Source organism: Megalops cyprinoides, chromosome 9 (assembly GCF_013368585.1).
Source record: "Megalops cyprinoides isolate fMegCyp1 chromosome 9, fMegCyp1.pri, whole genome shotgun sequence".
Taxonomy (NCBI): domain Eukaryota; kingdom Metazoa; phylum Chordata; class Actinopteri; order Elopiformes; family Megalopidae; genus Megalops; species Megalops cyprinoides.
The window spans coordinates 20617498-20689586 of record NC_050591.1 but is presented as its reverse complement, the minus strand read 5'-3'; the positions used below and the strand labels follow the sequence as shown (position 1 = coordinate 20689586).

The window sequence follows — 72089 nt, the reverse complement described above, 5'->3', positions numbered from 1 at the left end:
AAAAGGATGTAACTATAGCAACAGCCCATTACCGCTGTGTGCTGTTGGATGCTATTTTGTTTTGTTTTTTTGTTTCAGCTTATTGCAAAATGTGGTGCAGGCAGTCATTTCCAGCACATGCCTCACCAGGAGACCCATTTTGGCTGTCAAGTACAGGGGGTATGTCAAGACATAAATGAAAGGGCATCACAGTTAATTCGTCCCTTTCTTCTTCAAGAAAAGACAGAGCTGTACAGTAAAAGACATAGAGAATCTGCTTTATTTAATGCAATACATGTGACTATAAACCTAATTCGGAAACAAATGAACATGTGCAGTATCTCTGTGAGGCATAACACATAACACAACACAGCTCCATTTTCCACGTATTAACTTTCTTGAGGACAAAAAGCGTTCATAGAAGGCTTTGCCGTCTCCCCACTCTGCCGAGCTGAGCTCAGAGCAGCAGGATCTCTGGGGGTGTGAGTGAACTGTCAGGCCGTGGGATGGTGGGGGTGGATGTCTCCTGCTAATTTGCCTGATAGAGACATCAATTTCGTAACTGCGGAACATTGTGCTTTCCCCTAGAAACGTCCCGTATTTCATACCAAAGGGTCTGGCTCCGCTTTTCCACTATACTTGCACAGATTTACTGATGATGGCATCAGGAGAAAACTACACAAAAAGAAAGGTGAAACATTTTGAAGCATCTTAACACAGGCATGTGATGGTATACATTTGCAAGGTCTCGATGAAATAAGACATCAAACACGTGTTCAGGCACCCAGCCAAACTGAGTTATCGACATGAGGAATCGTTTTCAGCTCTCTCGGGAGATCAGCAACACTTACTAACACGGTTACCCCACTCAGTAAGTACATAAGCACGCCTCTGAACCTACAGCATGCCATGAAATGACACAAAAGTTACCTTGTGCTGTTTACTCCTTGATGAAGTGCATAACCCTCGGAGGCTTGCTGCAAGGCACCAGCTTCCAGTAATTCCTTAGCGCATTATAACACGAAATTCCAGCCTGTCTGCTTTTGTACTGTGCTGGAAGTGTTTTCTGTTCCAGGAGCGGTTGCCATGGAGAAAGATTTAAGTGGAGTGTGCGTTATTGTGTGATGCTATTTAAGGGGAGTACAGGGCGGAGTAGAGTCTGCCTGGCTTATACTGTCACAGTGCGCATGCACCTGGCACCTGTGGTGCGAGTACAGATGCTGTCATCGCTGGAGGGCACAAGGTGGCGCACTTGTCAAGGTGCTCATACCCCAAAAACCTGCCCTCACCTGAAATGGCACTGGGAGCGAGAGTCAAGTGGAGCGGTTTTGCTCTTACAATTACTGCTTCTTTTACCATTGGACTAGTTTGCTGAAAATCAACTTTGGACAAGACTGGCCACATTCCATAACAATAAACATTACTGCCTTTTAAGTGGTTGAGAGTTAAGTCCTCACCTACAGGAAAAATTAGCGTGCAGAAATGAGGCAATCCACAGTATACATTTGAATTATATGCCACATATAGGGGTGCATAGTTACATATTTGCCTGTATTTAACGCATGTGTTTTCTATGAGAAAAGTCTTCTATGGGAAACAATGCAGCAAAATGAAATCCAATACATACTGGTGGTTTTTTGCACTTCACTTGTCTTGAATAGTCCACCAATCAGAAAATAATCTATTGAAAATGTTCAGTCCAAGTTCCTCCAGTTCTATCCTAGCAACCATCCTTCACGCAGATGGCTGCTGGCAGAGAGAAAGCAATAACATTCTCTCATTACATGATAAAATCTTTCTATACAGCACCTAAAACCCTACTGACAGTGCAGCTCTCAAAGTTTATTTTTGGTTACCACGAGGCACTTAAATGACATTTCCATCACAGCATTCTAATTTTAATTTACATTCTTTGCTCCTGCTTTGGGGAACAAATTAAACATACTATACATACTGTACATACTTGTATTATAAAAGGACCTCATATATGTTATGTCAGTTATAACTGTCATTGTTCCTCTGTAATGCAGCCAGAAGAGTATTGTGACATGTCCCTTTTCCTTGAGTGCTACCTGAATAAGCAAAAAAAATATTTATGAACTCAGGCATTCTTTATTCTACATTCACTCATTCATATTATATATAAATCTGTATGGCATTTAAAAAATAATTAACAACATGACCAAACAGATGATTAATTATTCACGTATGTGAGTTAACCAAAACAATGAAATGTACTGTGTTTAATATCACAGACTGACAGAACCCCTTTTTTCCACAAGGGGGTGATACAGCATAAGCCTAGGCGGAGCATGACAGATGCCATACCACAGGGGGGCAGTGTTACTAAGTAATTCGTGCCAGCGTCTTGGTTCTCATTTGATCAAAACAATAACTGATTTTACAGCTCTGATGCTTTCACCCATGGTGTGTGTACCCATTTGGGTAAAAGTACAAAGTACAAAGTGAATAACTGGATAGTAGCCCACCAGTGTTCACTGGCTGTAATGGACGACATTCTACATAGGCTGCATAGGTCAGTCAGGGTTTTTCTCCAAACTCTCTGTGTAATCAAATCTACGCTGGTAACTGTCGTCTCTGCATCCACCTCATATCACATTTAAATGCAGTCCTCCGAGGAGGTCTGTGTAGCTCAGCCAAGTGATCTGGAGAGAATTCCCTCGTATGTTTGTCATTACTCTTGTCCTCCAAGCCTCAGTGCCGTCAGTGTACGTTAGGAAAAAGCCACCTCGTTTGTCAGCATGGAGCTCAACTACTGCAAGAGTTCAGCATTAGGTGAAATCTAAAGTTGTAGCCACGACACACCGTATTTAGTGCAACACCCTCTTATGGAAAGGCCGGCCCAGGGGCAGGGCAGTTTTTAAAGCTCACCTGGCACTTTTGAAATCAACACATCTGACGTTTTTATTTCTTTTTTTTTTTTTGGTTCGGCGGTGGTGGGGGTGCGTGGTGGTAACGGAGCTCTGAACTATAGCATTTATCACACCCTGCCTCTGTGCCCCTGTCACAGGCTTTAGGCTCACAGTCTAAATTATTATCATTGCTGATGTGGAATGATAAGTGCTTTTATTGGGACACACAAGGCTAATATGGAAAAATACAGTATGGCAACACAAACAAGAACAACAGCATCCTTAAGAGTAGCACAGTGACCTGAAAAGTGACATCACTGTAGTGCTTGCATGGTGCCAATGAGTCAAAGAGAAAAATTAACTTCCTTCATGTTATGATAATTGTCATACCAATGATGAGTATCAATCAATTGAAAGAGTTATGATAAACAATATCAGAATGAATGTCATTCGAGAATGATCATATTTTAGATGTTACGGTATGTGTAGGACAGGTACAAATTCTGAGAATCAAGTTGAAGTCTAAGGTGGTGTTTTTTTTTTTTTTAATTGTTGGACAATGGGGAATGAATCCACACTTCTGACCGTTACAGGCAGTTCATTCCACCATTGGGAGGGCTATTGAGGTTTGGTATGTTTGGGAGTATGGCAATGCAGAGGACGAACAGCAAGATGACCAGACTTTGCTGAGAGGAATGTTTATATATAGATGTATGTCTGATGAGCCAATGAAGGTAGGCAGGAGTTGTGCCCTTAACTGCCCAGTAAATTTGCACCAGGAAAGGATATGAGCAGCAATCAGACACCTTTGAAATAAGGAGAGATGAAACATGAGCGTGACTTGGGAGATTGAAGAACAGGCAGCTCTGAATCAGCTGATGTAGTGTAGTCACACAAAATGGAATGCCAATTAATGGGGAGTTTCTGTAGTCAAAAAAGGATAATACAAGGGCCTCCTGTAGAGACAGTGTGAGAAGTTGAAAGTGAGCCTTCGCAGCTCACCTGGTAAGATTGTTCTCAGAGATGGGAGGCAAACACCTCAGGATAGTGACTGATATTCTCAACCTTGCCAGGTTGTTTGTTTGAGATATTAGAGCTGAACAGAACAAGTTGATAGTTGTAATTCAATGCATTGCAGTAATGCTATGGATCAATATTTTAGCTGGTATTATTATCTTTCCTGAGAGTAGTTGCATTCATTTATTTACAAAAACACACACGGTCTTTTAGGCTTCAGATGCATCAGAAAAGTTATACTACATAGATGATCCACAGTCAATCACCCTTGAGGACAAAGTGAGATACTACAAATTGGAACAAAGTCCACCATATTGGTTTGGAATAGAACAGTGTACAGTACGGCTAAGGAAGGTCAGAGGGAAAAAAAGCCATAAAGCATACATAAGCAAAATGTATCATGTCATTTTTTATTTTAATTACAAATGAGAACATGCCATTCTAACTGGACCCCTGTTTTACTCATCCATCCATCTATCCATTTTATCTACTGTCTATCCCCTTCATCTACACATCTATTCATTCTATTCATAGATTCATCCAGGTCACATGCAACACATGGAAAATCCGAGGAACGAAACAAGAGAAATCAACCTCTCATCCCAAATTACAGCTCTACAGAGTACAGACCACTGCTTTTAATTCTAGTAAAAATCAGATGTTAATCAGTTATGATTAAAAGCATAACAGAGAAGAAAATGCATATTTTATTTCCCTGCTTAGAGTAATAAATGTAATTCGTTTCATTGGCAACGGTTCAACATTTCTGACAAATGTATCCATATATATGTTGGTAGATGTCCGAGCAGATTTCAGTAGTTCCTTATTTGAAAAATGCTACTGTGACATGAAACTCAGATCACAGATGTAAAGCACGCTCTCTCATAAGACCACCACAACATTACAAACAATAAACGCAAGAATGCCTTTATGTGTTTTTATTTAGCAAGCTCAGCTCTTAATAACGAAAGCCTTACCTGTGTTGAGCCACTTCTGCCAGACCAGCTGGCTAAGGTATGAACATTATCAAAGCGAAAGGCTCGTTAAAGTGAAATGTGGAGTAATTAAGATGTGGTGTCACTCCGTGGGGCCTCTCTGTAAATAATGAGCAGTGGATGCGATTGGAAACACGTGGTCTTCCAGAGGAATCCAGAGAAAGGTGACGCTGCATAAATCCACTGGGTACCATGTGAGAAAATCAAGCGGATGAAAATTGAAAGAGACACACAGAATTTTTGGTTCCATTAATATGTTTGAGTGTTTGCATGTGTCCATACGAGGACACAATACCAGTCAAAAGTTTGGACACACCTGATTAAGAAAATGGGAAACATGCATTCAAAGACATCTTGATCTAAAGACATATGCTTAAATGCCTGAAATTTGTTTCTTTGACAAACATGAATAGTGAAGTTGATGCTTATGTATAAATTTCTTTCAAAAAAAAAAAAAAATTAATATTTTGGCTGCTTTGAAGAATCTAAAACATAAGGTAGTTTTGATTTGTTTGGTCACTGCATAATTATAATAAAGTAATAGTAAAAATAAATTTAAAAAACCCTAGGAGTTATTGTGTCCAAACCTGGTACTGCATGTCTGTGTGGTTTCTGTGACTCAAGCACACTGTTTCACTGCCAAATGTACCTTCATTTACTGTGAAAATGGGCAACATTAAAAAACCAAGCAGAAAACTTCAGTGGAGAGGTGTCATTTATTTCACAGCAGTGAGACTTCCAAGATCTGAAGAGAATGCCACCTTCATTACATTGTCTGGCACCTCTATATGTGTGTGTTGTAAATATCTATTGGAAAATCTAAACTGCCAAAAAGGTCAAGGAACAGAAGAGGTTTTGCTAATAATCCTTTCACTTTGGTAGACAGCCTTTCAGAAGTTATCATAGATGCTAGAAATGACTATGTGTGTCTATGTCCTTCATCAGCAGGTAAATACAACTTGTAAATATGTAGATTTTCATCTCATACCTGGTAGATACTATGATCATGGCTTGAATGTAATAAAATTAGCTAGTTTAGGTTTTCCTGTTTTCCATAGGACTTTGATGCCATCTGAAAAAAGACCACAGGCTTGGAGAACTTGTGGCTACTCTAGTTTTCTGTGTTAGATTATGGACTTCTAAATGTAATCCTAATTGAAAGTATAACCCCGATCCTGACTTGTCTGAAAGACCCATGTACATCACCTTCCTAATTTCCCATGTTTATATATTGAAATGATGTTTATTTATGGTCAAATTTGGCCTCAGATTGAAATTCTAATTCTAATGGTTGCAAAAAACACAGCCATTGAGCAGTGTCAGCACATTTTACAACAAAAATAACCATTAGATGCCTCCTTCATGCACTTCTTGCTGTGGTTTTAAAACAGGCCTTTTGTCCTGTGCTAAAGAAACATACATAATTTTATATAATTGGTAAGCCCTTCAACATTCATTATATTTATAGAACAATGTACACATAAATCCTTTACACAACACCCCTGGGTCACATGAACCTGAGATGAACACAGATGAACTCAGAATCCCTTAGATTACTGAGTTCTATCTAAGAATTCCATGCTGCTATAGGAACAGTTGTTCACAAGAATATGAAATGTATGGCATATACATTTCCAATTAAAGCCATGAATTTTGCCTAGGTCTACCCCCACTCAGGAGTTAGTACATGAAATGCATATTTATGTTTTTTTGTTACTTTTAAACACTTGGAAATAAATCACTATCATTTTCAAAAACATTTTAATGTTTTGGCAGAGGTTGTGATTTATAATATGTATTCCAGTGGGAGTCATTTTTGGATCTAATGCCATGTGTATTTGAACGATGTTCTGTGTGCAAGAAAAAGGGAAAAAACATCATATGGCCACAGTTATTAATTACATTTGTTTTATATCTCAAAACATATTTAGAAATAAAACATTCAATACTGCTTTTAAACAATAGTTGTCCATTATCTCATTGTTATCTGCCAAGGACTATTTACTTGTTCATTAATATGACTGTAAAACTGAAACTCTCTCTTTGTAATGCCAGTAAGTCTGATCTAAGGGTCTAAGAATTTAGAGAGAGTAAAGCCCACAGCATTATCAAAATCCCTGCCTGATGATGAAGACAGTTTATTATTGTACTTCCTTCAGCAGTAACTCTCTACTGTAGCAAACAAAGCCAGTGGACTAGAAAAAAAACAAGAGAAGCCAAGAAAATAAATAGCAGCAGTTTAAGTTGCTTGGCTGTCCTTAAAAGAATACCTGTGTAAGCCACTTAGCAAAAAGAAGACCTCCTTTCCCTCATGACCATGATCATGATCTGACCACGAAAGCACAAAGCCGGAAATTGTAATCCAAATTACGAAGACTCACGTGTGGTTAGTTGTTTGGATGGGGCTGAAATCCTGACTCATGGCAATGCTGTAAGAGAAGGGAAGAAAAACTGTATTTTAACTGACAGTCCCTGTATGTTTTTGGGGTGGTGTTGTACTATGCGTTGCTGTTTTAAGGGTGTTCCGAGAAAGGGTGGGGCGAGTGGGATCAGGGGCCTGAGAACTTGCCACTCCGGAGGTTTATGTTGGACCTGTGGTCCTGTCAATACCCCTTCAGGCACGCACGCTCGACTGAGCGCGGATATCCACTGGCAGGCGGTGCCGCGCTGCAGTGCATACATGACTGGGAAACAGGAATACTCTCTGCAGGCTGGGGGAGGGGCTCGGGCTAGGGACTGCGAGACATGGCACTGGGAACACAGTCCTGCTTTGTGCGGGATGCCAGACATTTTCATCGCTTTGACCCTTAATTGTTTCGCTCTAAAGACTCTGTCACTGTGTTCGGTGTTGCCAGGTTTTCAGAGCAGAAAGTCACAAAGACCAGCCTCCGAATGTGGCTTTTCATAAACAAGTAATTAGTGACATGGTTAGAAGTTATCTTGAGATTATTTTCAACATTTTGGGCACTCTGGTGAGGTCAGAACTTAAAATGAATGGAAAGATGTATTTTTATGAAAAAATGAATATCAAGAGATTTCTATATATAAATGTCAGCACTGGCTGAGTTCCATGTTAGTTGCATCTGCCAATGCATTTTTCAAAATGAGAAGAAGCATTGTGAATGTGAACATTGACTTGAACCTTATATACTAATCCAGCTGGTTTTTTGCAGATTTTGTTGCTTAAAATATTGCTTGAAGTTAAAATAAGACCATTCCCTACTGGGTTAGCTTAAAAATCCTTAAGTTAATGTTACATTAAACTGGCTTTCCGGAACTCTTCATTTTCTTTTTTTTGATTTTGTCACTCATATTTTAGTTGAATTTAAGATAGATTGAAAGAGGGCTATAGTGCACTCTTTAAAAAAGATCCACAACCACCTCTAGTTCTACTCTTTGATATAATTTTGCCTGGATGCCTGCAAGTAAAACATGGTCTCGAGGTGAGAATGAGGGAGGTGAGACAGAATCCAGAACAGGGGTGAATATAGGACAGGGTGCCACTGCACCATCCACCACCATCACAGAGTGGAAAGGGCAGAATGCATGCTGTGCGGGGTTCAATTCCTTAAACAGCACCACTTACATACACTTGGTTGTCACCAGACATGTTATGAGGTCTAACACCAAGAAAGACCAGGACCCAGTCCCCTCTGAGGTCTCATGTCTCTCAGAGCTTCCTGAGGAATGATGACATCAGAGATGCCCATCACTCTGCAACTGACCAATGCACATCACACTCATGAACTTTGAACTCAGCTGGTACGTTTGTCTCAAAAGCATGGTAGTGTAAGGCTGGGTTCACACAGGGGCGGCCTCTTGGAGAGCCAGTGGCTCCACAGGGCATGCTCCACAGAGCCACACAGAAGGGTACAGGGATGCAGAGCAGGCAAAACATTTGAAGCCAATCAAGTGAGGTATCACATTGTTTGACAATTTCCACTATATTAGAGTGAAGATTCATTAGTACTCATAGATCATCCCTAAATTACTTGTTGGTACACAGGTCTGGTATGGATGCACAATGTGACAGTCTCAGTTGTGTTACAAGCCTATTCCCTCACTTTGAGTAGCTGGTCTCTATATAGCCTACAGATAAGCCTACTAATAAGCTGGCTGTACAGGGGAAAGGCCTTACTTACGTGTATGGTGTGTATGTGAGGTGTAAATGCAAATGCAAAAACATCCAAAAAAAACCCCAAACAGGTGACTCACCAGTGTAATGGATGGGATGATGCTCAGTAACTGCAATCCACGGCCTTGCGTCGGCACGGTGGTCATCTTTGAGTTTTCCTTCAATTTTCAGTTGGATTAACTAAAAGGAAATGAAAGAAAAAAAATGACGACATGTTGGCAGACTCCCCAAGAGTGTTCATACAGAGGAAGGTAGGAGAGGTGTCTGTGCAGCTGGGCTGGCGTTTTCCACTGTGAGGCCACAGCAACCTAATTAGTGCCTGAACAATGTATGCAGAACCCCCTCTAAATCAAACCTCTAAAATGAATGGTCTTGTCCCACACACTTGCTAATACTAATCAGAACAAAGTCAAGGAATCCCAAAACACAACAGCCCAAAGTCAGTTCCTTCTTCCTTGTGTTCAAAGCTGCCATACATCTTTCTCTCTCCTTGCCTAGTTTAAGGGCCTACCTTTTAACTGAGGTGGGGGTGGGGGTGGGCTGGGATGGTCTTCTTCACTATGATCTGAACAGCATGTGTCAACTCAAAGAAACAAACAACAAATACCAAACCAAAACTGTGTGTGTGTGTGTGTGTGTGAGAGAGAGAGAGAGAGAGAGAGAGAGAGAGAGGTGTTTAACCATAGTTCTAACAGTTGGCAAAGGTGAACATTGGGAGCACTGTGAGAATCACACAGGTATTTTATGGATACATTTTATTTTTTATAGAAAAGAAGAACAAAAGGCTAACACCAGAGGTTCTATGATCCTAGTCTCCCCAATACATGCAATGCAACCAGTACCAGAGCTTATGTAATCAAAACTGCTAACATAAAAATAACACTTAACAGTTTCGAAAATACAAACCATCTGAACAAATTCCATCAGAAAATAAGACTACTCACAATATTTGGAAACAGTCATTTGACATCATTCTGAGTGCTACTAGTTTTTCAAGTATGGTTAAAATTTTAACATGCCTGACAAAATAAATACTGACCTACAAAACCAAAATGAATATAGTTAAAAATAATTTAATAAAAGAAATTCTAAAGTTTAAGAATTTGTTAAACTACTATTTCTCTCTATTTAAAATGAATTTTATAAAATACTTGTTGTACATGGACTTTAAGAAAATAAAAGGCAGATTCTTAAAGAAACATCCACATACTATTACCACATACATTTAATGTTGCTTTTCACAAAAGATAGCCTCCCACTGCCTTGACTTGCGAATATGAACTGACATATGAAGTGACATATGAATAATGGTGTGTGTATACAGAGTAGGTTCATCACCCTGTGTGCTTTAGCTCTTGGTTTCCAGGTTAAATTTATTTGAAAATGGACCCATACTGTCCTGTTCATGTCAGTAACAAAAAATACATATTTCTAGAAAATGATGTTTGGTACTGTTATATTTGGTAATGTTATCCTAATATGAGCTGTCAGTATAGATGCTGTATAAATGACTAGATATATTTACACAGCTGCCTATGCATGCATTTTATATATAGTAGTATAATGAGTCAGGTGGAAAGAGAACCTCAGATGGTCTGAAATCATTGGGAGAAACAAGCTGTTGAACCTGGGACAGTGGCTGTGTGAAGGCACAGACATGGTAGAATCTGCATTGTGGTGTAGCGGTCAGGGCATTGGGCTTGGGACTTGAGAGTCACTGGATCCAAGATGAGACTGTTGATTGACTCTCGGGTCATACACTCTCACTTCAACACTCCCAGGAAAAATACAGCTGTAAAAATGAGCCGCAAAATGTACGCATTTTTAAATCACCCTGGATGAGGGCGTGTGCTGAACAAATAAATGTCATGTTGTGAGTCATGTTCTTTTGCTAGCTTGGAGCTCTCTGACATCATAACAAACTAACTTACACATAACTTCCTATAGTACACAGCATATATAGTGGTGTTCTTTGGTGATGACATTTTAAATGGTTATTGAGAATTACTGAAGAAAAAAAATATTTTCATGAATATAATGGAAGAAATTGTCCTGTTGTGATATCTCCTTACTATAACACTTCAATGTAAGAACCAAACAATGATCTTTCTACAGTGTCAACTGTCTATTATAAGCATGGGATTGTGGGTAGTGTTCTGAAATGGTCAAACAGTATTCTTCACAGCGTTAAATGTCTTAAAGCATAAAAAATTCATATCTCTAGGGATTATATTTTAACTTGAACAAAAAGGGGAGATTCAACTGTCCCATCCTCTTATGTTCATATGTAATTGCTCTTTTGGTAACTGAAGTGCTTACATGTTTTTTGAATTTTCAAATTACTTGCAAACACAAGTTGTTTCACAAGTTATGAAAGACAGTATAAGACAATATAAATAACAATGGAACTATCCAGCACCATATCGACAACAGCTTCACCGCAAATCCTTACCAACGCAAAATAAAACATTCTGACACAGATGTTTTCTTGGATGGAAAATTAAAGGAAAGGAAAGCACTCTCTCCACAGTTTCTCTGTGGAGAAACGTTCTCAAGAGAATCAGAGGTTTAGAAACATCGATCAACACGAGCAAGTTTAAAAACTATTGTTCTCCATTCTGTGGTCCTCAGCAATTTATGGAACATCGCTCTTTTATGAGAAATGGCACTGAGTAACACTAGGCCAGGTATTTTTTTTATAAATGGAAAGAAACACGTATAACTTTTCCAGCTAAATCTACTAAATCATAGGCTTGTTTGGGAAACTGTACTCAACATCAAATGATCTCATCTGCTGCGGATTAGCATCACCACTTCTCAGCATTCAGAGTTCAGAAAGAACAAGAAAACTGACATTACTCTTGGTTTCCAAAACTACATACTGTAGAGTACATCAGTATTCTCTGGAAGACTAGTGAACACCAGCGTAATAGAAACATCACAGTTTTATGGTCACCCCACAGTCAGGGCATTGTGAGCCGTCAGGACGGACAGTTGCTTCTTGTACTGTAATTTAATTCAAGTCACACCGACGTTCAGTTCTGGTCATGTGGAGCTGGTCACTTATAGGACCTGTCCTCACAGTGCTACTGCGGTGGGTGGGATCGAAGGTGGTGGCAGTGCTAACGGTCTGGGCAGGGCTTCGGTGTGGATCCCAGTAGTGGAGTAATCTGTTAATAGATTGGCAGTGGGCTCTCAGTCCTTGCATTCTGGGGGAGGGTAAGAGGTCAGAGATAAGAGGTCAGAGGTGGCTGTGGTTTATGATGGTGCGGGTTGATGGATGGGTCACAGGTACGTGGTGGCCTCGCGGTTCTCCCTCTCCTTCGCCTGGGCCACGGCCACGTTGATGCACTGCAGCCACTCCTCGGTGTGCTTCTCGTCCTGCGCCTTCAGCACGTACGTCTTGCTGTCGGTGAAGATCTCGAAGGCCCGCGGCAGGCTGCGGTCCCGCCTCTTCTTCGCCACCACCTTCACGCTCTGCACCTTGCTCAGCTCGATGGGACTGTCGCCCAGCTCATCCTTCTGCAGGGGAAGGAGGGAGAGTCATGAGCGAAAGCATTTCTCTACAGGAGCGACGCTGTAAAACAGACTTACTCAAATTGCTGAAAAGCTTAGAATACGATGGTCTGATGATGCCACTCTCCATCGCTCAGAGTTCTAATCACCACTGTTGTTGAATGTGACACAGTCTTAATTGCATAAATCTACAAAACATGTGGGTGCTGATGTTCTTTTTGTGTGTGCCTTCAGATTTGCAGACAATTACAAACATTCTGCAATCACTTGCAGAAATCTCTCTGTGATCTTTTTGCCATGAGTACTGTCTCACATAGCCAAGCAGTCTAAACAGACACAACTGTTCATTTATAACTGTCCATCAGTGATAACTACTTAATGTCTTCCCAGCTCAACTCACTAGTTGAGGTGGTAGTGTGGCAATAGTGATAAGGAATACAACTTGTAACACAAAGGTTCAGTTGAATGGTGGGGCACTGCTGTTATACTCTTGAGCAATGTACTTAATCAGAATTTCCTCAGTAAATATTCAGCTGTATAAATTGTATACAGTTGTATGTACAATTGTATGTCACTCTGGATAGGATCATCTGCTAAGCAAATTAAATGTAATGTCGCTGAGCATACCTCCGGTGTAAAAATTCAAGAAAGAAGTGGATATTTTCTTGTTGACTTGGGCACTGGTTTCCACAGGGAATAAAATAAAGACCCATTGGTTGTGTGATTGATGTTTAACGTTCTGCTCCATGTGGAGCCTGCATCTCTCTGCCTTTGTGAAGGGGGCTGTGATAACTGATGGACTGCAGACATTTCCTAGGTCAAAGTTCAGCCCATCGGCCCCCTGGCCTGTTCTTAACCAAATGTCTCCAAGGACTAGCCCACATCCTTAACTCCTCTGTCGGGCTTCATAGTGAGCCTACTGTGCTTAATGCATGGTTTTAGTATTCATGTATTCAAACTAGCTACAGAACAGCCGGAAGACACCAAGGCCCTTCCACAGGATGGAAGGGTGTGGGGGGTAGCTCTCACCAGAGCAGTACACGTGAATGGGAAGGGGAAGTGGGATAGTGTAGAGGGGGTCTCACTAAAGCTGTGCATGCAGACTTTGCTGACATGCCAAATAGCCCTGAAGGTACTCTGGCTCAGCGAGCTGTCTGGTCCCAATTATGAAGACAGCCCCAAAAAAGACAAAGGACTCAGGAATGATGGCAGACAGAGCAAGAAATTCTTCCAGCCAGTGGAGTTCAGGACACCAGGAGGACTAAAGCACAGGCACATCAGGAGCCAATGGAGAACACAGCACCAGTTTACGGGAGGGCAAACCATCCGCTGATCACCCCGGTGGAGAGCAAGAGGGATGTAAGGCCAAGTGGAGGACAGAGAAACTCGGAGGGCTGGATAAGTTGTGGTGGGCCCAAAGAAGTTTCAGTGGTCCAACCCGATAATGCTTCTTTCATCTCTGTCAATATTTCCTCAAAGCCGAAAGAATGCAAAACCCTCAATCCATAAAATCTCTCAAATGTGGACCAGTGAGTGGTTCTCAGAAGATCTTTGTCCAGAGATTGTTTAAAAAACATGACTTTGTTAAACAATGGAGGCTCTTTGTTCTGCAAAATGAAATTGCTATAATGACCCAGTCTCACATTTTAAAAATAGAAATGGCAGTTTCTAAATGGTACAATAAAAGAACACAATATATCTAATTTCCTTGTGTGGCTAGCCATGAATGAATGAATTGTTTTTATGCTAGATTGAATGTTTTGCTGTGTTTGGCATAGTACCAGGGCTCTCTGGTGCCTAGCCGGCCTCAAATCAATATGTTGTCTCAGAGCTTTTTGACTGATCATTTTTTTTCCACAATGATGGCTTTTCCTTTAGGTTAAATGATCTCAGACCAAATTCAAACTCTATTATCAAAGTCTGTTACGTACACATTGTTAAAATAAAGCTTAGGGATTCTTTCTTCTTCTTTTTTGCTACTTTTGGGTGTTGATTTTTATCCCAGTTTATAAAACATGATGACTCATGCAGTTTCTGCAATCGCCTTTTGGCATAGGGAGTCCTCCAAGGAATTTTACTGGGACCAACATTATTACATTTAGCCGCAGTAAATTCCCTGGAGGGAAATTAATGCTTTATCATATGACGAGGTTTCCATTGTTCCACAGACACTCTCATCATGATTCAATTACAACGAGGGAATGATATATATATATGTATATATACACACATATATATATATATATGTATATAATAAAAATAAACAGGACAGGAGGCATTGAACAGGGTGGTGGTGGAGACAGGGGTGAAAATGCATAATCACTCTTTGATGTGCTCCTCAGAGTGTGAAATGTATACCTACTGATTTTCCTTTTCGGAAGAGGAGCTGGTTGCCGGCCAAGGTGAAATAACGTGTTTTCCAGCGTTTGATGAACTTCCACCGCACCTGTTTCTCCTTCAGCTTTCCCTCAATTAGTGGCTGGCCCTCTTGGTTCACAACTGAAATGAGAAGTTATACTTTTAAACAATTCAAAAAGAGGGACTGGAAAACAGAACTCTGACAGGGAGTGTTTGTGCATGTGCGTGTGTGTATTTCTGTGATCCTGTGGTGGTCATATTAAAACAGTGTCACAATATCTCAACCAGTGGTGATATTCACCAGTGGGGGGGAATACTGTTTTGTTCTTTCAGATACTGGAAACACAAGCACTTTGACGCACTCACAATTCCAAATAAATACTCTTTCACTCACACATCTGGACACTTTCTATTACACACAGGCACACACAAACACATGCTCACTCACTGACACACACATCTGCACTGACACACCTGCACTGAAACCTACACACGCACACACACACACACACAAAGCCTCTATCACCTGGGTCTCAGTTATTCCCAGGCCTGCTACCTCACCACTCCCCATGGCCCATGTCTGCCTCAGGGAACAGAGAGGAACTGAGTCACTGAAAGCACCCGGCGCTGATCCATCCCATCCGCCCACGGCCCACTGCTGGACCCGTGCCACCTCCACCCCTCTAAGCTGTCCTACCCCCCCAAAACAAAACACCAGCCCGTGGCCCACAGTGAAAGAGAGTTAATGACCATTGCAAACTGCAAAAAAAAGGTTGTATTTCCCTCATGATGTTTTCTCATTTTATTACTCCAGTGAGACACAGGTGATGCACAGAACACAATGCCTTGCCTCTGTCTGTCTTCATGAGGGACATTCAGGCCCCCACGCCTCCCCCGCACATTAGCTGGACCTGTCTGGACATTGTTTCCGGAGGTCTTTTGCTTTCTGGAGAGCTCTGTTGATGAACAGTGCCAGTAAAACAGGAAAACAGGGTCTAGCTAATCCAAAAGAGCAATCAGTGGGCCATTGTCCTTGCTGAAGGCTCACCAGTATATCTACCATATTTTCATCTTCTTAGATTCAGAAAAAAGGTCCTGTCTAACGCAGCTGCCAGTAAGTGATTATTACCAAGCCACGTGACCTGTTGCTGACCATGCACAGAATTGTATAATAGAACATTATAACATTAGTCACAGGACTACATAAGCAACAACTGCTACAATCTTCTGGCATAAGATAGAAAATCAAACATAATTTTACATAAGCTGCTGCAAATCACATTACACACTGACAGCATTACTGTAACATTTTATGGCCGTAACACTTTAAGTGCAACTACATCACAACTTCAGGAGCGTTACTATTTTATAAACAGGTAGCAGGATTCTATACCCACACATAAATATCTGTAAACATTGTTTACACAAAACTCCAACTAGCCAATTGAAAAACTGAAATTTCTACCACAACCAACCAGAAGAGTTAAAAGTAATCCACAAAAGGTAATCCACAAAATACTGAAATATAAGATTATTTATACTGAAATAATCTTTTAAGAGAAGCCTTCTCTTTTTTATGAAGCCCTCTTTCTTTTGGAAACACTGGTTTCCAGAGCCTTATTTTTAAATTATCGGCAACCAGTTGTACCTTTTTGTAGGCATGTAAATCAATGTTGATAATCCTTGAAATATGGAAATAAAAATAATAATTAATAATAAAATGTTGAAAATGAAATTATGCCAAGACTATTTATAAAGAATTCATAAACAGGACTGATATAATGCACGTTATGTAAAAACACTGTATATTGGTCCTCGTCTGCCACCATAAAGCACAGCATTTGGTTATAACTGCTTAATAAAGTAGTAATGTCAAGCTCATGAAGATGTAGTAAATTTTATGAACCTCTTATGTTAGACTTAATATAAATTGGGACCCATTTTATTAATTCCATTAGGTTACCACACCATTACGGAAATATTAAGTGGAGTACTCTACTTTGGCTATTCAAGACAAGGTCTCATAAAACCAGAACAGGATCATGTCCACCAGTCCAGCAGCCAAAAATAAAATGTGACCTCTGCCCCTTTCCCTCTCTCCCCTTCCTGCTCTCCTCTGTCTTCAACTATCTGGCTGTCCATCAGCAATGACCAGTAGCCTGTGCCTCACGTGTAAAAACTGACCAAGACATTATTTATGTGAGAGCACAGTGAAGAAAAAAAAAAAAACCTTGAGTCACTGTAAAAACTTGGAGCAGATGTCTCCTGCACAAGAGTTGTTGGAATGTGTAACCAGGCAGTGCTGAATGCACGGATCCATTCCTCAAATTCCACAGATTGTAAAGTGGTTCCAGCGCTCACATGGGTGTGTGTGGGCCAAAGCCCTACGGGCTGTGCCAATACACAGAGTCATTTAAAGCAAACAAACAGCAAAAACAGCCCAAAAAACAAAATCTTTTACACATGACAGCATTTATGTGCTCACACATTAGCTTATAATATTGGCTTCGAACATCTTATACTTCTCATTTAACACTTTTCTTGATAGAAATGCCAAGACACACAGGTCCAGCGCTCTAACCATTACCCTACACTGCTGCCCACGATCAACAGGTCCAGAGTCCATTGCGCTAATCACTATTTCCTACTTTTACACAGCATTAAATGGCAGCTCCTCTAAACCTGTCACATTCAACATCCTCTGTATTTCCCTCACCTTGTAAAAAAATGAAACATACATCAACTTTGAAAGCAATGCAAGCCGGACCTTTTCCCGAGATGTTTATGGAACATGATCCTAAGTTTTGAACACTCTGACAACAACTGTGTCCGAAGGGAACAACTACATAAGCTTCTCAGGGGAGGGTAAATAACTTGCTCACGTGGTTGCACACTTTCACAAACGCAGCACGTTTCCAAACTTTGTTTCAAGCGTGTGTCCGCGGGGTGGAGGCAGGTCAGGTGGGGGGGGGTTCATTCCAGGGATTGATGGAGTTGTTGTGATTGCTGGCGACCTGAGATTTCACTTTTCTGCTGATGCAGAGGTGTGAGGATCAGGACACTGCGTTACACCGAGGACACTCCAAGCCAACAGAGACCAACACGACAGCTGTGATCCTGATTCAGTTTTACCTGACAGACCAGATCCTGAGTGTTATTTGACCTGAAAAAGTTCAGCACGTTCTGCCTTTGCTGGAAAGAATTCAACAAACTGCCAGAAGCCACAAGAGGTGCAGGTTTCTGGAGAGACTCAGGGAGGCTGTAGGGTTGTAGTGGTGGTGTGGGAGCTGTCCAAGGGGGGTTAACTGAATGCTGAACAAATGTACAGAGGGCAATGCTGATGCCCATGTGACAAGATGACAGCCGGAATTTTTTAATTTCAGTTTTACAGCTCTCAAGTGGGAGGTCTCTCCGACCACTCAACAGAAGAGTTTCAGTCCTGGGGGTAGGTAACTGGAAAACAACACACAAATACACACACTTTCTGGCTCTTCACCCAGAGAGCTGTAATGAATTTGATACTAATTTCCTGAAGCCAGTGCTCTTTTTCCAAGTAAAGAGAAAAGCATCCCTGGAAGATTTCTCCAAAACAGCATCAGCACTTCACTTTGTTAAAACTAATGTGTCACTGGTAAATTATGGGACAGAAACATGAACAAAACAAAATCCTGAGCATTTTAAGCATTGTGCTGCGCAACTTTAATCATTTTCATTCAAGTCAAGGAATGGAATTTCAGGCAGAGACAGAGCTAGACTCCCAGTTATGAAAACTGCTCCCTTGATGATGGATGAAACTAATCAGAAGGCTTTTCACTACATAGCTGGGGAAGACAGGCCTGTGGTCCAGACTCCTGACTGCATTTGGCACTTGCTGATGGATGGGATGAGAGTGGGTACTAATGCATCCACAAAGCTTGTGGGATGGAGTTTGAAACATATACCATATGTGAGGGAGAGTTAGTGGCTGTTAGCTTGAAATGTTCTGAAGTGTAAGGAAAGAGTTCCCTGTAAGGCAGCAAGATACTGATTTGGTTCATTGTGTTTTTATGCTGTTATTTTCTGTTCCAATGCCTTTGTCCATGTAATTCACTTTTGTTTTTATTTTGAAAGGCTGTACAAGTAGTACTGTACAATGTGTACTGTACAATGAACAGATCCACAGCTGGTTGGCAGAATAAGCAACTGTTCTATTCATAAACAAAACTATGGAACCACAGCCTAGTTTTTCTTCTCCCATATCTCTCTTTTTAAGGAGCCATCTCCTTTTCCTCTTACAGCTTAATCTGTTTTACCCAAACTACACTGGATTCAAGGCTAGCCAGTCTTCAAAGACTGCTCTTCTCTCCATTACAGGTGTACTTAACTCTGTCATTGGCTTTTTGGTCACTGTTCTCAGCTTGGCTGCATCTTATCTCTCAGCGCGATCCTACAAGGTAACTTAGAAAGGATTAGTACTGACCTCATGCAGCCTTTCAACTCAATTCCCCTAGGGCTCTGTGTTTGGACCCCTACTGTTCTACCTGTACACAAAATCTATTTTTTGTTGTTATTGCTTCTTATGGCTTTCACTGTTGTTACTGGTCATTACACTACCTGCCTCCCATACCAACAAAAACCACCTTAGCCATAATCCTTATTTCTCTGAGAAAAATCTCTTCCAACATAAGTAAAAATTTCAGTGCCATCCACTGCTGTTCACCTCACAGCAAAATTCAAATGTAAACTATGAATGGTACTATGCAATTTCAGAGGACTTATCTGTATGCTTTTAGTAGTCCCATTAATTCAATGGCAAAATTAACTGAACATGTTCATTGTATTTCTTAGGTTAACACAGTAAATTTTATTCACCAGTGGGCCAAAGTGACCACTGAATCACAAAAAGAAAATACCTCAGACGTCTTCTGACATCCACAGGTGTAAATTAATATCTCATAATATTTTTCTTACTGGATTGTACCTAAAGGGATTTAGCTTCTTTCCTCTATTTGAACAGACCATTTGAAAAACAGAGACACAAACAGAAATCTGTCTGCCTCCTCTATCTTCTCGACTCTGAGATGGGACATCCCCAGGTCCCGACAGACTACTTGAGCCAGGCACAAGTCCAATCAAAAACTTCCCTCAAGAGGCAGAGCCAGAAGGTAATGAAAAACTGCAAAGGACTCTCTCCTGCGAATGACTCTCTGCCGGGGCCAATCCTTCACATCCTCATCCCAAGAACAATGTGGGGAGTTCTTCTCAAAGCTTTGGCCGACACAAAATGTTTTTAAAGCACAACACAAGGGAATGCCCTATGCTGGTCAGGGCCACCACTTTCAACTGTAGCCTCTCTGTGGAGAGGCCGGGAGTTTTTGAAACCCAGTCACCATTCTCCATAACCCCTGACCCGTCTGAAAAAGAGCCCAGACTGTATGCACAACAGTGCATAGCATGGAGCCTTCATTTGCTAAGCACTAATCACAGATCAGCCATAAAGAAATAGTGATGAACAAAATAGAGCTTCAGGTGGCATTGTACAAACTAATATGACTGCTTTCTGGATAATTGATCAAATCAATCAGAACATTTTCAATCAGAACAAACCAATCAGATCAAACAAATGAGAACAGCATGTGGTTCAGGCAAATGACATTACTCAGCACTTGTTATTTTATGGGATGAGAGCAGGAAAGAATTGGGCAAAAAGGCCATGGGGGCCAATGATAATAATCCCAACCTTTATCAAGTAAATATTCATATAAAATATATAAACTAAGCCACCTGTTGTTATTGTATGGGTGGCGGTGGTTGGCGATTATAGAGCAGGTGAATGTGGTTGTGGTTGGTGATTAAAGAGACGCTCATTGTGGTTGTGGCTGGTGATTAGAGAGTGGGTCTTTGTGGTTGTAGTTGGTGATTACAGAGTAGGTCATTGTGGTTGTGGTTGGTGATTACAGAGTGGGTCATTGTGGTTGTGGTTGTGATTGGTGATGAGAGAGTAGGTCATTTTGATTGTGGTTGGTTATTAGAGAGTGGGTCGTTATGGCTAAGGTTAGCAATTAGAGAGTGAATCAGAGTTTTACATTCCTTTGCGCCCAACATAACCATGACCAATCACAGTCCCTCTCCCTGTGAGACATACTGGCAGATAATGCAACATGTATGCAAAAATCTCCTTGAATATTACACTGAAATGCAATTATCATGTGCGGTGATTTTTATGGCAGGTTGCAGACTCAGTTTAATTTAACAAATGATTTCAGTTGTATCAAGGAATTTGTTCCAGTCTGATATTACTCGGGGAAGCATCTTGGGAGTGATCCTTCATTTGGCTTTGTGCATGGAATGTGTAAATGGTGATGACAGCACCAAACATCTAGGGGTGTGGGGAAAGAAGGTTGTCGACAGACAACTGACCAAAATAAAGACTTGCAACACGTCTGTACACCAACCAAACACTTAACAGACTTCAAAGATCAATTAGTCAATACAGAACACCTGATCACTCTGCCACAAAGTGAAATATAATTTAGCAATGTGATGTAACTGTCAACTCAGAAATTTTTTTTATCAGTTACAACCTTATCAAAGCAAGAAAACAAGCAAAATATCAGATGGTAGCTGGCTATCCATCGCTTAGCAGTGTTCAGGTCATCTTGTGCTTGCAGTGCATAGAGTTGGTGCTGGTTGCTGTGTGGAAACATATGGTATCGACTGAGGCATCATTGAAATTTCTGTAACCTAAGTTAAACTTTGTTCAAAGTCTAGCAGAGTCCCCAAAGCAGTCCTTGGTGAAATGGTTCAAGCACAAATAGGAAAACCTTAGTAACTGCACTTTCCCAACTGCACAAAACCATTGGGAGTACTGTTGTGAGTCTGTTGGAAAATAATGATGTATGACTCGACTAGGACCTTTTCAGCTGCTGTGACATGAATGTATGACATGCTATGGCATGCTAAGGCTGAAGTTTTCCGTATTGATTCATAACTCCCTGCTGTCCCCCTTTGCTTTGCTCTGGTGAAGCAGTGACTGAAGTCAACAACCAGGGATCTACCGTTTTAAAAATGGCACTCAGTCATTGGTTCATTGTGTTTTCCAACACTACATTAGCAAACAATTAAGTTTGTGTCTGCTGTTCCTAATATTTTAAGACTTTTCTGCCTTCTGATAAGCATTCTACACTAAGCAAGATATGTACATGTTTGTACAGATACAGTAGATCCAAATGAATAGCACACCACAATTCCTAATGTTCCAAAAGCTGGTAAACAAGCAAAACTCCAAGCGACAGAAAGGAGCCAACTGCTATCGAAAACTAACCCAAAGCATCTGTATGTGAAAGTTTCTCCAACCATCTCCAATTTTGTCTTTAGTCCATTGTTCCTGTAACTATTTCCACTTGTGCAACATCAAAAGGAACTGGTGTCTGAGAAAACACACAACGCACAATGAAGACGCAGCATGTTTCTATTCAGGTCTGACAGAGCAGCTTCTATTTGGATTTTGACAGAGCTGCGTTTTTAATCTGTCACTCATTTCCACTGTCTCCCATTTTCTGATCTGTCTGCAGGCATACAAGACAGCCAACACATCTGGAGTCCACATGCTCCTCACTTTTTTGGTTCTGTTAACTACAGAGTTCTGTGAAACATTCCTACTATGGCGGCAGTGTACTTAACATATTCCCTCTCCCTGAGGTTCTCCTGATACAAATTGCACATGATTCTGCAGAGAGGATGTAATTAACAAGAAGAAAAATGAGAGATCATCATGTAACAACCCATTTGTTCAGTTTTTTCTGACACAAATTACTCATGATTTTCTGAAAGGGCAGGAATTAAACATTTAAAGAAAGAATGATTATCATGTAATAACATGATTCATTCTCCCTGTAGTTGATACAAATTACCAATGATTCTCTAGATTCCCCAAAATCTTTGACCCATCATCCTCTGGAGGGCTGAGATGATGTCACACAGTAAGATGCATCTTCGATCTTTTAAGGTGGATCTCATTGAGGTTTGACTTTCAATCAGCAGGTGGCAGGCACCTGGATTCAGACTGCAGATCTGAATACTGTGGACCTCATGGGGCCATACACCCCTCATAAATGCTCAAATTTGATACATCAAGACCTGTGATCTTCACTGACATGTGTATCTGTGTCTTGTTCAAGATCTTTGAATTTGTTTGATTCATTCAATTATGGTGTACATACCTGTGGCTTTCTCTGGATTATTACACATAAAGCACAGCCAGCCTCCTGCCTCTTCACTGTAACCAAACAAGTCGAAGAAACGCACTTCCTCCAGGTGTACCTGCAAGCTGTCCAAATCCTGGAGAGAGAGACAAGGGAAGACAAGTACAGAGTAAGAGAGAGAATGACAGTAACCTCAAAGGTTGAAGAGAATGCCACTTTATGTTTACTCAAGGTGGACTGAAGTGACTTGAGGCAGGAACTCTGCTTCACAATTCTGAGAAGTGTGATGTGAGGTAAAATTTTTCTTTCGTGATTACATTAACCCTAGAGTTTAAAGACGCAATGTACTGTCGGCCTCACCATCGCAGACATAGTGAAACGATACATCTATAATCCAATGATGAATCCCTCCTACGCACCCAGTCTCAATGTCCCTCTTGACCACTTACTCCTGGATAAGGAGCAGACTATGTTCAAGCTGAAGGCCTGATATTAGTCCACATCTGGAAGTGCTTTACTCACTGGCCTGGGATCAGTGCTTGTGTCAGCGGCACTCCGCCTGAGCACAGACACACTTCTAATCTCAATGCCATCATACCAAGGCTCCCTCACACCATGTCACAAGAGAGGAACTGTTCTTTCTATGTTCCACACATATCATATACCTGTCACATACTATTTGTCTGTACCATATGCTTTGTGTATGTTTGTCCTAGTCTTCACACGTACCTCAGATAGGCTCTTCTCATGTCTTTCATAAAGTCCTCACATTATGAATCTCTCTTCACAGACATTAAGAGATCTCACTAACAAACCTGTCTCAAGTGACCCAAAAGGGACCAAATATTTAATTAGAAATTGTGGTCAAATCATTCATTCATTTTCTGAGTTGTCATAACTATTTTATTGTGAATGATATTATGCACATCATCCATGTCTTTCATGAGCTTGTTTCTTTGTGATCTGTTGTATAATCTTTGCCGGCTAAAGTAGTTTACTTGCTGATGCCATCCTTTGTGTCTACACCAGAGATAAATGTAAATGTGTCATGATCCATTGTTAAACTGGTTCTGAATACAACACAATAGTAGACAACAAAAACTCTGCTGTTTGTTACAAAAACAGTTTATGGTGAATGCATCACAATTTATGTCTAGAAACAGCAACTGAGAATATGTGAGAATCATAAATGTACTTGATATGCTTGCTGGTGTTTATTCCTCTGAAGTTTCAGTCAGAGGTGTATTCTAACACTGAGATTGTGCTGGACAGGTGTGGATTTGGCTTCACCTGACGTAGGTCACTGCAAATTGCTGGCACACACCTTTAGAGAGAAGGCCACGTGCCAGCAGTGTGGAGAGAGGGGGCCGTGGACTCAGATCACAAAAACTGCATGTGTCTCTCCTGAACCACCAGTGACCCCAAACTTTTTAAGGGATTCAGAATGAATTAGCAGCATGTCATCTAACACTGTCTGTAACCAAGGGTTCTTTCCCCCTTATGTGAGCTTACATCCTAGCACAGAAGAACTGTGAGCATGAATCCAATCAAATGAAAACATGTTAATGACCACCGTAAATCATGTCTATGAGTAAACAATAATTCGTCTCCACTGGCGTAACTCTCTGGTTGAACAGTTCCTATTTTAGCCCATTTAAACTGATCTCTATTCAAATGAAATACATTGTTCAAGGTTACACCAACAGGGTCCATATCTGGAAATTCACACCCACAGTCCTCGTTCCCATCCTCTAACCACTACACTACACTTTACACTACAGTTGGTTCTGCCTCTTACCCAAGTCTTTATTATCCTCTAGCTACAAACTTGGGTTAGTGTGTGTGGGCTGTGTGGGCATTTGTGGTACACAGAGGTGAGGTTGTCAAGCTACACTGTATTTTCAGTTATGTTCATGGTTTTCATTGCTAGAAGCCTAACATTCTAAAAATTCTTGGTTCATACATGTTTTTGTTGGCGCATGAATACTGATGGTCTTTTTGGTCTCTTAAATCCTGACAGGATGCTAATGTAGGCAGTCTGCAGGCAGCAGTTTTTCACCAACCCCAAATACCATACGTCTTAACTTTGAGCTCCTGAGCTGGGCTGAGAGGTGGAAATATGTTGCAGGGGGAATAACTGGATATGGTTACAAATGATATTTTAGAGACGCTTCATTTAAAATCTTTTAAACAGAAGAGGGGCTTTAGCCTGTTTCTGATTCGTATAAGTTTACATTAATCTAAAACGCAGGTCTGTAGCAGTACATTGATTTGCATGAGTTCAAATCTCTCAAGAAACATGCCTTCACATCTTGCTGGAAGTTACGGAGCAGCCTAAGGGAAGCTTTTCAGATTGTGAGAACATGAGACTTTATGCATTTCACACACAGGAGCATTTTCCCCAAAATGAGTCATTTTAGACTGATGGTAAGATGTGTGTACCAGTTCGACTATTGCGCCACAAACAAGAAGTTCATTTGTACTGAGTCTTCATGAAACAGTAACACACAGGCCACCTAATTACACTCAGCCAAACTGAGACCATCTGGGGGCATATGGAAAGGGGAGGGGGATGCCACCTCTTCTCGAACTAAGTGTTCCCTTAAATACTTTCATTCTTTCCCGTTAATTCCATCAGAGACTCAGGGATTCCTAATGTGCTCCATGTTTGTTGGCAGGTACTGAGCTTGCGGGACCTGGCCCAAAACTTTAACCCATTATCGCCTGGTCCCTACAGCAGGCATGTAAGGGGAAGAGGGAAAAGGGCAGGATCCAGAGATGGACTGGTCCCTCCGGAGATCAGGCTGCAATTTAAAATCGTCTGAGCTGACGCTGAACCTGGATTCTTGGCTGGTGGTGCGTATGACTCCTGTGGTCTTCATGTGACACGGTGGTCTCTCTGCTGGCCCGTCTGACATGTGGTCTTGTTCATACATGTGGGTCCTGCTACAGTTCCTAAACTTGAAACGCCCAAAAAGCAGGGGCCACAAGGCTGTATCATCAACTAAACTGCTAGAATAACAAAAATCGTAAGCTCATACTGGTGAAAACATGCTTCAGCAGTGACAAGAGGGCCAGATGATAGCTTCAGGCAACAAGAGAGAGAACAGCTACACCCTTCGTATCTGTCTGGAAATAAGTAAGAACTATAATTCATATTTACAGGCAGGATTCCACTGTGTGTGTGTGGCTGTGTGTGTGTTTCTGTGTGTGTGTGTGTGTGTGAGTGTGTGTGTGTGTGTGTGTGTGCCACATGTCTGAGCATGCATGTGTATGAGGAGGCAGCAGTTGGTCAGCATCCTCAGTTTTTTCTCTGATTTCTCCACCTTTCTCTAAGCTTGTCCAGTGAGTCATGACAGGTGTCATGATATCGGTAATTGGTAATGATTACGAATTTACAAAGACCATGCTGCGTCTGGGCCTACTGCAAGCTGAGTCACTCGAGCCTCAGCCGTGAGTGCTTCTGTTCGGGAAGCAGCCGAAATTACATCCTTCGCCTGGAGGACTCAGACATCCCACGAGCTGTGTCTGCTGGCCCAAACCTGTGAGATCCCCTTCCTGCATGCCTGTGATTCAGAACCTTGGCCTGTGAGGACCAGACAAACTGCCCCAAACTGTGAAATACTGAAATAACTTCAACGCCCCCGTCCCCCCGTCCCCTACCAACAAGACTGTGACAGGACAAGTTCAGCACGTACAAAGCTCATGCAACTCTAAGCAGTTTCTTGTTCCTGAGGGATGAGGGGAGGGTTAATCAGGTTGAGGAACAGAGAAGAGCAGGCTTGAGGGGGACTGAAAATCTTCTCCACCCCCATCCATTCACCCATGTGATTCTCTGAACACACACACACACACACACACACACACAATCCTGTAAGCAAGGATTCTACCAGAAACACACAAAAAACAAAGACATGATTATTACGTCTTCATACCGGTGTGTTTATTTATGTATTCTTCCTCTTTTTCGGTGGAGCGGCGCAATGGAGAAAACGGCATGATCTGTCATTGCCAAAATGACATGATTCTAATGCCTTCAAGATGGGACAGAGTGCAAATTCCTGCAAGACCTCCTGCAACTAATACTTTTTTCTTTAACTTGTGGGGGAAGGAAAAAAACATTTCAGCCACATTATAAAATCCTCCACACACTACTAAACTTTTACTTCCAGGTGGAAATAATTGTGGGCTCTCTCTCTCTCTCTCTCTCTCTCTGCGGCCTAGAGAACTAAACGTTTCCCATTGCCGCTTTTATTCCCAGCGTGCCCGTTGCCCTGGAACACCGTAAAACCGCCAACGGCAGCCGCGATCTCCGCACACTCTCTGCGGCTCCCTACGACCTGCTCCCCCATGCGAGCTGTCCAGCACCGTGTTTGGATTCCGCTTCACTGCGAGAGAAAATAACTACTTTTTTTTCTGTTGAGGGTCATGAAAGTAATTTAAGTGTACAGCTACCATGGGCACTGAGACGAAATAGAGCCGTTCGGTCTGCTAATAAATTGGTGACTTTCCATTCAAAATGGACCCCAGATAAGGGTCCGCAATCCAAAACAAGCACAGGGCACAGTTTCGTGTGTCCAGCTCATATCCCCCCCCCCCCCCCCCCCCCCCCATCAACCACGTTTTAAGTAGCCTGTCTGTGTTCGTTTCCCATAAAAAGGTAGTTCCTCTTTGAAATTTACTTATCGGCAGGAAGATGATTAGTAGAGCAATAACGTTTTATTTATTTATTTTTTTATTATTCCTCATAGCATGTGTTTTCAATCTGAGCATATGCTTCTGATTGAGGACCTACTCAAAGCAGGCTCACTGCACACTGCATAAGACAGGCAAAGTTCTACATTCAAAGCAGGCCAGGCTGAATCTCAGCACCACGACCAATCAGAAGAACAGGGCCTCTCAATCTATTGAAATATAAATAAAAATAAATAAATAAAAATAAACACAATTCACGCAGGCTATCTGTGTCATAGTCCTTTTGGTGTAAACCAGGTGGGTTTGGAGTGGATCGGTATGATAAGGACAGCCATGTGCTTTTCATAAGGAGGCAAGTACATAAATCATTGGATCAATAAAGCAGAGATACCGTTACAAGAACCCTCGTTTTTTCCGGGAAACGTTAAAGAGTCCATCAGAATCTGTTAGCGTTTTCTCTGTGTACAATGGTGCCTGCTGTATACACATACCATATGGTCACTCTGAGTACTGTTTCTGCATACACTAATGCACTCATCTAGATTGAGAAATTACCCTGAAAAAAAACACAGCTGTATTTCCTCTCTAATTCTAATTATTTCCTATTGTCCGCTTAACATTTCTTGTAATGACATGAGTGCATGAGGGTAGACGTTTTGCTTATGGAATTCCAGTCCCATAAAATGACCGAAGTTAAACATGAAAACAGTCGGCTCTTTTGGGTACCCCTGACCTTCGACCTTTCACTTCAGTGCTTTACATCTCAAACTGTGTGGTATCTGAGGTCATTTTCCATTCCGCAATGCTGCCAAAGAGAAGTCAGCAAATGGAGCGACTCCCGGCAAACAGGGCGCCGACAGCCCACCCTGCACGGGTTAGCGTGGCTGTGTCGAGTTCATGGCGGAGGGGTCATGGATGCAACCCTTGACTGAGGTGCTGCTTGCGGGTGAGAGGAGGTCAGCAGGGGTCAGGGGTCAAGCACATGGTCACTGCTCTGCAAGACTGCAGACAGACAGATGGGGGTGGATGGAGTAACGTACCTTCTTGTGTGGGAAGCCAGCCTGAATCATAGCCGTCTCAAAGCTGTGCAGTCCCTTGATCTGCGTTTTCTCCCACAGGACCTTCAGAAGCTGTACAACCTTGTCCTCTGAGGAGAGGGGCTCGCTGGCCTTACTCTGGGAGAACACAGAGACTACAAGTCAGCAACTTAACCCAACAGCTGGGGGAAAGTAAATAGTAAATGGCCTTCTCACTAGTAAACTAACAGAGACCACCATAATACTAGCCATACACAACTACTGAGGGAGGTCAGATGTTCAGGGGGACTGATGTTTTTCCAGACAATAAAAAAAAATGAATGGAAATATTAATGAGTGAGTCCATCTGCCATGTGAGGACAGGAGATGCTAAGCTGTTTGAAGATTCAGAAGACTTGGCTCAATGTAGTCTCATTGCTGCTTGCCTGCCACCATCTGCTCAGCTTTCTAGAGCCTCATCATCACTGTGTCTCATTTCAACATGCTCTAGAATCTCATTTTCACTGAGCATCAGTCAGGAGAGTTCTAGAACTGTGTTGTCACTAAACCTTGATTGTGAAAACTCACCTGTTGGGAGAGCAACATGATGTGTATCCAGAGGTGTGGCTGGCGGCTGCTGAGCTGAAAGCTGGACTTGCCGTAGAGGCAGTAATGCCCCTTCAGAGGGCAGGAGAAGGATAGCTTGACCACACACCCCCGGCTGGAGTCTGGACGACAGGCAGGTAGGAAGAGAGCGCTCTTAAATCCCACCAACATTATTTACATCCCCCAACAACTACTTATTCATATGTTTGTAGGCCTGTTGGCGTATTGAAGAGGTGGGTACAGCACTGGACTCTGTGCCTGGGGGGGTCAAGATCTTTTAACACCAATTTTTCAATCATCAACTCACTGGTGCAGGTATAAAGTATAATAACATGAGTGGCAGTATCGAGTTATGGTTACAGCGCTGGGCTTGTACCTAGGATAGGGTACTGACCTTGTTCCCTTAAGTTAAGTGCTTAGCCTCACTGTCTCCTGTAAATTATCAGCTGTGTGACTACAGAATATGTAATAATGTAAGCAATATAAGTTGCCATGTATAACTGTGTCTGCTTAACAAAGTAATGTTATTGTAAGCATTCAGAATCAGAAAAATAGTTTGTTTACCCTTATATTGGGCTTTAATCTGTTGTCAATATCCTTAATTAAAAAAACAGATGTAATACGCAATGTGTACAGATATGGGCATTTTTACATAATACCCTTTTCTGCCAAACACATGCATAATTCATTGTAATGATCATGCCACAGTCATACACCACAGTCATAAATATCGCACATACTCTCTACCCAGCAAGCACTTGACCTTCTAACTGAGTTGTAGTGACATTGCAAGGCTATGTTTCGAAAGGGAATCGGCAACAGGGGAGCACTTTTCACAGCCAATATGGTCGTCCTAGAGCTGTTTGCACAAGGAGGGCGTGAGGGGACCCTGGTGACTGCGCCCCCGGAGCTGTGATTGGGAGCTGCGGCCGAATGACGCACCTCCAGCTTTGAACGAGCGCGGCAGAGTGGCTGGCGCTCCACTGAGCCCCACAGTCAGGCCCCCGCAGAAGCAGCTTTGCCTTTGACACACTTTCCTCTCCCAAACTGCCAAAACATGAGGGAAACTGCTCCCCTGGCAGCTTTTAAACGGGCCTGCTTTTTTTCATAGGGTGCGTGTGGAGTGTATCCATGTTCGTATATGTGTATGTGTCTGTGTGTGTGTACGGTTCTGTTTTGCGTGTCTGTGTGTGTTCAGTATTAGGCTGATGGTACTCAGATGTCACATGGCTGACTGCTCCACGGTAGCCTTCTCAAAAGAAAGAAACACCAAACAGACCTGTGTTCAGACCATCTTCTGAGATTACATTGCTTTAGACATAGAAAAAAACTGCTAAGCTCTGCCAGTGTGTTTCCTCTGAGACAAACGAATCCACTTAATATGCCAGAAAGACGTCATGGCATGGCATACACGTCACAGAAGCTCTGCCCTTACTGTCTGTCTGTATAGTCTACGCTTACCATCTCTGATACGCAGTCCTCTCTCAAAATAAAGCACAAGGTTGTAGGTCATCCAGTAGAGAATGACTACGATCTGTGGCAAGGTGAAAGGAAGCTTCCTCTGAGCTGCAGATTTTTACTGCTAATTATTCATATGGCTCCTGAAAGGTGCTTATTCTGCATATAGGTGCTGTGGGGCGTGCAATTATTTTTTTTACTGACAGAAATTACATCTTAAATCTATGATTTATGGTTTTAATGTCACAATGAATCTTTACCTTATCACTGCTCTGTCACGTGAAAGACCCTGCCGCAGCCCAGGTGGCAGGATGTATTAAGTTATCCCTCTTATTCCTCTAACATGGTGTTTTGCTGGTTTGTTTTCTCAGGGGGAACATGACGGTGTTCTGTGCGTTAAATCTCACCATGCCAGAGACTCCAGTGTTTGTGGTTTCTCTCAGTGTGAACTCTGGATAGCTGGGGTGGAGATGGAGCTACACCTTCTCGCAGTCGCCGACCACCCCACCTCTAACAGCTATACGGCATCCTCCATTTTTCCCCACCAGCAGAGCTGTCAATAACTATGATGTCACCTCTGAACCGCCTCGGAGATTTTAGCATGGCAATCTGTGTGGTTAGGTGGCAAGTCCATCAGTCAGATTGAGGACCTTTCATTGGCTCATGTCTCAGAAACTCATATCTTCTGTGATACATTCACGCACACACATTTTTTGCCCTGCTGTAATGAGCTTTTACCTCAGGCATGAGGGGAACAACAGTTTTATCCCACTCATGACATTACACTCACACTCCTCAGGTCTAGAATCATACGACTTCACCACTACTCCATAATACTAACTACACCCTTTACGTCTGCACTCAAATCCTTTGAACACTACTCCGCAATACTGCCCATGACTCTTGGCTCCAGTGCTCTACCCACCACTCCACACCGCGGTCTTGTCTGAGATCCTCCCCTGTGTATGGTTAAAAAATCTCTGGTGGTGACGCTGGAGGTTTGTGCTGCACTATGATATCAGAAAGAGCTGCAGGTTTAAAAGCCCAAAGCCTGGAGAAGTATTGTCTGGGGAGGTAGCGGGGAGGCGGTGGGGTGCAGCGCAGAAACATGACACCCCCACATGGTTCCAATTAAGCATCAGAAGTGTGGGTATTAGCACACTTCCTATTCATACTCCCCACGATGCATGGGGTCATGGGGGTGCAGAGGTGGTCAAGGTCCATTGTGGACTCTGCTGGTCCTTGACCGTGTGTGTTTATATTCGTGGACCCTAGACTCGAGTGTGGACAATGAAAGTGTAGTAAACGAGAGAGGAGAGACCCATACCAGGGCACCTCAACCCACCTCCTGTTCGCCCTGGATGATGCTCATTTCCATGGCAATGCCCAGCTGGTGTTTATCTAATTTACTGGACTTCAAGGGCAGCCAAGCTCCCAATAAGGCCTCTTAGTGGCCTAGTTTTCTTGAGGTCCACTAAACCCCTTCCCACTCCTGACACCCCCCCCACCCCCCACCCCAAAAAAAAGGAACAGTCTAAATATTTCCAACTCCAGATGTTTTCAATTTAAAGTGACTCTGTGGAAAGCTTTACGCTGAATATGCAATGAAACTTTTTTAATGTGGATATTCAGCATTATTGTTGGCCCTATATGCAGACATGTGCAACACTGTATATCACAAGTATTGCACAACGATTACATACGGTACTATATCCTGATCTATAACAATGGCAGAATTTGGCAGCCGCTCAACTTTCGACAATAAACTTACTCCAGACATCAATGATAAGCTCTTACTTTTTTGACAGACCATTTTTTTTAATTAAAATAATTATGAGTACACAGATCTACTGCAATCCAGTAATCTTAACTGCTGCAGCCTGGGATGTGGGAATGGAGGGGGCGGGGTTGAAACGTTTGATCCTGCCCAGATGTTTAAAAGTCATTCTTCACACAGCTCCTGAAATGTGCTAACATATTAGGTGTACGGGGTAGGAGGAAATGGCATTAATCATTACCATGTCACTGAACTGTAAAATAAAAAAACCCCTCCTTTTTACTGACGTAAATCACACTTTAAACCCCTGACTAAAGGCTATAGAGTCAAACTGAAGCAATGATGTAATCTGATTGATATTCCAGTTACATGCAATCCACCGTAGCAGAGCATGCTGCGACTCTGATTCTCTTGCTGTCAGGCTCTGGTGCAGTATGTACTCCGTTGGAACGCAGAACATACTTCCAGTTACACAGATTTAGTAAAAATGAACTACGCCGAATTACATACATGCTGCATGACAGCTTTGATCAACTTTAAACTGCATACTGAGCAAATCAAAGTTGAACATTGATCAAATGGAAACTGAATGTTCTTTAGATGGATATAATAATCACACACAGAGTAAGGTCAAACGATGGTTGCATATTGATCAGACAGATGTTCAATTATGACAATATGAAGAGTGAATGTTGCGGCAATATAGCATAGCGGTAAGGAGCAGGGCTTATAACCAAAAGGTTGCTGGTTCAAAAAGCAAACGGTTCAATTCCCTGCTGGGGCACTGCTGCTGTACCCTTGGGACTGCCTCAGCTAATACCCAGCTGAATAAATGGGTAACGGTTAAAAATTTTCACCTACGTAAGCTGCTCTGGATAAGAGCAATAGCTAATTAACACTTATGCAATGTAATGAATATTGATCAGATGGATGCTCAGTTTTGATAATATGAAGAGTGAATATTAATTAGATACAATGAATGCTGATTGGGTTGAGCTGGTGACAATGCAGATACAAATCGGAGATGTTACCTTCAACAACACATTGCTCTGGCACAGGAATGCGTTTGATGATGTCAGCACAGAAGGCTCTAATCTTCTCCTCATTGTCCCTCAGGTGGACCCACAGTCTGTCCCTTTCCTGCAGGCTGCCCCTGTCTGTCTGTCCCTGTTCATCCAGGCAGGGGTCCTGGGGCATTTCTGTGGGGGCATGGGGCTTGCTGGGAGGGACAGGGCCCTCCTGGGCAGTCTCCTCTGCCGTGACACTGGTTCCGTCTGTGAGCACTCCATTCTCTGGGCTGGGTGACCCCTCAAACAGGAGCGTATCTGGATTCAACTCCCCCGCTTCGCCATCCTGGCCATTTTCTGAGTTGATGGAGCGGGAGCGAACAGCATGCAGGGCCAGGCTTTTTGACCTGGGGAGGCAATGACCACGGTCAAGGGTCTGTTCATCTACTTTCTCACACAAGTGAGCAGGCAATGTCTGTTTACTAAGGCTGGGTCACAATGGTGCCCCCTGCTGGTGATTATGGCATGTGATGGTGAGAACAAGGCTCTGTTTCCTATGCAAGGGGTAGCAGCTGTTTGTAGAATTACTCAAGAAGGAAAATTCCATCCATAAACACTAAGGTGTGAAAATTAGGTGTGGGAAATTTCTGCTTTTGTATGAGTGAAACAATTTGTTACCAGAGGATGGGGGCTACATGGAGGATTACCCATGTAATTGACCATACAAATGAGTGAGGACTGACTGATGCACCTGTTGAATCTCATTTCCCGGCGCTCCTCTCGGGCGGCCTGGCCCAGGCTGTATCGACGCTGCGGCCCACCCTCGCCCTCTCTCTCGCTCTCCCCCTCTCCGCCCATCTTCTCCTCAAATGCCTGGATCTTCACCTGCAGCTTCTCGTTCTCGTCCGCGTCACCCGCGCCCGGCTCAAGATCGCAGGGCTTGGGACACTGTTCCATTTCATGCTCCGCCCTGATTGTGTACACAGAGACACAAGGCACACACACAATTTCTCAGCCATTGGGGACTTGCTTGTTCCTCCTTTCATTGTTGTATTTGGGTCTTTGGGTGGATCATTTCTTCTACCAGGGTTCAGAGCCCAGTATTGTAATTACAATAAAGAACAAAGTTTCACCATGCTTTGACCTTTGTCCTGCTGTACATCCCTACACAGCAGAAAGGTAGCCATTTTCCCTCCTTTCTCTCTTATCCTCCAATGTCCAATGAGGAAGTGTTTCTATCTCTGAGAGAGTCCTGGAGCACAGGTGCACACAAGAGAGCAAGCACACAGGAGAACAGGCAGACAAGTACAGCAGAGAACACAGCACAGGAACCCAGGAATACACCAGCACAGAGGCAGGAAGGAGACAGGAATATACAAGAGACAAGCACAGCCACACCGAGGTGCAGGCACACATACAGAGGAGCACAGCCACACACAGGAAAACAGGGTCACAAACACACTGGCACACCGGAGCACAGGTATGGTAAAGCACAGGCACGCTGGCGCTGGGAAGGAATGCAACACGTGGGAACAATGGAGAAACCGCCGTGTGCAACGAGAGACAAATCAGACCAGGGAGACCAACTCGGCCCGCTTCACTGAACATATTTCAACAGAGTCTCGCCCCTAGAGTGAAGCCAGTACAAGGGTACTTACTCAAACAACATCACCTCTGTTTCTCTGTTTTTTATTTTTTTCGAGAAATCTTGTAACAGCATTTCTCCTTCGTCTTTTTTTCTCCACAGAGACCCCAAGCAAAGATTTTGGATGGTCAGTGGACAAAATGTTCCAGTCAAGCAGGCACTGAGTGGGTGACTGTTTTTCCAAAAATCAAGCCAGCTGAGCAACTGTCAACAAACCCATGCCTTTGACAAGTATCTCTGTGTTGTTTCTTGTTGTATTTTCACTTTTTATGAGCCTCTGTTTCTGATTCACAGAGATTGATTGGGAAGAATAAAATAAAATTAGTCACCCTTTTTGTGTTTTATACCACTTTGGCTGTAATAAGGAAAGATTTGTTTGCGAGATTTGCAAACAGTAGTTACTCCTTAGTGATAAAACTCAGGTAGTGACAAAACAAATGGTGCATGCAGTTAAAAGGAGACTTTGACATACATATTATGCAGCATAGTATGGAACAAAAACAGAACAGATTAATATGAGACAGGGAGAGAAAAACAGGTAATTTACCTGGAAACATTACCCTCTGAGTTAGGCAAAAACTGACCGAAATGTGCTGGACATTAATGAACTTGGGTGGAAAAGGACATGCAACACATACACTTGTGTCTTGCTCACTGCACACAAACACAAGAACATACACACACTCACACACACACACATGCAGCTTTCCTGGCATACATACTGGAGACACCCTGTGACATGTGTACAGTACCTAGCTGTGGTAGAGTCAGCTTCCAAGCGGCGGCCCAGCAGACGGGCAATGGCAGTGAAGCTGTTGCTCATGCGGTAGATGTCCTTCCCGCATCCCCCCAGGATGGAGGAGAAGCGGTCAGTCAGCCCTCGGATTTCCAGCAGCAGGGTGTGGTGGATGCTGTGTTCCATGCTGGCCAGCAGGGACACCAGATAGACCAGAGAACTGTGGGCCTGCTCCTGAGGGAGGTAAGGGAGCAGGACAGAGTCAGGCCAACAACCAGGGTAAGGACAACAGTATGCAGCAGCAGTCAGAACAGCAGAGTGGAGCAATGGTCAGAATAGCTGTGTGGGGCAGTGGTCAGAAAAGTAGTATGGAGCAGTGGTCAGGATAGCAGTGTGGAGGAGTGCTTGAGACAACAGTGTGTAGCAGTGGTCAGGACACCAAAATTCAACCTATCGCTACAGCATTTGGATCTGAAAATGCAGTGCAGCTACAGAGACATGAAACATAAAATGTAAAGTGTAAACTGTGCACCATCTGGAAAAGGGCGTCTGCTGTGAAGCTAAATAAAGTAAAAAAGAGAAAAAACAGACAAGATGAAGGACAGGGGGTCAAGGGTCAGGGTTCATGGAGGTCACACCCAAACAGCACATAGGAAGTTAAAGACTGAGAGGTTTATGTCAGAGCATGGCCAGCTCAACAGGACCATGGTGACAGGGAGCATGGAGGTCACATCCATGTCACAGCCTGACTGACAATACACCAGGTGACTGAGAATATTAACATTACAAAAACACCTATAGATCTGCACTAGGAGACAGCCCCAGGGCCGGACCTAAAAAGGAAGCGTGAAGAAAACACAGTAGATTTAGCTATGGAGCAAGGAGAGGGACGCCTGATTCAAAGAAAAAAATATATTCATCTGTTTTTGTTAATCAATTTTAAATGGCTAGTTTTACTTCAGGATATTTATCTGTTTCCCACTTACTCACAATGTGTTGGCACATCTTCTACTCCCCTCAATGTCCCTGTCATGACCAGTACAAAATGTTTCCTGGGAAACCGCAAATATTTGTTCTAAATTTTATGAATGAAAAACCACCACCATCAAGTTCAGAAAAAACAGCACTGCCCTGGTGCACTGAGTGTGTGCATCACTGTTTCTCCTTTAATCATATTTTGTGTTTGACACATCAGTGTAATACATTATCCCCTCATGGTGCTGTCAGGAGCAGGGAGGTTAACCGCTTCTAATAGGAGCCTCCAGCCTAATCCCACTCCACGCTTGACGTAAAGGGTCAGAGGTTGAAGAAAAACAGGCTCTACTTTCACTATCACGTGCCCCCCCCTACCCCCCACAATACACACACACACACACTCATACACACACAGACACACACACAGTACTGGAATGCCAGCCGTGAGGGTGATTGAAACCAACCCGGCACGTGGCTGACCACCCTAACAGACTGGAAATACCCCCTGACTCTATTCTGGTAAGTGTCAAAGTGTTAGCAGTATGCACATGTGACATCTTTATAAGTGTTTGCCATTGTTTCCCCAGCGAGTAGCTTACATGTAAAGACTTAAAAGGGACAGAGAGATAGAGACAGAGTAACATCTGGAATTATTTATCACATACACACTCAGTTCCAGAGAGCTCCTTTAATGGAGTCATCTGTGCCAACTGAGACTCATCATTTATGTCACCACTGAATAGTTTCTGCTCCTGTCAGGATTCTACCTAGCAAGCGCTTGTGTCATTCTTACCCTGGAACACTGGAGAGAGGCATTCTTCTACCACCCCAGCAACACTTATATAGTACTACACACCATGTCCACCGAACAAAATCTCTACTGCATCCACAACAGCCCCTACATATACATACATGCTAAATTTCAGCATTATACGCCGAAATACACAGAAGATGGTCACAACATCCCTGTAACATTCTGTCAGCTCATTAACACTCCTGAAACATCCCCACAATGCCCCATGCCCCCATCGGATATGTCCTCAACTTCCCTCAAAACGTTCCTGTAACATCCTCACAACATCTAAGGAACATTTGCACCACTGTCCCGCCTACATTCCTCCAACCATTCTTGCATTTTCCTTGAACATCCCCGAAACATCCATCCAAAACTGTGCTTCCAGTTCCAGCACACTGCGAGATCATTTAGACACCAGAGAAAGCTGTGCAATTTAAAGTGCAAAAGGCTCCATTAAACTCCTGCTAGCTCAGAACTCCCCAGCCTCAATTCAAAAATAAATTGCCTGGACAGACTTTAAGCATTCAACCACAGAGAGGGAATATTGCAAACCCTTATTCTCTTAGCATCTTAACACCCTTGACTGTTTGGTTAGACAAAAAGAATACTGCCCATTTGTGCATTACTTGCTCAACCACAGAGATTTAAAGCTGCCTAGCAAGACTTTGACTGTTCAACCAGTAAGTGAAAATGACCTTACAGCTGGAGATGTGTTTTTTTGTGCTGAAAACAAGACTTCTGTCCTGTTTGATTTATTTTCATTGTATTTTTCTGACTTGATGAAACCAAAACAGAGCTTTATATGACCATGTAAAGTGATTTTCTTAAAAAAAATAAGAAAACAGACAGCCGATGCCCCTATGCAGGCAGAACTGCACTGCGCATGCTACATTTGATCTATTGCCCATTCACACAACTGATACTCAGTGGAACAACTCAGAAGGATACCATGCTAAGTTATAAAATGACATCAGGATTTGAAATCAACACCATATTGTCTCCAGTCTGATGCCCTGACCACCTCTCACATTGACAAGCACCCAGCCCATGAACCAACTGACCAACTAAGCGCTGCTGTGTGCTGAACTTTGATCCGCACTCCACCACCCCACCGAGCTTGGATATGTGACATATTAAAATCTCTCTCTCTCTCTCTATCATGCTCTTTCTCTCTCACCCTCTCCTCTCTCTTTTCCAGGGTATCTGGCCGGCCGAATAATACATTACTGCCAAAGAATAAACAATATTGCCCAATTGCTCAGTGTTCCAACTAACCCTTCTAATAGGCAGTACCCCAGAGGCAGGCATCCCAAGACAAGCTGGCTAAAAACTGGTGTGTTCCACTCCCAATGATGGACAAGGCTGGCTTTATTGGGGGTGGGGGCCTTAATAATAACCACTGCAATGGGCCTGTTTATGATTACATTATGACGATGACTATAGGAAAGTGAAAGGAAGTGTGTCACGCTCGAATTATATCTAAAATGAAAAATTAGCAGGAAATACTCTGCTAGATTTAAAAGGCCGAGATGTTGTTAAAGAATAAACCAAACACATTTCAAATGACTATTAATGATTCAGAGGTACAGACACTGTTAGTCATCACATGACTTTGGCTTGGCGGACCCCCCTTGCCTGGGGTAAAACTGATCCTTACATTTCTCATATTTGCAGCTGGGTATTAACTGAAGCAATTGAAAACCCTTCCTGCCTGGGGCTTGAACCTGCAACCCTCTGTTTCACCATTACTCACTGTTGCCTAAACATCTGCTGTCCAACTGTAGTAGTACTGTGTGCTGTAACCATCTGATGGGGGGAGGAAACACAGCTTTAATGTAAAAGGTAGGATAAATTGACAGAGCGTACCTGACACAGGTAGCCCATATGGATAACTGAAAGAACTGAAAGTACTGTGAACGTGTATTTCGGCATGTCAGCAGCCTGCTGCTCAAACGGAGGCAGAGTGGAGCCCTTTCACTGACTGTATCACCAGGCCAGCTGTAACCGGTCTTCTCCCAAAGGCAGCCAGCACTAATGCCCCACTACCCACCCACCCACTCCCCTTCCTGGCGTCTTTCACCCAACCAACTGCCCTCTGTCACGCTACAGAACCCTGCATTTCATCATTCTGATAGGATCAGGAAATAATAACAAATGTTCTGAGAGATGCCTCTATAAAATTCTCCAGAGGAACTGGTGTGCGGTACGGAGTGCCCTTTATGCTTGGCATCCTTCCCCGCCCCCCAGAGGACCCCCCACCCTGCAGACGCACGCACATACACACACACACACAGACACACACACACACATCACTCTACCTCCTCCATCTGGGATCTGTACCTCTATTGTTCCCCAAACATTCTTCCCAGATTGCCCTTCCTCTGCCAGATGTCTATTTCATAAATTCGCCATTCGTCTCCCTTGTTTTTCCGACAGCGCATCACCCCTGACATAGCCAGGATATTTCCCTTCATCACAAAGTGGTTACTCCCTGTGTGTATGCATTATGTCCTCAAACAGACTTGAACAGACAAACTTTTCGAAGTGTTGTGGTATATCCTGGTCAAAGACTTCACAGCTGTCTGTTTTAACATTGCTCAGGAAGATCAAAACATTTAAACTTGACTATAGAACGTACCCTCACTCTAGGTTTTAAGTGAAAATAATCCCTTAACAACATAAAACTCAGAGAGACATCTGAAAATAAATACTGAGAAGGGCAAAAAAATCATGGGGGTACACATAGTACTGCGTGTTTATGAAATGAGGCTGTAAAACCTGTCACGTGAGTTTGTATAACTTTTTAATTATTAAGTGTTGAACGAATAGACATGTATTTTCTGGTCTCAAGCCATTTTAGTGTTGGGCCAATCACAACATCTTAACAGCCACTTTACATATAACGATTTTTTTCTGCAGCAACATATGGTTTTATTTATTCATTTAATAGTTTTCAAGGGGACCCTATAACGGGAAGTAATTTGAGAAGCATTGTAATTTGATTAAACAGATAATTGGTCATTTAGTTCTAAGACCCTCCTTCACATGTCTGTGTCCTTTCCTAAAGACACGAATAACGCCAAATAGAATGGAAGACCCTGGCATCTGTACATATGGATTCTGCGATTGCAGGGACCTCAGTTTACATTTCACTAACGTTATCAGCTTTCTATGTAAGTGGGACTGTAATTTCATTCTACGCACTTTTTCGCAGCAAATGTTAAAAGAAACAAAAGCTGAGGTTCAAGGCAATTCATTACGGTGGCCAGAGGCTCCACTGATGGGTGGTTATTTGATCACTTAGTAAAATCATTTGCTCATCAAATGCAGCCTCTCAAAAGGGTCTGAAATATGGTGCTTCTAAATTTCCACTGATATTTCATTGAGGTCCATCTTAGTAACTCAGCTGACCCATGCTAAACAAAAACTGTGCCGTGTTTTGAGTCCATCGAAAAAACAGCGCATAATTATGTGACTTGATGGACCTGCTCTGTAAAGCTTGATGGATCTGTTCTGTAAAATTCAGTATGTTTTATACAATCAGTATAAAGTTCAGTATGTTTGATATTTTAAATGAAATTTAATTTCATGTTCCCATATGCCATGATGTTTTAGACATGGAGGGACTCATGACAGACTGCCCTTGAGGATCCCAACTTTGTTCCGCAACTTCCGTCCTTCATATGAAGCTGTCCAGCCACTGTAATCAACCAAATGAAAAAAACTGTGTCCTTCCACCACATACAGAGGGAAAAAACCAGATTTACTAAAGTCTTCGCCAAAAGATAGCAAGAATTAGATATTCGTATCCAGTTGACAAACCCCCTCATTTGTCTCCAAAGTTGGAGCAACTTGCAGGCAGCAAAACTGGATTTACAATGCCCCAGCACACATCTCAGCTACACTCATCAAAATAATTTGCAAGAACAATGAAACAAAACAAGAAACAAGGCCTGCCGTGATGAGGACAAACAAGGACCCGCAAAATGTGGTTTGCCCCCCGTCGGGTTGAGCGATTTGGCCCGTCACTTCCAATCACCCCAAGATTCTGATCCGAGCCTTGCTGGTGCCATGGAACCCACTTATAGCGTGTGTTGACCATTTCGGAGCAAACAAAACAGCCTGAGCACGATTGCAAGCATTTTAAAACTAAAGCAGCTATTTTTTCCCCTGTTTCTTTTCCTGTTTTTCCTAATTCCCACTGAATCCGGAAAATCTTCACTCGGCATTTTGAATTGGCACGCAGTGTCTTCCTAACTTTAACTAGCCATTCCAGTCCCATAAATGGCACACATGAACGAAGAATATGATACGCTTCTTTTTGCGTGGAGCAGTTCCCTGAATATTTGGGCAACTATCAAATTGTCTAATTTCTTCCTGATACAGCTTCATACACAAAAGCTTCATTCAGTTACGCACTTGTTTTTTGTTTTTAATCTTCTAATATTTATATGTTTCTGCTTTAATAAATCATAGAAGATAATTCTGGTTGTGATCCTTGCTTTACTATTTCAACCTAAGTATGTTCAAATCACTACCCTTTGATTTATATCCTGTTCATGGAGCATGACATACTATTTATTGCCTTTCTCTGAAATAAAACCTAAGCTCACTCCAGTTTACAGCATATGTTTCTACATATTTCAGCCATTAGGTTTGTTTCTATGCATAAGTGCCTTAGTAGGCCAAAGCAAACGAATGCAGATGTAGGACAAACAAAGCGATACAAGAGTAGGTTGGGCTCCTTCCAGTTTCTGTTAGGTTGCCTCCAAAAGCCAGGCTTGCTGGGTGAGGGAGACGTCTTGGTAGGGCAAAGTGAAGAAAGCAGAGAAAGAGAGGGGCCTAATGTGGCATAGCACCAGGGGATAAGAACAAAGGGTGAGCCCACTGAGTTAAGTGTTTCAGTGATGTTCTAATTGGCTGGCAGGGTGAGAGGGCCTAAGAGGGGTGACTGGGTCTGGCCCAAACAGTCCTTTCTTACTCCTTCTGTGAATGGCAGCTCAGGGAATCTATATCAGCACCACCACATGGATGGACTGACTATAGAGTGCTAGCAACAGAGCTCTATGGGGAAGACAGGAGAGGGGAGAAAGAGCGGGAGAGAAAGGAAGAGCGAAACATAGTGTTTGAGGGAGGGAGGGAAAGAGATGGAAAAAGAAGGACAGAAGAGAGCAGCGCAGGGGAGAAAGGGAGAGCGGCAGAGAGGGAGAAGAGGTGAAGGAAAGAAAGGGGGAGGAGGAGTGACGAGATAGCCGGAGAGGCAGAGAAAGGAAAAACAAGGGAGACAGGGGGAAAGTGAAGAATAGGTACAAGGGGAAACAAAATGGAGCGCCTTGTTAAAAAGTCTTTGTATGTTATATGGCATCCTGTCATGATATCTGCAGTCCTTGTTCATAAGATATACCACAATAAATCAATTTAGGGAACAAAACAGGGCAGACATTGTGTCTTACACAAATGTAAACACTAATGATAAATGACATAAAGTAACAACATCCTCTTAGGCCACAGAGTAGCAGTAGATGCACTGATGGATGGATCTCAGTAGCACTGGGTGCAGTACAACATCCTGAAGGGAGGTGGGGGGAGTCGGGTGATTGGGTATCAAGGGCAGTGAGTTACTCACCTCATTGGTCAGTCCCACAGCTCCATGGATCTTGGCGACGTGGCCCAGGAGAGCAGGAAACTGCTGTCCGATACCTCTTAGCGTGGGAAGGAAGGAGGACAGAGAGGCTGGGCTGGCCAGGGATACGTCCACCAACACCGTTAGCACTGAGTCATTGAGCACAGGGTCACTGAGGTACCCCACCAAAGAGGGCACCAGAGAGCTTAACACCTGCAGGAGGGTATCATATTATTTGTTTAACAGACATCCTTATCTAACTTACACAGCTTATGTTTTACATTATTACATGTCACTACATTATTCATTCAAACAGAGGAAATTTAATGGGGCTGTTAACTTCTTATAAGTTATAACTTATCTTAAGGTACAACAGCAGCACAACACCTAGGACTCCAGCAACCATAAAGGAAGGTCCAATTCCCTACACATTATGCCACCCACCTCCCTGCTGAGAATTAAGAAGAGACCCATGGGATGAAGGTAAATATATGGGAGGAGGAAGAAGAAGAGGAAGAGAGGAAATTCAAAATAAGGCACATGAGTGGGTGAAAGGGTAGGAATAGTCATTGAGAGAGGCAGAAGAAGAGAAAGAGAAGGAAGCGACAGATGAAGAGGAAAGGGGTAAGAGTTAAAGGGGCTGACAGTGAAAGCCTGCCGTGCTTTGCAGTACAGGGGGCTTTTTATAGGAACATCTGAGAGCTCTACTGGATGGTTCATGGAGAAACAAAAAAAAGGAGAAATTTAGAAGAAGAATAAAAAGAAAGCACACATAGACCACACTCTGAACTTTTCCTTCAACCACGGTCCCCCAGGGGCAGCTCACGCTACAACATGACTGGCCTGGGTCGGAGCCCACTGTGCTCTGATTGGCCAGGCCCAAACCGCCCCCTTTCATTGTGACTCTCTCATCAGCTCTCTGTTGATTCAATAATCCCACTTCACAGTGCCATGACAGGGCTGTCAGTTAAACTGCTCTTCTGTTTACAAGGTATTTTCAGAGGCTAATTTAAAAGGAGGGAGAAGCTATTACGCCACTCTGTTTCTATTGCATTTAACATTTTTGCCCAGTTCTCTAGGAGGGGAGCGTTACATAGACATACAGTATCTCTTTGGGTGTAGAGATGCTTTTTAATGACCCGAGCTTGAAATGTGCCAGACTAGTCACCTTGTACACCTATTGGTTACCCTGTTTCTTTGTTGAATATACTGCAGACTGAGATAGCATGTTTGTGAAAAATGATAATGCCTGATTCTGGTTTTGGAGATTTTTAATGTGAAACCACAAGTGGATGAAAAAGACCGCCTGTAAGATTCAGCGAATAAACTCAAGACTCCATTTATTTTTGGCTCGGCATTGAATAGTCAGACTGGAATGAGAGAGCAATTACAATGGCTGCTTGTTTTCTGTGTGTCATTATTTACAGGGAAGAGCTTTATTGCCACTCCAACTGGAAGAATGACATAACTCATTAGGGCTTTCCCTCGTCCCCTTGGGACGTGACTTAGCCTTGTGTGTACAACACAATATCTGGGAACTTCCAATGACTGCTCCCTGTCGGGTCGTGTTTTTTAAACTGCCGCACCACAGCCACACCTGAGAGGCCATGACACTCACCAGGGGGTGTTGCTTGGCTACCATCTGCAGCAGCCTGAGAAGGTGCTGCTGCTCCGGCTGCTCCAGCTGGGGCATCATCGCCGTCAGTTCCCCAATGTGGAGGTGGATGGCTTCCGGCTGCTTCTTATACACGGACGGCAGGACCCGCAGGAGCATGTGGTTCCCTGCAGGAAGGAAACAAGGAAAAGCAAAGCCAACATCAAGACCAAAGGTACAGAAACACCTGACCGCAGGATGAGTTACAACAAAAACACTATCCAAACCAAAATGACTTCCTGCACTGAGCACAAGGAATTACTGTTATCAGTCAGCAATATGGTGCAGTGGTTAAGGTGGGTTTATAATTGTAATTGCTAAATATCCAGCTGTACAAAAAGAAAGTATGTCAAATTATCAGCTACGTAAAATGCATGAGAAAATGCATAACCAATATTAGCAGTTATTAAATTTGAATTAGCAAAGATTTCAACTGTGATATGATCACCCCAGCTCTTGGACACATTCATATTTTGACTATTATTTTGATTTGAATGATCAATGCATCTCAAACCTCTGGAATGCTGCAATATCTGGTTCACACTAGCACTTAACCATCTGATGTAACTAAGCATCATCTTTATTGAGTCTGCCTGACCAATAAACCCTCTCTTCTCTCTGTGAACATCACATCATTCCTCATAGTCCAGAAGTCTGCAATCTTCACATGAATATTGACAGCATTGCATCCATTTTCATTAGCCAAAGAAATACAGTAATAACGGCTAACAGACAGTGACACTACAAACCTCACTTAACTAATTAACTCCTAACATAGACTTGAGGTTTGTAAATTGACATTAAGGTTTAGTGTTACTCATGATGGAACTGACAGTCTCTCATATATAAACCCTTTTTGCTGTATCTTCCCATACATAAAACCATAGACCATAATAAATGTCAACGACTGCCGCAAACATTTTCCAGCAAGCTTCTACTCGCTGGTGAAATGTGGATGTGATTTCATTCGAGACGCTCTTGCTGAAAGAGCAACGATTCATTATGTGTGCAATTAACAACAACATGACAACTTTTTTCCATTCTTAATCATTAGTTGATGTTGTTTTTATGCTGTCCTTTGTTTTATTTTATTTTTTATTTATATATTTATTTTGTTAAATGTCAAGCCATGTCATCTGTCTGACACATGGGCTCTGCTCTGACCAGAACAGGGTTCAGAAAGCAGACCCCCAGCCCTGCTGGCATATCCCAGCATGCATTACAGTAGTGTACAACTATAGCTGTTCATCTGGAAACAATCCCCCACTTTCTATAGGGGGATTGCTTCTCAGAAAATGGGACTATTTGTACCCAACTATATCTTCTTCTCTCCCTCATTTGGTAGAATGAATTATTTAACAAAAAGATCACAAACTGTACATCTAGTTCCCGACCCATTCTGAATGACATCACAAAAGTTGTTGGAAGTTACATCAATTTCACCCATTGGCATAGCTAAACCTCCAATGGATTGGGAATACTTCCACTTTCTGCAGACATCAGATAGGAAGAAATATGCGCAAATAAGAGTCCTGTTGACATCTCTGAGGTAAAAGGTGTGTGCTGTACAGTGAGCTAAGAGTTAAGTTCAGTTGATCGAAACATGGCCTTTGCCTGCTCATGGCCCTCCCATCAAGAAGGTTTTTGCAGGTTCTAGAGGAGGTGACAGCGCGGCACAGGGTCTCACTGCTGCCGTGGCGACAGCCTGCTCTCACAACAACCCTAATGGCTGACCTGACCAGTTGACCTGTCGCCTCCTGCAATAACACTGCAAACCAAACAAAACAACCAATAAAGTGCGCCGCTGCAGGTTACCATGTCAATGGAGTATTAAAGCCCTTTGATGTTGTCACCAGAGCTCAGTTGCCTCTGCACATGCACACACACACATGCTGCACAGATACTTGATTCATCGGAGGCCAGCTACCCTTCTGCAGGGTGTCTCCGTGTGAGTACACGTGCGCATGTTTGTCTCCGAGAGTGGTGCGTGGTAAAAGGTTGCCTGCCCGTGTTTAGACATGAAGGGTGTTTTGACTTTGTGTGTGTATGCTTACGGGTGTATGGATATGTATGTGTATGTGTACAGTTGATCAGTGTGTGTGAGAGACAGAAAGAGAGATAAGCACACAGAAAGTGTCTCGGTATGTATGTATGATAGTTGTGCGTGTGTGTGTGTATGTGTACAGTATCAGTCAAAAGTTTGCACACACCTGATTAAGACAATGGGAAACATGCATTCAAAGACATTTTGTTCTAAAGACTTATGCTTACATGTTTGAAATTTGTTTCTTAGACAAATATAAATAGTGAAGTTGATTCTTATGTCTGAATCTCTTTCCAAAAAAAAATTATTTGGCGACTTTGAAAAATCTAAAATGTAAGATTGGATTTTGGTCACTGCATTATTCCATTTGTGCTATTCCATAGTTAAAAGAAAGAAAAACCCTTCCACTTTTGACTGATACTGTGTGTACGAGTACTTGGTAAAAGGGTGTATATACACAATCATGTGTGAGAATATGTGTGTGTAGTAGCGGAGTGTGTGTACATGAGTGTGCATGTCTCTGAGAAGGTGACAGAGAAGAGTATTTATTAGTCTGAGTGGTGGAATGCAGAGGGACGGAGCCAGTGGTCTGGGAAGAGAAACGCTCATTCCTGGATTTACGACTCCGCACAACATCCTCATTTGCACAACTCACTCCATGTGCCTGTTGAGAGACCGGTTCTTAAAAGCACACCACAGCGCTCCTGTTATCATGCAACCCTACCTCTGAATGTGATGAAGACATGAAGACCACGCTAACCAAACCCCGGAGGAGTGCAACCTCTCAGCTGGTGGTGTGCAACATGAGATGAACATTATTCATTGTATAGAGAGTATGGTGTTTTGCAGTGACTCTCTATAGCCAAAAAGAGTTTTACTCCACGTATATTTGGCTTGGCGTTTTTGTCATTGTTCCTGAGATATGTGGATGGTTACTGTGCATTGTAAACTTCAGCCATGCCTTGGACAGTGGCCTAAGGGATAGGCTATGGTGAGCATATTTAACAACTGTCTGTCCTGTCAACATCCTGAAAAAAGTCTTTATTGCTGTGTGAAGTGCTCCAGTGGTGGTGTGTGCACTTCAAAGAGAACACATGTACAGTGATATTAGCAGTGCGGCCCCATTCTCACAGACACAACGACAATAAATCACATTATACAATACACTCCAGTCTACGACATGCACAGCGCAACACAAAACCCTCAGCAGTTTCCCCTCTTGAAGTGTGTGGTTATGAAAATGTTAAAATAGGTCTTCAGTGGTTACCGGCTGACCCCTGAAATAACACTGACTTTGACACTGAGACTGGTTCTGAGAGACTGACCCCCACAGGGCCTGCTTTACTGATGTCGGCTGTAAAACACAGAACTCCACTGACGACCTGCCCTGAGAACGCTGCATTTATTCTTGGGATGTTGCATAAGCCTGAAGTGCCCAGATAGGAAGGAAGATGACAACAAATGCACTCAAGGTTCTATTACCCAGACCCTTAAACACAGTCATTTCAGAAACAAACAAGAGCCATTTGAACATGTATTTTTACACTGTACATATTTGTGTTAATAAATGTGGAGAATGCCATCTTTTATCAAAGAGTACTTTCTAAATTCTAAAGAGTGTAGTTTAGTGACTCAGGAACTATGCTTATCACCAGGAGGTGGCAGGTTTGAGTCCCAGATGGGGCACTGTTTGGGTGGGTGTCTTCCAATATGCTCATACTTATGTGGTCACAGTAAAAACATGGTCATGTAACCTGAAATTCCAGCTGTATTAATGGACAACACAAAAACATGTAAACTGGGCTCTGGATAAGAGGGAAAAAAAGGTTTAGCGATCATAATGTAATGTACAGAACTTCCAATAAAACTGAAACCTGCTGCAATTTGGGCACTTGAGCAAGAACATTCTGACCTGTAGGTTTTTACAAGCCTTTGTGAAGATTTTTTCACGGCCAAGCCACGGCATTTCCCTCAGCAAAGCCCCTTTAGCTGAAAAAGAATGGTTCTGGTGCAATATGGCTGTGTCATCAACTGTATTTTAAAACGTCCTGGAGGAGCAAAATTGCTGAGTCGGGAATTCAGAGTGTAGACGCTAGAGGGAGGCCTCATTCTGAAGGGTTGTACTGTACAGGCATCTCAAACAGCCTGAGGCATTTTGGCAATGTTTCTGCAAAATTTTGACAGTCACTGTGAGTCTACAGAGGAAACACTGCCATTATAGTTGCACATATCTGAAGTGTTGCTGTGAATAAAACAAAGAAGTCAAATGTAGAAGTCAAATTCTTGTGTTCTCGTATTTTCCCTTTTTGTGTTTATATGACCCTGCAGCACCACACTGGGAAAAAAGCCAAAGTAGTTCAGAATCCATTTATACAGAAAAAAGGGACTACCCCTCTATTGGCTGCAACTGGAGGAAGCAACACCAGAAATGGCAGCCCTCGCTCATTCACTCACTGAGTGAGCAGCTCTTTCAGCAGTGAACAGCATTAAAGATGCCTCACCAAGTGAGGTAGAAAATGCCAGAAACACAGTCAGAGCTATTGAAGAGCACCCATGTTGAAAGAAAGAAAATCTAAATGCTGATTAGCTTTTCTGGTATGAGTCTTCATTTCCTGCACTTGCGAATGGTGGTGATTCTGGCCCATTTCTGTATTGCTTCTCACTTGCTTTGAACTGCTCTCGCTCAGTACACTGTACCTCATGGACTATCAAAACTGAAAAGAGCACGCATAGTTCATTTAACAGCCACTATCTAAAAATGGCACCTTCCAACACTGGTAAAGCAACCTAATATGTTGATCCATGTGATATACATCTCCTCTATGGCTATGAAGTGTGTCATAGAGAGAAAGAGACAATGATGAAGAGACAGGGTGTCTCATCATCACTGTCTAACCAAAGTAGAGCCTGACTCGTTGAGGGTTTGGTGGATGGAGATCTGGGCTCGACACTACTATTTGGGGCTTCTTCCTCTCTTTCACTGCTACATTTACCTTTCAAATTAAGTGAGCAGGCTTTGAAATGCAGGCCCCCCGACAGTTTGCCCTGTCACCTTTCTTTCCGTCACCAGGCCTTCGCCTGCTGGCTCTGGCACATGGCAGTGCCACGCCACCACATCCCAGAAATGAGAGAGTGGTAGCAAGAACCTGGGAGGAACGGCGAGGGGGGGGGTGGTTTCTCATGAGGAAGCCATTACGCTTCCCCCCACAGTCAGGAAGATGAAAAAAGGAAAAATAATCCCCTTTTGGTAGCCCCTTTTTCTGTCTCGTCCACCCCCACACAAAACATACTCTCAGAGGGGGACAAAATTTTTCTTGTTCTGTCTCCTTCTCTCTTTAAACCCATCCCCCACCCCTGCCCCCCATCTTCACTCTCTCTCTCTCTCCCCCCCCCCAGCCTGCAGGAGCAGCAGTTATATTTGATTACAACACACATGCTACCTCCAACGAAGCATTACTCACTCCCCGACTTCCCTGCTCTGCGCGCTGTGTTTATATAGACTGAGCAGCCCCGTGCAAGCTCAGTCCACTTTCAGCTGGTGCTCTCTCCACACCGAGGAACGCAGCCAAAAGATTGCTCAGCACTAAAAAGGAGGACTACGGACCGCAGCCTGCTGAAACGCAACGTGCTCAACAGAGAGAGAGAGCGATAGAAAGAGAGTGAGACAGACACACATACAGACACCACCATGCCTCTGCTGAGGGTTCTCCTGGTGTGTGTCATCTGCTCTACCTGTTTGCAGCTGACACAAGCCTATGAGGAAGAGATCGAAGTGAATTACGCTGATCCCTTTTACAATGAAATTGCTGAGGGCGAGCAACAGGAGACTGACCAACCAGAAAGCAACCAACAAGATGGTAAGTTAAAAAAAAAACAAATATTTTCGTCTTCTACACTTTTTTCCGTTCTCCTGTCTTGTTTATGTAACCTGTCCCGTTGATGGTGTAGTGGCCGTGGATTTAATAACCCATCGTGGTCAAGCAGAAGAAATGAGCTGCCACCACCAGAAATGAAACCTAATTGGGACTACTTTTTGAGCTGCTTTGGGAAGCAATTCAATGTGCTTGGGCACAGAACAGCGGAGAAAACAGGAGGTCGAGGAAAATGCTCAAATTCCTTCAGAGAAAAAAGAAACAGACTGCTTGAGGTTCAAGTTTTAATGTGATTAAATATGATTAATCATGATGCATGGGGGGGGCTTCATTAAAAGCTGGAAAGAAGTGTTTTGCACACAAAACAGCATTCAGAACTGCCAAGAACTCACACGGAATCTACTGTTAGCGCTGAGCGTTTATCTGTTTAAATATTTAATTTTTATACATATTTATTATATACATTACCCTTATGTCATTCTCTTCACTTTACAGTTTATCCATGCGTTGTACAACTTTTCATCAATATTTTCATCCACATTATTCATCCATATGCTAAAGCCATCCTCCGAGATGGCTGATCCATCTGCCTGTACGCATCTTTATCTATCTCTAAGAATCTATCTATTTAGCAAGCACATCAACGCAGCAAGCTACCATTCACTCAGTTATGCACCTCGTCCTTTTCTTATCTATGCATCTACGCACCGAGACCCTTTCTCTATAGCCACTCCTGCCTTTCCACATTTTCATGTCTGTATCTGTCCATCTATCCATTTGCCCACTAAGAAGTCTGTTTGTTCCCCCTCCTCCTCCACCACCTCCCCCTCCCCCTCCCACTGCAGTGGGGCCCACACTGAGTCCCTGCAAGACGCCGGAGTTCACCAAGTGGGACAAACTCTTCACCATGCTGGAGAACTCCCAGATGAAGGAGAACATGCTGCTGCAGTACGCCGACGACATCATCAAGGTGGAGCTGCAGTCTCTGCGGGGAGAGATGCTGCAGTTCGTGGCCAACTACGCGGGGGGCTGTGCCAGCGCCGTGGACAACGCCGGCCGGCGGCTGGCCGTGCAGATGGACATGAAGCTGGCCCAGGCCTTTGAGCGGCAGAGGGAAGCCAGCGTAGAGCAGCGGACTCATCAGGATGCGATGATGCAGCAGCTCCTGGCCGCCAGCCGAAACCAGGCCGCCCGCTTGGGTAAACTGGAGAGCAGCTGTCTGAGTGGCTCAGCGACCAAGGGCTTCACTTCCACCGGAGCAGTCCAGGAAGTGACCAAGGCTGAGGGCAGCCAATTGGAGAAGAGCCTCGCCGCCATGGCAGCAGACCTCCAGAAGGCCCGTGTCCAGCTGGACCTCTCCTTGAGGTCAGCCGCGCAGCACTTCCTGCCTGCAGGTACCACTTCCTGTCTGTTCAAACTGCACTGCTGACAAGGGTTTATCTGGGGGGCTTAATGAGAAACTCACCATGAAATGCACCCCCACCATTGCCACAGCATAATACACAATTTCCAAGTTTCCAAGTTTCCATATGCTGCCTTATTAGGATGTGCTCTACCAAAAAAGAAAAAAAAAAATTCTTCAGTTTCCATCAAGGCAGTGATCCCTGTCAGTAAGCCGGATATATTCTCGACTCCATCAGGTATAGATGATTTAATCTCCAAACATCCATATTGTCTGTATTATCTGTTCAGTAAATCTGTCTCTCCGTATGAAAAACAGAAGAAGGGATAATCATTTACAGTTAAGTGCTGCGACCACACCAAAGCTGTCGATAAAGAAAAACAGATGGGGCCCTTTGTGTCATGAGGGATTATATCCCTGAGGGGAGGAAATCTAAGACAAATGTAATGTCAATATTTTGGGTCTGGTAGGAAAAGAGAATCTGCTTGCCAAAGCTGACTGATAAGCAGAGTAGTTCTGTCTCCATCTTCGGCCACCTTGGGAGATTCAGACTTGAAGAGGGCCATGATCTACTGTATGATCTCCCATTGTCCCCCTCCCTCCCCCCCAGCTTCCCTGTGATGTCCCACAACACCTTGGGCGAGACTGTACAGCTGTCCCGACTCACATCTCTCAGCAGGTCTAACTGTCAGTAACCCACACCACAGGAATTGGGGGGGGGGGGGGGGGTTTCCTCCCTGCATGATGGGAAACAGGCACAGTAGAAGAGATGAACACAACGTTCCTGTAACATTGTGAAAATGTTATCATATCATTACAATGTTACAGCTCCTTTGAGAAAACACATTATAGGTCCAGTGTGTCACATCGAATGTACTGTGAGTAGAAGTGAACTCTGCTGCTGACTAGACCATGTGTGGAACCTCGCCAAGTGTTTCAACCTAGAAAAAAATCCTCCCCTGCACAAATCTGTAGTGCTTGTACTGATACCACTAAAAAAGTGGAGCCATGCTGACAGGAAGTGATAGTCAAAGAAATCACCTCCCTACCCATATGCATGACCCCTGGAGACAAGTCTGAAGGACTGTTTATTTTTTTCAACAAGAACTAAAATGGTGGATAAGACCGCAGAGGGTAGTGTCATGCATAAGGAGCAATATGGCATGTAAAACCATAAACTTTCAACTTCTTCCCACACTTTGTAAGAGTTGTTTGGCAAAGTGGTAAAGAGGATGAGAAATGAATGCATAAGTTGAAAAAACGGAAAGTCCAGAAAATGTTGGTCTTGAGATTTATGGATGCTTTTAACTGCAATTTCGATTGAATAATGCCTGCTGCTTTCTCTTGCCAAAAGTTGTGCAATGAGTTTTAACCTTGAAATGTCCCTCTTTTCTCCTGACCCTCTGTCCCGCCTACTCCTCCCTCTTTCTGCTCCCTCTCTTTCTCACCCCCTCTACTTACATTTCTTATTTTCTCTCCTCCACCCTTTTCCACTTTCTCTGTTTCTTTCTTATCATACCAGGCTGTGAGATGGCTCTGCTGTTCCCTATGCGATCCAGGCGGATCTTTGCGGCGGTGACCCCCGACGCCCCGCTAGGTCTGCGCACCTTCACGGTCTGCCTGTGGGCCAAGGTGAGGGAGGCGCTCAACAAGACCGTGCTCTTCTCCTACGGCACCAAGAAGAACCCCTTTGAGATCCAGCTGGTCCTGAGCGGCCAGTCGGCGCTCTTCACCGTGGGCGGGGAGGCGCACCTGGTGGAGGCGAGTGACGTGGTGCAGGACGGAAAGTGGAGCCACTTCTGTGGCACCTGGAGCTCAGAGGAGGGCCTGGCCGCGCTGTGGGTGAACGGGCAGAAGGTGGCCAGCTCGCCCGGGGTGGCGGAGGGCCACACCCTGCCCGACGGCGGCACCATGCAGCTCGGCCAGGAGAAGAATGGCTGCTGCAGCTTCGGGTTCGACGGCGGCTTCGACGCCAAGCTGGCCTTCGCCGGCAAGATGACGGGGGTCAATGTGTGGGACCGCGTGCTGGGACCGGAGGAGATCTCCCAGAATGCTCAGCAGGAGGGGTCCTGCGGCAGCCGGGGAAATGTGGTGGGCTGGGGTGTGTCAGAAATTATACCACACGGGGGTGCTCAATACATCAACTAACTACGTAACAGCTGAACACTCAGCAATACCAACAACAGCGTCAGCAAAAAAACAGAAAGACTGGAGTCTATTCACTATAAGGGTGAACGTTTCCCATTTAAGGATCTTCTGGTATTTCATACAGCATTATCTGACCTTAGGAAAAGAAGTCTAGCTAACAGCTTACCAAAGTAAAAAAAATACCCTTCAGAACAGAATAAAGAGCCTGAGTGAGAGGATGCATTGTGTTTTTTTTCCTGAATGTCAGTTTACAAGCTGCATCAGAGGGGTCTTCTTTTTATATTATTTTATTTTGTATGAGGTGAATCTTAGGCTTTTTTCAGCTATGTATTGTGTAATATTTCCAACTTTGTATTTAAAACGTTTACATTCAGATCTGACAAAACCTACTTGTATTTTATCTCTGTTTTTTTTGGGGCGTCATTTGTATTTTGAATTTTGAAATTATCTGTGAATCGGTCAGTTACAGAATAATTATTTCCTTCATTGTCTCCTTTCACACCAAGACTTGTGTTTGTAAAATGGATTAAGGAAAATGTTTACAATGTCTGCTATGTCTTTCTTTCTGTTTTTTGAAATGTAGAAAAATGTGTATTATACTGTAAATTGTTTGGGTATGACTGAATAAAATGAATGTATTTTGTATATAAATATTTTTGTCTAATGGATAAAGGACTTAAGAATAAAAAAATAATAAAACCACAATGAGTTCAATTTTGTATGTTTGCAGTGACCCGTTACCAACTAATCAAAGGGGACGTACAGTACAGAGCACTTTGTGTCTTTCAGCATTATTATTTTATATTTTTGGGCTTTGAGTTATGTTCCGCCCAATCGTTGGATCATATTTTGCATTGAAATCACTAACTTTTACAGACAGGAAATCTCCTTAATTACTGCATGCTGCAATAATTAACCACAGCATGGGCAGTGTGCGTGCTACGCTGGTGCAAGCTGGGGTGTGAGCCAGGCGCGTGCACGGGCCAGTCATGAGCACACTCCTGAAATTGCCTCCACATGTGTCTGTGTAGAGCATTTATTACAGTGAAGCTTTCCAAATAAAACAGTGGTGGAAGAACAACTGGCGGTGCTCGTGTGCACAGTTCAGCCTTGCTCTATATGAGCAACCATGCCCATAAGGACAAACAAGCTGCAACCTCCTTGGGAGACGCCTCCAAATGCTCCAGGACAGGCTGACTGATTCTGCTCGATTTTTAATGGAGTGGGGACACTGTCGTTTCATTCAAACCTGCTCTGTTTGATTTCCTCCACTGTGTCTATATTTTGTCCCAAATATTTTACTTTGGAGTTTACATAGGATCTGCAGATATCTAAACTATTTAAAATGTTCACCACCATACAATACAAAGTGGTCAGGGCAGCTGTGAGGAGCAGTGGTCAGGATTGCAGTGTGGAGCAATGGCCAGAACAGCAGTGTGAAGCAAGAGGTCAGAACAGCGGCTTAGTGCAGTGGATAGAGCAGCAGTGTGGGGCAGAAGTCAGAGCAGCAGTGTGGAGCCATAGTAGGTACAATAGTGTGGATCAGTGTGGAGGACAACGCTGTTGAGCAGCAGTCAGACCAGCAGTGTGGAACAGCAGTCACAGCAGCAGTGTGGAATAGCGGTCAGCCAGCTAGCTAGGCACTATACTCTCTGACCTCAGGCTTGTAAGTTAAAAGCCCAGGTGGGAGACCACTGTTGTACCTCAGAGCCACGGGTCCGAGAACACGTTAGTCCCCCTGGATAAGAGCATCTGCTGTAAAAACAAGCGATTCTAATGATTTAAATAAGCCCCGGTCAGTGGGGCTGTCTCAATAAAGCCCTCTGCGGGCCATTAGTAATACCAGATGGTGAATGGGACTACATTCTTTAAAGGATATAACTAATAATGAAAGAGCCCCAGGCCTTCACTGCCTATAAACCTCATGCCACATTCTGCTACCTCTCTGACTCTCTCAGTGCTGCCGAACTCCCAGCAAGAAGGGAGGGTTCGGATTGTGTGCAGGATGTTGTTTCATTACAATAAACCCCAGACTCCCGTCAATCAACCAAAAAAAAAAAGAATACCCACTGGACATAATGTCCCTTTTCACAGTGGGTTTGGCTGCGAATGGATGGCTCTCTTTGATCTTTCAACAGTGGTGACTAATTGTGAAAAACAGCCATTGGAAGATGGCGTGTGAAAATGCCCCAGACGGGCACTGCGGTGTCTGACCTGCACACATGTGAGAGGTTTAATAGAGTTTGTGCCCAACTGAGGGGTTTGTCATCGGTCACTCAGTTCAGTTTCCTGTGAACACAGCAGGAAAATGCTTCTGAGTTGCAGCAGGGGGGCATCAAGCTTCAAAAGTAAAGCCAGACTGTGATGTCCAGGTTTCAGGTGCCAGGAGACACAGCTGTTGTTACCCTCAGCGCTGGCCTCTGTCGTAGTCACATTATCCGTGTGGCACGGTCTGTGCCGTGTTATTTGAGGTGGCGATGTGGCACCTGAGGCAGTCTAGTGTTATGCAAGACCATGCAGTGCATCCTGGGGTAATTTTGTGTTACCTGAGGCAGTCTTGTATTACCTGAGGCCATCATGTGTAACCTAAGGCAGATTTGTGTTACCTGAAACAGTGCTGAATTACTTGAGGCCGTCTTGTGTATATTGAATTGGTGCTGTGTTATCTGAGGCAGTCTTGTGTTATCTGAGTTTGTGTTTCATTATCTGAGGAAGGGTTGTGTTACCTAATGAAGCTATGAGAATGAGAATTTTGAAACTAGCTTGTCTCTCCAAAAACAGCCCCTCGGCCCAAACACAAACCCTACGCCTCCCCTCTTCCTTACATAAATTCACTTCCTGTTTTAGTGGCTGAGGGAGGTGAAAGGTCGATGTTTATTAGTTCCCAGAAGTGGCAGTGGCAACCGTGGAGGGGCTGGTGTTAACAAGACTGTGTGTAGGAGCTATGAGGCTCTGCTGGTCTGGGGGGTGATGGGGGGTGCTGGGGTTGGCGTGAACAGACACACTGCAGCTTTAGGTCCCTGCTGTGCCCCCCTGCAGGCTGTAAAGAGTGCATGAGCATGGTTCTTCTACTGCTATACATTACATTACGTTCTATTATGTTACTTACATTTTGCAGGTTACCCATTCATATGGCTGGGTATGTACTGAAGTAGTTCAGGTTATTTTCAGCAAGCATACTACAACCATAGCCCAGGAGTCAAACCTGCACGACTCAAATCCTGAAACCCTGCGGCAAATTTGGAACAGAGTGAGTAGCATCTGGTCTTCCAAGAGTAAAGCTTTTCTGTTCTAAAGCTTCACAAATGTTTGGAGATTAGCCAGAGTTTGCATATACTCATGTAGTTCATTTTGTTCTTAATGCCTCCAGCAGTATAGTACACATGCCCACAGAGAGGCAGTGAAAACAGAGGGGGAACATGCTCTTCCCTGTACTGGCAGTAATCTATAAAACGTTAACATGTACAATCATACACACGCAGAGCAGGCAATCAGCCGGGCAGAGGCGGAGCTGGACAGAAACATGAGCGTCTGTTGAGGGGTTCCCATGAAGATTTCCCACACATGCAAAATGTACTTTGGCAGAATGTGTCTTGTATAATTTGCGATCAATTGACAACTCTGTGTGAATTCACAGCAGTACTGATATACATGAGCTCCTGTTCTGAAGAGCTGAACTTTCACCTTAGCTAAAAATGAAGGCCACGGACTGACTGTTGTCACAAAGAATAGAGAGGAAAGGTATCCCACAGGGGGTGTTTGTGTGTGTTTGTGTGTGTGTGTGTGTGTGTGTGTGTGTGTGTGAGGGTATGACTCACTAAAAAGAATCATTTGTCTAATTCATAGAATACTCCCTGCACTACCACACATAGTAAGACTGCTAGGTGGGTATGGATTCACAGGAAGGTTGAAACCTACTTTGTTTTGTATTGATGCATGCTTGTTTACTAGTGAGCTTATTTTTGTGTATCAGGTGTGTGTGTGCAGGGGGATCCTACTGGGAGTTGTACCACAGGAGGAGATTCATCTCAAACAGGGTCCATTACAAGTTTCAAAACATGGCTCCCCGTTTTCCAGAGCACCTAAGTGGTGCCACGAGGCACCGGCCTGGCTACAGCCCGATCAATCACTCCGCCCACAGGCAGGGATTTTGGGGGTCCGCGGAGTCCCTAATGAGGTTTTATAATAAGGTTTCCTAACATAGTTTCATAATGAGGGTCTCTAAAGGGGGGCAGGGGGCCACAGAGCACACGTTTCGCAACAGGGGTGTTGTGTGGAGCAGCAGGACATGGCGCTTGACTCGTGACTGAGGGATTTATGGACCGGACCCTCCTGAGAGAAACCACTGCTCTGACCTTTAGCATGATGTCTTACGTCGCGTGCTCCTGCCATAAATTCCATCTGTATTGACTGGTAATATGTAAATACACCGAAAGCTGCTTTCATCGCCAGCAGTTTCTTATTGATGGATGACATATATAATGCAGTTTCATGTACTAGTTTCTTACACTAGAGCCTGCTAGCGACAATTCATTTTTTAAGAGGGCAAAAAATGTTTTTTTAACCATTAAAAGTAGAATGGCCTACAGATAGGCAGTCACAGGCAGACATTTTTGTGAATGTTTTCCTCACTGTCTCTTGAGTGAAGAAATGATTCCTTGTCCTTTGGCTGACACCCCAATCAAAGAAACTATCTTATTAACTTTTGTTTGATTATATACACAATGTAGACCAAATTATTTTATTCCAAAGAATATTAAAACCAAAGCAGATGGGGTTTATATCCAGTGCTCTCTCTTGACTGCCTTTTCTGGTGCCATGACAACACTGTTTGAAGGATCTTCATCTTAGAAGGGTTTTAAACTCTGCAACAATGGGACATACTTTCAAAGAGTAAGTCCCAGAAAATGAAATCATTTATTGAATACGGTTTTTGAAGGGGGGTGTTGGAGAGCAAGAAATAAATCCCTCACTGAGCCAGGGCCATAATGCTTTTTCTGAATGGTGCAGCCACTTGCTCCCACTCTGAGGTGTGTGGATAGCTAGCAAGCTACACCCACCATGCCTTTCAATCAACAATGTAGTGGCACTGAGGCAAAGTTCTCTTAATTAATTACAATGTTATTGATTTATGGGCTACTGAGCAACAGTTTTCATTTTAAACATGCACTGTTTTTTGAAATTCATTTGATGTTTTATTGAGTATTAAGTATGTGAAGGAAACTGCAGGAAAACTACTTAATTGGACAAATCTAGCATATTCCAAGTCAATGGTCTTTATAGGATTGAGTTATAGAGCATCCCACCAGGCACTTTCCCCAGGGCTTTCTTTTTTAATGTTGGCAGCAGGAGCAGATGCCAGGATTTCTACCTCGGTCTGTGTAAAGGCTTTGTATTAACCGTTCTGATCATGTCATTCTATCCTGGAAGTCCTTCAGAGATGTAAATCAGGTCCAAGCACTGTTAGAGGGTGTTCTATGCACACAATGACATTTACTGCGGAGACGTGCCTTTCGGACGCATTCAGCTGACATTCAGACTCTCTGCGGTCGTTAAAGATCCAGTAGAATTGTACAAAAAGAGCAGGGAGTACCACAACGACCATGTTTACATGACCACGGTATTCTGGATAATGGTCTTTACTCATTCGGTCATAATTCGAACAAGCTGCACCATGCAATATGATCACCGCTGATATTCACATGTACATGGTAATGAGAGTATGCCAAATAAGCCCTGTAAAAGGACAGGTGTGAACTTCTGTGATATTTATCTTATCTGAGAGAACAAAGTAGATGATGCTCCCTTTTGCATTGTTTTTATTAGCTGTTTTTCAAAATACAATTGTCAGACAATCACTACAAAGGTGCAGGCCTTTTTGTTAGCCATGACTGCTAGCTAGTGAGTAAACTGTAACCCAAGAATCCTTGCATAGCGTTGAACATGTACAAGTATAAATTATGGAATGAATATTCAAATTCCAGAATATTCAGAAAGTGTTCACCTGACTCAATATTCTGTTTAAGAAAAGAACATTCCACATGTGATACTCAGGTTCTCATTCTCAGAATACTGGTTCATTTGGGATGTGGTTAACAGAATGAGGCATTTACATAACTCATGTCCTAGTCAGAATTACATGTTCTGACAGAGCTGAATTCTCCACCCCTTCATTGTTAAGCACTTTTAGACCCTTGAAATGGATGAAATATACTATGTCAGTGAAACTCATTACATTACATGACAATACATTGCATTCATTTAGCAGACGCTTCCAGAGAAACTTCCAGCACAAAGGAACAGAAGTGTATCCATTCAAGTTGAATGCTGTTGTACCCTTGGGCAAGGCACTCAACCCAGAACTGCTGTATAAATGGGTAACATTTAAAAAATGGTAGCCTATGTAAGTCTCTCTGGATGAGGGCGTCCACTAAATGCCAATAATGTACTGTAATGAACGAGCAACAGTGTCAGACCAGGCTAAGAAAACACCCAGACCAGTGAGCATGAGCATAACACTATTCCAGCCCTCCTTTGGGTTAAGACTTTGAGTTTAATACATGCAACTGCATTATGAAGACCCTGATTGGAGTCCATGGGAACACCACTGGAGTTTTTGCCATGGTGTTAATGTCCACAGACATGCCTCAGATGTGGCCCCTACCTCGCAGCACGCTACAGGTGATGGCCTCCGTATGCTCGGCCAGAAGCTCGGCCTTGGCGATGGCTGCCAGGGACAGGTAGCTTGACATATTTCGTGACAGCTCCTTGTTCCCTCTCTGGAGAAACTTCACGGCCACAGGCACTGCCAGTGCCATCACAGGGGGCTGGTTGTAGTTCTGCAAGGGAAAGGATGAGAATGAGCACAGGACACACGGTACCACCCAGTTCATTCATGTGAATGAAGGCACGCTAATAAAAGGTGATCAACAGCATGCTCAGTTTGCATCTTCCCCTTTCTGAGAGACTCATCATATGGAGTGACACAGATAAAAACATAGTACAGCCCCGTATTTGGACTTACAATCTGAATGTGCATTTTTGTCTAGTGCTGGCTACTCAACACTACACCCAAAGATAAAGCATAGCTTTTCACCAATTAAATATAATGGCTTCCGGTAACTCAAGTGACACGCTAGAGAAAAGGAGAAAGACAGAGTCCTGCAATGCCTGTAAAGTAAAGTAGCTTTCTGCTCATGTCCTGACTGAGCTTACGTGCATGTGTGGAGACTGTCATTGAAAAGGTTTTGGTGCCCCCTGCCGGTGGTTTTCGAGAACATGCAGGTAGGTTGGGATTTGAGGCAATGTCAATCAACTATTACTACAACTCCCATTAGTACTACTACTCCACTCACTACTGACAACTGAAAGACTACTGTTAGGACTGCTGCTACCTCCTTTGTTGTTGTTACAACTAACATTACTTCTACATCTACTTTCTCTACTCTAACTACCACTAATACATCTGTTACTGTAATACCATAAAGAAAACTTTCGGACTGGAATTCAAGGTGGCTCTAGAGACCAGCTCTCCAAGTCACACTCAGGGAGCTAACTGTGATCTGAATTTTGGGGAAATCCATTTGCCTGCCATTCCTATGATTTCCAGTAAGGGGCACCACACATACATACACACTCACACTCACACACACTCTCACACACACACATGCACGCACACACACACACACACACACACACACACAAGCACAGGCACACATACACACACACACACACACCTTTCCAACAAACTCAAGTAACCCTCCCACCACAGTCGGTGTGTAGCAGCGTGCCAAAAACACAATCTACAAACTAATGACAAAAAAGTCATTCTGATATCAGTCTTGTTCTCAGATCAAAGGCTTGGAAGAAGTCAGCCATTCAGCCAGACCCTCTAGCCTTCTAATTAAGCTTGAGCTTCCCAGCAGCTCAGCATGCATCCCTTTCTGGCCCTCCATTGCTGATAGACAACCTCCAGCCTGTACAGTTGTGGAGGAAGCCTTGGGGAATGACACAGCATGGGGGATTTGGCTGTATTGGATTCGCTGGGAAAAGCAAGAGGGGGTAGGGGAAAAAAGCACATACGGTGCAGAGATAAACAGCTGCTGTCAGAAACAATTTAGATTATTTTCAAGGATTTTCAACATTCACTCATGCATTTATCACACTTTAAATGCACGACGTTTTTACAGCCACCTCCAGGGCACGCAATATTCGCACCTGACTCCACAGGTAAAGAGCTCAGAGGCTTATAAACTGTCTGACCCCTGACACTCAGCAACATGTGTCAGGGGTCAGACAGTACAGACGGTGGTGGGTTCGAATGAGGTGTAACACTAGAGCCTGAGAATTAAACAGATTAATTAATATTATTCAGTTTACTGTGATTACAGAATATATACATATGTAAAACTGAACTGCCATGTGTGGAGGCTTTCACTAATTGAGTCATTTCATGTAATAACACAGACTCTAAGGACCAAGAATGTTTTATTTTTCACAATTCACAAACAGAAAAGACAGCTGTGGAGCTGTGATGACCTGTGTAAAACAAGCTAGGGAATTACACTGGCCAGCAAGTTAGTTATGGTGGTGAAGAGGGTAATCCGATTATGAAAAGTCAAGTTCAAACTGCACTCGGAATGTAGTTAACATGAAGCACGGGAGACTATTATTAGTGTGATCTACCTTAAACCAGAGGAGGAGTTGGCATCAAAAAGATGAACTGGGTCTGTCTAGCTCCACAATGACCATATCGCAGCAAACAGCTAGTGATCTTAGCTGTTGGGTGACCCGGCTAGCTGACCTGCAGGATGCAGCTGGTGATGTCAGAGGCAATTTTGGCATGGGGCGTGTCCTCATCCTTGCCCTGGGGCTGAAGGTTGTGCTCCAAGCAGGACTCCCACAGAGAGACCAGTGCCGCCCCATGTCTCTCGATGGAGTGTGTCTCCCGGATCGCTGTTGTAATACGTGTGATGCAAATTTCCACCACTGCCTGGTCATTGTCATTGGTCAGGTAGTCCTGCCAACAACCAGTCAGAAACAAAGAAATGTCAGGCATAGTGTTGTAGCAGCCCATGAGGCCTTGACTTTTTGTATGCATTGTGTGAGCAATCAATTAATCTGGGCCAGTTTTGGTCGAATGCATTATGCAATTTATACAAGTATTGTACATCAGTAAAAGTGTTGATTCAAAGAATCAGGTGTATGAAATGTGGTACTTTCTGGATCATTACTAACTATATAACAGCAAACTACAATCACATGAGTTCGTCACTGTGCCCCAAAGGGGATTACTTGTTAAAACAGATCTTAGGAACAGACTTTTTTCAATGATAATTAAAAGATAGCGAGGCTGGAAATTGAGGACAAATTAAGCCCTGAAGTATGCATGCTAAGTCAGCTCTGAGAAACTGGACCTGCAGACAGCAACTTTTATGGAAAATGACAAGGAGCGTGAAACTGCAGTCACATAGAACAAGACAAAAGAACAACTTAATAAGAAAGCCATGTAGGCCTTGTGATGAATTTTGAGCCCAGGGAAAGTACACTGCATGATTTCATGCCCAATGGGTCTTTGCTTAAATGTTTCAAAACTGTTTAGCGGACCACACATCCATGAACAGTGCCACCAGACAGTATCATCTGTAAAATCATCAGAGTTTCTCATGTGGTGTCCAGAGGTTTGAGTTTCATTTAGAATTAGGCAGCATTCAGTGGACTATGCCCACAAGATGTGTATAAGAAAGAGATTGGATGGCATGTTGTCAATGCAGAAAATGATCCTGTGGCATGTTGGGTAACAGATGCCACTACAGGAGAGGTCTTACGGTCTAGTGACATTGCTGCTTAATGTAGAGATGTGACTTATCTAGTCTAATGTTACCTAACAACGTTAAAATTCTTTAAAGAGAAAGTATTACTAAGTATGTTGGGAAATACAATACTTTTCCCAAAGCATGCTGGGATACAGTGTGTCCCTTGGGAATTGCTTGTCCGAAGAGTGATAAGGAGGGTGTGATTCTCACCGGAGAGCAAGAAATGGCCTTGATCTCCTCCAGTGCCTCGGAGAGACAGTCCTCAATCTCTGCATCCTCCAGAGAGAAGAGGTCGCCAGCGCGTGACAGATCCCTCTGGCCCAGCACTAGACGGAAAAGGTGGTGCATGTCGCTGCCCGGCCCGGCTCAGACCGCGGCCCACGCTGACTCAGGTTCCTCCTTGCGCCTTGTGTTGCCGTGACAACCAGACATGGCGTACTGCACGCTACTGCTTCTGAGGATGGTGTGCTGTGCGACAGCTCTATGCACATCAGACCTCCACCCGTAACCTGGAGACAGAGACAGGAACAGGCCGTAGAGAAAGGAAGAGGGGAGGAAAACAGAGAGGGGGTGACAGAAAGGGGAAAAAAAAGAAAAAGAGAGATGCTCAAGCCCAGACATGGTCAAGTGTTTGATTTTAATGGTACTAAAATCCATTTATTTTAATTTAATTTAATGACATGCAAGTCAGAAACTGTGAAACAATGGCATCTGTATTTCTGTAGCATCACAATAAACTTTTATGCATTTCATATTTCATTTGATAAATTTTACACACCTCTTTTCCTTAAGTTTGATAATTAAATCCAAGTTAGGAGAGAAATGTTAAGGTGAATTCCAGATTTAAACAATCATCATCAAACAGAATGGATCAAGTAAGACCTGCAACATCTCACAGAGAAGTTTAAAAAAGGCCTGCATTGGCTCTGATTCACACACTGGGGCAGCTAAAGAGAACAAGCTATCTCCTGTACTTTCCTTCAACCTGGTAAACTACTCTCTGTTAATCAGTAATGTGTTAATCTTCGCTCTTAATGAGAGAATGTTATTCATTAAATAATAAAAAATGTACACTTATAACCATATATTTTTTTTTCTCCAAACACTTTCACAATAGTTGTGTGTGATGCTTTATTTTCTTTTCACCAACAAAGTTCACAGCAACCCCATTCTGTACAGGTAAGTGCATTCCTGAACAAACTCCAATGCAGGCAGAGCCTGAAACACCTGTCTCTCAAAAATGCTTTTTTTTTTTATTTTTTGCGAGGAACCTGTTTGAGAGTGAGGGGGGGGGGGCGTCTCGAATGGATGAAACAAAGGTTAACCATTCACTGTGTTTCCTTCAGCTACACACACAGGACCACTTTTTTTGTCTCCAAAGCACAACCACTCTGTAAATGTGCCCTTTGTTTCTAAGGTGAATGCTTCTGCTTTCCATCAGACTGCCTGCCTCATGCTGTTTGGCAATGTAGGTGATATTGATGGTTTTCAGCGTAGCGTAGGGATGCCTGTGCCTCTGGGATCACTGGTAGAGCGCATTGACTGGTTATTTTTGTGACCCTATATTTACAGAAACAGGGTCACATCAAGTCTAATCAGGGGAAAAGTTCTCTTTGGAAACCGCATCCTCTTTATAGACTACATCCCAGAATAGCTCTGTGATGGGATTGCTGCATGCTGAGAATATCTATTACCATTTTGGATTTCTGATAAACACTCTTATACATGGAAATGGGGGTCATTTTAAAGGACTCCCCAACAGCCATTCTCTGAAAAATAAACACCAGTAGTTTACTTTGATGTGTTAATGTAGACTTTAATGCAGCTTTAAATAAATCTGAAAATTCCTGGTAAACAAGAATTAACAAGAGTCTGAAAATGTATGTCACATCTGAGAACAATTTGTGCTCCAGTTTTTCTATTAATGTTGCACAAACTCTTGATATGTCACTCATGACGCCACACCACAACAAGCCATCATGACTTCAGTCCAGGGGGGATCCTTCAGTATCTTGTTCCACGTTATTAAAATGACATCAGTGGGAGAAATACATTCACACTTTGTCCAATAACCTCCCAGTTGTACCCACATAGTGTGGACCTGAATCTTCCCTTTCAGCATCCCCAACCCTGTGTGTTTCTGGTGAGGTGTGATGGCACAGACTTAAAAATCTAGAGCCAAACAGACCCTATCTGGATCAGGATCTGCATGCACTGGAGAGAACCACACTGTAATAATGATAGGAACAAAGGTCAAACAGAAACATTTGCGCCACCAATTGATGGCACAGTCCTGGCATTCTGAGCTGGAAGAGACACATTCCTCTGTCATAGTGCATTTCACTCTTTCCGCCACAGATCACCAGGATAAAATATTTGTTCTTCAGTTTTTCAACAACCAGTTGAAATCAGTTAGAAGAATCAGTTAAGAATTCTTGCTGAGACTTTTGAACAAAAATTTATAACCAATGCAAACAGCATTTTGCACAAACAGATCAAGTCACACATTTTGACAGACAGCTTCTTTGAGAGATGGCTGTATGAGTTCCGCAATCAACAATGTAATCATTTTTGTTTGCACTACATAAAGTGAGTGAATGCTTAACAAAGGAATGATGCTATACACTAAGATCAGATCGAAAGGTCAACATAACTCAAACCATGCTACTACGCTAACTCAGATTCGCTACTACGCTAACAAATATTCGATTACTTACTACCGAGTAATTTATTCATTGATTTATTCATTCTTCAAGGCCATAGGAGTGACTGCACACAGGGCCTGTGCTTAGTGCTGTCCTGTAGGGGCAGGGCTGGGTTTGGGTTGAAGGGCTACACTCACAGAAACAGTGTGAACAAAATCACACTCCTCTGTCAACTAGATCACTGCCCACAAACAACACCAGGTTCACAGTCCAGTAGCAGAAGGAGACATATGATGATTATATAGGGAACAGTGAGGATGAAACACATGTCTTTATGCCACACTAACAAAGCGGCCTGCCTTTCGGACTGTGAGGTGTGACCCCTTTGAGGAGACAGCCATTAAGAGCCACCCATTAGGGCAACATGGACAAATTCATGAGCCAGACTGACATGAGACTGAGAGCCAATAGCTAACAATTCTGAAGACATACTTAGGACAATGACAGTAACTATATCACGATAACTATGATAATCTGGCATTTGCTATTGGCCACAACACAGGATAGCACACCTGTGAGGCAATTCTTTTCAAATATTGTGTCATGTCTACTGCATTATATATAAATTAAAAAACTGATTTAAAGGATATAAATTGTTCTTAGGATTTTCTTTTTTAATAAATTTATTCTGCATAATAAAAGTACATGGAAATTAATCCTAAAGATAGCAATGAGTATGTTCAATCTAATTTTTATAGTTACCGCTGTTCATTTCATTAATTTCATATGGTGTTATAGACATATTTTTTATAGGTAATTAAAAATCTACATCTCATGATGTGAGAATAGACATTAACCACAAACTAATACTACACAGAGTTTTTCGGTATGGATGCACACTGCTTGCGAGTGACAACAACATCTATTACACAAAAAGCAACATTCAGTGGAATCCATCCTTCTGCCTATCAAGAGGGAACATTACCCAAACTTGACTCACCAGACACTGCAGTTTGCCAATAGATGTTAATAAAACCTACAGTTGCAAGTGGCATTGTAGATGCCGGTGGGATAGTCCTGGAGACAGCACATCAATGTCGTGCTCTGTTGAAACAGTCCAGAGCTACTGCGCTGGGATACAAAAGCAGGAATGCCAACCGGACGAAAGTTGCTCTTTAGTCAAACCACCAAACCATAAATATAAATGCATTTACTTTCACTCACTCTTAATATCACAGTAGGCCTCTGGAATATATCTTCAGTGAAATGTCATTACTCTGTATTATCAGTATCAATGCAATGATGGCTGTTTCCTTGCTATACTCTGCCCATATCATTGATCACATTTAAATAATCAAGTGCCTATGCATTGCTCTTGTGTACAGTTCTGTGTGCTTATGCGAAAGAGAGTGTGAGAGACAGGGGGAGAAAGAAAGATAAAGAAGGACTATTCTGTTTGAGTGTCACCACACACATGCACATAAACACATGACCTGGACACTGTGACATCTCAGACTGCCCTGTGAAATGTCTGATCTGTGAGCTCAGCTGCACAATGTGACCATGGGAGTTTTGTGTAAAAAAGGGAAAAAAGCTGGCCTCTGGAATTCAGCTCTTAAACAATCAGCTAGTTACTATTAATCACCCTGTTACAGCCCAACAATCTTAGGAATGCAGACTTTAAAAAAAAAAAAGAAAAGTGAGGCCAAGCAGTGAGGTTTACATACTGACAGATCCCAGATCAGTTGACCTGAGTGGACTTGTACCAGACAGTCTGCAGAATCCTGAATGAAAAGGGCAACAGGGTGGGGGGTAAGGGGGTAGGGTAGGGGAGGGTGTGCGTGTGTTTGTTGGGTTTGGCGGGGGGGCAGGGGGAGGATAAAATTTTTTAAAGGGCTTAGTCATGTGGAGCACCCTTGCTCTTCCAGCCACTCCTCACTTATGGAGCAGAGAAAAAGAGAGAAAAGGAGAGAGAGAGAGAGAAAACACTGGACCTTTTGTGTCCCCAATAAGCCAAGCCTCTCCCGGCTCCCTGCTCGACCCCTGTTGCCAGTGAACCCTGTAATGCGCACCCGCCAGATACTGTTCCCTCTCTGGGACAGAAAGGGACACTCTTTAACAGAGGGAAAAGCTTTCTAGTCTTTCTGCTGCTTGCATCCCTTCAGTATGACCCAGAATACTGTACCTTCCAAGGCCATGCCTAGTACACACAGCACCACAGTAATGCAAAAATCTGTTGTTTCTAAATGGGTCTGAATCCTTTCCTAGACATTTATTTATGCACATAATTAAAGAGGCCCTTTGTGAAGAGGAGAGTAGGGATGGTGGGGGTGGGGTGTCAAAAGCATAATTGCTGTTCTTCTGAGAACCTGTAAGCAAGAACTTACATTATGTACTATATTTTCACTTATAAAAAAATCCCAATTTGATTTTTAAAACATTCTTTAGCTAACAAATAATCATTTGCTCTTAAATGACCCCTGCTGGCATCACAACCTGCTCAGTCTTCTCACTTCAACCTCCCCTGTCATGAGGAGATTAACATTGCTCAACTGTACACACTGAATAATGATTATACAAAGGACATGACCCCCCTGCCCCAGCACTGCCACCACCCACCACCCTGGGTCACAAGCATGAGGCAGATACTACTTTTTCTGCACTTCAAACATCTCCTTGCTATGCTTCTTATTAAATATCAACAGACTGCATTAAGTAAAAAAAAAGTAGGTCAGACTATTGTGTAACACACTGGATTGTGTGCATCTCATTAATTAGTAAGAAGCGGGTGCTAAAAATAACAGCCTGCAGCCCTCAACAATGCAAGCTTTACAGAAAAAAACAGCAGAATTGCACCTTGAAAAAGCCTTCCACAGCCTACATTATTTAGTGCTTGCAGCGCTTCAGCAGCATGGCAGTGAGAGCTCCTCCTTCCACCACCAAGGACAGTTTTCAAGAGCTGATGGGGCAGGACTTCCCATCTGCGCACCAGGAACCTGCCCCAAGGACCGGCCCGTACTCTCCCCTGCAGCCATCAGCTGAACCATCATTCAGCGTGTCACTCTTCTAGACAGAGATATTTGTCACTATCAACCCTATCAGAAGGGGCCACCCCAGAGTGGTACACTGTTGCTAAGCAACACATCCATCCAACTGACAGGAGCACTTCTAACAGCATCTGTGTCTAACTGTCTCCTAAACTCCTGTTTTTAAGCCACCTCAGGACCAAAGAATCTTGTTTCCATAGATCAGGTTCAGTGCATCCAGCGCATGCGATGTATCTTACAAAAGTTTAATGTACACGCAGATGCAAAACCCATTTAAAAGAAAACCAAAAAATAAAAACAAAAACGATTCACAACATAAAATGATCTCATTGTCCATGTCAGTACAGAGATAGTGGCCCTTGTGCCTGGACCTTTCTGTAAGGTAACAGTCTCTGCACTGCGTTCTAACTCACAGCTCATCGGGCCCTAGTCAAGCATGCACAAACTTCACCACCGGATAAAAAGAGGTGCACTTACATCAGCATCAGTCTTCTAGACGGAAGAAAAAAATAAGAAAAAGCAGAACTAAAAGAGCAAGAAAGGCAGATAAAGGAGGTTTTGAGAGCAGAAGTTCCAGCAGCTTGGTGTCAAATGCTTCTTGGTGCAGCCGCATGGAGAATGCCCCACCACCTCACAGAGAGAATGTGTGTGTGTGTGTGTGTGTGTGTGAGTGTGAGAGAGAGAAAGAGAGGGGGGTCTGCTCTGTGTTCCTATGGTTTCCATGTGGCTGACAATCAACGGGACCTCTTCTCAATAAATCTTTTGATAGGCCCTGATGTCTGAGAGCCAGCACGCATTTTTATGCAGCGTCGCTCTGCAGCTAAGGCACTCACAACTGCATCCGCCGGCTCAGAGAGCTCAGGAAAGAAACAAGTACAACAATATGCTGAGACCCAAGGGACAAACTCTCTCTCTCTCTCTCTCTCTCTCTCTCTCTCTCTCACACACACACACACACACACACACACACAAGCTTTCTCTCACTCTCTCTAGACAGCCCCTGGTACATGCTGCCATTTTTATACTTCTCTGATCCTCTAAGGGGGCTTGTGCTCTCTCTCCCTCTGTCTCTCCCTCTGTCTCGCTCCCACCCTCTCTCTCTCTCTCTCTCTCACACACACACACACACACACAAACACACAAATATACACAACTTCAGTATTAATTGTTAATGTTCTTTCCTTTTCAGCAGTGCTCTGTAATCACTCCAGCAAAACATACAAGCTGAAGTAGTGGATTAGAGTGGCTCCCCGTCATTCCTCCTTGGACTACTTCTGCTCCCTGCTAATGGTGTTGTAAAGACTGGTTTAGTGCATTTTAAGGCAAACCTCGAAGTGAGTGCTGCAATGAAACGATTTTTGCGCATCCTGTGGAGGTGCATGTTAAGATTCAACAACAATATTTTGTTTTTGTGTTATATCACATCAGCGAGAACGTAAACCAGGGCACTCTGCGACTCCACATACCTGGTATGCCTGGTGACCACACTACAAAATTCATAATCACCATGTTATTATTTCTAACAAATCGCAGACTTTAAATTGTGTTATGATGTTCACAATGAAAATGGGTTGTCTGTAACATGCCTTGTGAAACGCCACGCTTTGAAAGGATGGAAAGGTTTCCGGCAAGTTTCCTGCGTCTCTCAGCAAGCAGAATTACAGTTTTAACATATCCTACTGACATCTCCGAAAGCGCATCTCAAAAAAGAAAGCGAGGGTGAGAAAATACTGAAACAATCAACAATTCAGTGAGTACGAAAATAATTTGGGAATACTGTGGAAAAATAAAACCCAACTATGTTCTTTTCAGTCCTAATTGCCCATAACAATTAAAATGTGGCTGCTTACACATATCCAAGCAAATAAGCAACATTCCACGGACAATTATGTTCCAAAATAAAGTCTGAATTCTATAAAAGCGTTGTTGTTTATTTATTTTTGAGGATGCCTCTCAAACACCTAAAACACCGATATATGATTTATCACGACTGACAAGCGGGTATCTAAATATTACACTACTTGATCAAATGGTAGATATTAAAGTGTGTTGGAATGTATAATACATGCTAC

At 43.2% G+C, this 72089-nt stretch overlaps 3 protein-coding genes across 5 annotated transcripts in view; 1 reads left to right on the top strand and 2 right to left on the bottom strand.

Annotated features, from left to right (window-relative positions):
• si:ch211-203b8.6 (ankyrin repeat domain-containing protein) overlaps positions 1–1143 on the bottom strand; it is a 5578-nt gene extending 4435 nt beyond the window's left edge. For all 3 annotated transcript variants that reach the window (XM_036536029.1, XM_036536028.1, XM_036536030.1), the window contains exon 1: positions 910–1143. The gene's annotated coding sequence lies outside the window, so the exon portion shown is untranslated. The remainder of the gene's footprint in view (positions 1–909) is intronic.
• Positions 1144–12060: 10917 nt separating this feature from the next.
• Positions 12061–64673, bottom strand: veph1 (ventricular zone expressed PH domain-containing 1). Its single transcript, XM_036536788.1, has 13 exons — positions 64536–64673; positions 63314–63529; positions 61175–61349; positions 45009–45172; positions 43394–43603; positions 36013–36230; positions 34367–34585; positions 33640–34022; positions 29356–29495; positions 28792–28926; positions 23075–23192; positions 14878–15014; positions 12061–12521 (listed from the first exon to the last, which is right to left on the bottom strand). Exons 1-13 carry the CDS (start codon positions 64671–64673, stop codon positions 12285–12287), a joined length of 2490 nt encoding a protein of 829 aa, XP_036392681.1. The 3' UTR covers positions 12061–12284.
• ptx3a (pentraxin 3, long a) lies at positions 50595–54923 on the top strand. The gene is made up of 3 exons (XM_036536789.1): positions 50595–50945; positions 51806–52354; positions 53885–54923. The coding sequence occupies exons 1-3, from the start codon at positions 50777–50779 to the stop codon at positions 54508–54510; spliced, it is 1344 nt and encodes a 447-aa protein (XP_036392682.1). The 5' UTR covers positions 50595–50776; the 3' UTR covers positions 54511–54923.
• Positions 64674–72089: the final 7416 nt, after the last annotated feature.

Bases quoted from the DNA above. Each gene is read 5' to 3' on its own strand.
- ptx3a (XM_036536789.1), top strand. From the start codon at position 50,777: ATGCCTCTGCTGAGGGTTCTCCTGGTGTGTGTCATCTGCTCTACCTGT. The intron at 50,946-51,805 runs GTAAGTTAAAAA...CTCCCACTGCAG, and splicing joins AGAAAGCAACCAACAAGATG to TGGGGCCCACACTGAGTCCC. The intron at 52,355-53,884 runs GTACCACTTCCT...TTATCATACCAG, and splicing joins GCAGCACTTCCTGCCTGCAG to GCTGTGAGATGGCTCTGCTG.
- veph1 (XM_036536788.1), bottom strand. From the start codon at position 64,673: ATGCACCACCTTTTCCGTCTAGTGCTGGGCCAGAGGGATCTGTCACGC. The intron at 23,193-28,791 runs GTACGTTACTCC...CTCTCTCTCCAG, and splicing joins CTGGCTTCCCACACAAGAAG to GATTTGGACAGCTTGCAGGT. The intron at 12,522-14,877 runs GTAGGTATACAT...CTTCCCCTGCAG, and splicing joins TCTTCCGAAAAGGAAAATCA to AAGGATGAGCTGGGCGACAG.